The 66,897-nt window shown below is 37.6% G+C and overlaps 3 protein-coding genes and 5 pseudogenes across 10 annotated transcripts in view; 6 read left to right on the top strand and 2 right to left on the bottom strand.

The window, feature by feature from the left end:
• Positions 1–2,866: 2,866 nt before the first annotated feature.
• On the bottom strand, positions 2,867–9,542 carry LOC149001774 (protein KTI12 homolog). 7 transcript variants are annotated; one of them, XM_089137935.1, is made up of 4 exons: positions 9,264–9,542; positions 7,754–7,812; positions 7,140–7,362; positions 2,867–4,625 (listed from the first exon to the last, which is right to left on the bottom strand). In XM_089137935.1, exon 4 carries the CDS (start codon positions 4,469–4,471, stop codon positions 3,563–3,565), a length of 909 nt encoding a protein of 302 aa, XP_088994061.1. In that variant the 5' UTR covers positions 4,472–4,625; positions 7,140–7,362; positions 7,754–7,812; positions 9,264–9,542; the 3' UTR covers positions 2,867–3,562. The 7 variants fall into 7 exon arrangements, with proteins under 7 accessions (XP_088994061.1, XP_088994063.1, XP_088994060.1 ...); XM_089137937.1 differs by lacking the exon at positions 9,264–9,542 and adding an exon at positions 8,912–8,949; XM_089137934.1 differs by lacking the exon at positions 9,264–9,542 and adding an exon at positions 8,260–8,715 and having other exon boundaries at positions 7,140–7,380.
• Positions 9,543–24,327: 14,785 nt separating this feature from the next.
• Positions 24,328–27,672, top strand: LOC149001773 (ABC transporter G family member 15-like). Its single transcript, XM_089136887.1, has 9 exons — positions 24,328–24,734; positions 25,024–25,103; positions 25,211–25,672; positions 25,759–25,887; positions 26,002–26,133; positions 26,236–26,520; positions 26,606–26,878; positions 26,972–27,079; positions 27,156–27,672. The coding sequence occupies exons 1-9, from the start codon at positions 24,473–24,475 to the stop codon at positions 27,507–27,509; spliced, it is 2,085 nt and encodes a 694-aa protein (XP_088993013.1). The 5' UTR covers positions 24,328–24,472; the 3' UTR covers positions 27,510–27,672.
• Positions 27,673–30,978: 3,306 nt separating this feature from the next.
• On the top strand, positions 30,979–34,422 carry LOC149001772 (ABC transporter G family member 15-like; annotated as a pseudogene). Its single transcript, XR_016170342.1, has 9 exons — positions 30,979–31,369; positions 31,744–31,823; positions 31,929–32,390; positions 32,478–32,606; positions 32,706–32,837; positions 32,940–33,224; positions 33,310–33,581; positions 33,676–33,783; positions 33,863–34,422. The product of XR_016170342.1 is annotated as an ABC transporter G family member 15-like (transcript).
• Positions 34,423–35,512: 1,090 nt separating this feature from the next.
• LOC149001771 (cytochrome P450 94A2 pseudogene) lies at positions 35,513–37,601 on the top strand (annotated as a pseudogene).
• A 1,609-nt stretch (positions 37,602–39,210) lies between these two features.
• On the top strand, positions 39,211–41,064 carry LOC149001770 (cytochrome P450 94A1 pseudogene; annotated as a pseudogene).
• A 9,484-nt stretch (positions 41,065–50,548) lies between these two features.
• LOC149001769 (cytochrome P450 94A1 pseudogene) lies at positions 50,549–52,060 on the top strand (annotated as a pseudogene).
• Positions 52,061–56,713: 4,653 nt separating this feature from the next.
• On the top strand, positions 56,714–58,506 carry LOC149001768 (cytochrome P450 94A1 pseudogene; annotated as a pseudogene).
• A 779-nt stretch (positions 58,507–59,285) lies between these two features.
• Positions 59,286–66,897, bottom strand: part of LOC149001767 (thioredoxin reductase NTRC-like) — a 21,325-nt gene continuing 13,713 nt past the window's right edge. Inside the window, exons 5-10 of the mRNA XM_089138441.1 lie at positions 64,220–64,499; positions 63,840–63,947; positions 61,551–61,637; positions 61,369–61,473; positions 60,784–60,914; positions 59,286–60,053 (exon numbers count right to left, since the gene is read on the bottom strand). Of these exons, the coding sequence (XP_088994567.1) occupies positions 59,993–60,053; positions 60,784–60,914; positions 61,369–61,473; positions 61,551–61,637; positions 63,840–63,947; positions 64,220–64,499 (772 nt within the window). The 3' untranslated portion in view covers positions 59,286–59,992. The remainder of the gene's footprint in view (positions 60,054–60,783; positions 60,915–61,368; positions 61,474–61,550; positions 61,638–63,839; positions 63,948–64,219; positions 64,500–66,897) is intronic.

Genomic DNA, 66,897 nt, shown 5'->3' with positions numbered 1-66,897 from the left:
TAATCTAGCAGTAACACTTGAAGAACATAGGAGGCACTACTATGATAATAAGGTAGCAATCAATATAGTCCATTACCCATTCCAGCATGTTGAACCAACCATTGAAGAGGAACTTGGACAAGGCTAAATGACTGATGTATACTAGATAGGTTTGACCTCTAAGTCATTTAATCTTACTGTATTCAAGTTGGGCATGAAGAAGGACATATATGCACAAAATCAAGGAGAGTGTCAAGGCTGTCTAGGTTCGATATATCTGTATGTTGGGATAAAGCCATACCCAATAAACAATTGCCCGTCATTCTAGACAGGTCATATCATTCTGTGAATCTTCACTTCACAACTCTCACTAATAAATTAAGCTCAATAACTAAATAGCAATCAGACCCATTGCCTCTTGGTGCTGCTGAGAAGGCCAAGACGCTATACGAACTACAGAGGAAGCGAGATCTAGACAGCTAGTTGTACTAAACAAACATTCTTAAAACAATCATATCATATTCTGATTCAGGAAGTTCTAATCAAACAAGGGAGAACTTGTCAAAATATAAGTGAACGAAGACAGAAAGACGGTCAGCATACTTACACGATCAGCATTCATGTCCTTCGTAACCTTCGATGGCTTCATACACCTCTTGCCTGAAAATCAAAATTCAAAAGACGTCAGAGAGGGGAGAGGGAGAAGAAGAAAGGTAACAGAGAGAATTCACAACTGAATGAACAAACCTTTGCGAGATTGAGGGGGTTTGCCATGTCGATTGGGAGGGATGGACTTCTGCTTCTTCTGCCCTTTGAAGAGATTGGCCTTCTGTGTCATTTCCACAGACGCGTAGGATTTGATTTTACTGCTAGAACCCTAACTTCAAAACTTTCTTTTCTCTTTGACGTGGGAAGCTAGGGTTTTATACAATTTGAGAAGTTTCGGAACCGGTTCAACAGGGTAGAAGTGAGATCGGTGGTCCGATCCGCCCCGGTAGGAACCAGGTTTTCGAACACGAAAAAAATTCTGCTACAAAATTAGTGCAATTAAAATTATTTTATATTTAAGTATTTAACTGTAAAATCTTTAATTCATTTCCAATTTATTTTTAATTTCTTATGAACTTGAAGAAAAAACATACAAGGAATATTATTGGTACCACCACAAGATCACCGATTGTTTAAAAAAAGTCTGGATCACTTCCTCATGAGGGAGACAATGTGTTTTTTGAGGTTTTGAACCACATAGTAAAGGAATCCGGATCATCTCCCCGTTGGTGGAGTACAGAGTGCTTCCCGATGGCTTCCTAACCATAAAAACCAGTGGGTCCCACTGGTGGAAAAAAAAGTTTTATTTTTATTTTTTTCAAAAAGTGTTTTTTACCATGGGCCCTACTGATCTTTGTGGTCAGGAAGCGTTGGGGTCGTTTATCCGGACTCATAGTAAAGAAGAGACCTACTTATAAATACTAAAAGAAATCAGAAATAAAAATCTTAGTGGCCCCATGTTTTTCTCACTCAATATGTGGTTCAAAATCGTTAGAAAAACACATTATTTTCCCTCCTGATGAGAAGCTGATTTGGCCTCACTTTGAAATGTTATCCGTTTACATTTTTTTTAGTTTTTTTACGTGTAAGTGTCCCCTTAGTGGATCACAAATTAATGTTGAGTCTCCTTAGTGCAATATATTATGTGTGAGTCCTAAACAGACTAACACCGTCAATTGCAGTTAAATATATTCAAATTTCAAACTTGGAGGGACCAAAATACCCCTCAGGTTATTTAATACATTGTGTTATTATATTTTTTTTTCCTTCTTTTTGGATATATATATATATATATATATATATATTTTTAATCATATAATTAAAAACTATATATTAACACTTTATTAAATAACCTGAGGGACAATTTGGTCCCTTCACGTTTGAAATTTGAATATAATTAATGACCACGAACGGTGTTTGTCTACATGAAACCACCTTTCGACATGTCGGACCAAGTCGCCGTGTCAGTGGCTGGCGACACAACTGACAAGGCCACATATCGTTGTTGGCGATTTTTTGAGTGTTGCAGCTTCAGTTGCCGTTGCATCAGTGGTCTTCGCATCTGGCGTGTTCCACGGACATAGTTAACTATACTATGGTGATGGGTGCATGCAATCAGACCTGAAGGGAAAAGGAAAAAAACTGAAATCATGAATGCAGACATGACTCCGTCACGGTTGCAGGTAAGAAAATATTAAAAAAAAAAAACTAAAATTTCTCATTCTTGCTTACTGAAAATAAATCTCGTCGGTAAGTGGGATTGTGGGAGAGACTGAAAGAGAGATCAGAGAAAAGAGAGCGGGAGAGAGTCATGAGGGTGTCGAGAGAGAGATCTTCAGTGGGAGAGACCGAGAGATTAGAGATCACAGGAATGAGCACGAGATTTCACAGCTTCTTCAGGTCACCATCCGCCATGGTTTCCTCGTCGCTTCTGTTTTGCAGAGAAAGAGAAAGGAAAGAAATAGAAAAGACCGCAGTGATCGATCATGGCAGAGATATTTTAGGTTTTTTAACATTTTTAGATGAGAGAGAGAGTAGTTAATGTGATTTTTTTTATTTTGAATTTTAAAATTTTTTGATATTTTGAGAATTTATCGTGATATATCGCCTTTCAGCAATTTATCGTTGATTTTTAGAAAAAATCGGTTTGTTGGGGGTTTCATGTCGCCCCCAGCGATACCTTGATTTATATCGCCACACACGGTACCGTGTATGAAACCCACACATAATATTGTGCATTAAGAAAACCCAACATTAATTTATGGTCCACTTAAAAAATCCACACATAATTTTTTTCTTTCTTTTAGAATTGAAATGTTACCCCTTTTACTCCCTTTGCAAACCAAAGAAGCCTATGGAAAAACTGTCTTCAGAAGAGTTTCTCTTGGATTACTTAACTTTTCTGAAAAAGCCACGCGAACCGTAAAAACAGATTTCTTCTAATATTCATTAGACGTATTGACATGTTCTAATCATCTCTGTCCTCTTGGATTTCTTTGAAAAAAATTCATTTCTAACAACATAACAAGTAAAAAGACCCCAACATTGCTTCCTGGTTTGATTTTTCCTTCTGCTGAAACTCTCTTTCAACATGCCCAATTTTTAACTGAAACACGTCAGTACAGTGGGACTCAGAGAGAGAGAGAGAGAGAGAGAGAGAGCTAATAAACTTCCAGACAACCTTTCGATTAGATGCAGTTCATCCGTGCATCAGATTTGGATAGGGTCTTCAACCCCGATAAAAAGACAGCAAATATAATAAATTTCCCAAAACTGGTAATGTATGTCAGACATAAGCAAAATAAACCCACTACCAAACACATTTTAATGCACCACAACAAAATGCCCCATTTAGATATGAGCAAAGCAAAGGTAATCTTGAACAGAAGACTTCTTGCTTCAATGGGTATCTGCAGAAGGCATGCCACAAGCTGAGCAATCCATTCTGGCTTGCGAGTATTCCAAAAAGTGATGAGCATCCTCTTCCTCTTCCTCCCAAGTAGGTATGTGATCTGTATGAGCAATAAGGCTCTTCTCAAGCAGTTCCTAGTTCCCTGTTCAAGTAATCAACAAACATCCTTTTGGCACTGTTCACATCTGATGGCGGCGGTGGCCCACTCAAGCTGGTTTGCCCGGTTAATTTGACGAATGTTCGTCGCAGGCTTCGGAGCTCTGGCAGTCCAACAGATCTTTGAATGTTGATGGTTGGAAATTCTTTTCCAAGAGAGATCCCATTTACAGGCCCTCCAAGTGCCTGCGATTGTGCTTCCATAATTGCATTTATCACTTCCTGCGTTGCACGGTCAGTCTCGTAGAGTGAATTTGTCTGAGACACCCGGGCACTTTGAGTAGCAATTGTAGGTTGGAGAACCTTAACATCTCTTGTTCTAGAGTCCACCCTTTTTGTCACATATGCCACAGTATCCAGAATGGCAGCAGAAGACTGCTCTATTCCGTCTTTGGATGGCCATAATTCAAAAAGTGGAGAATCCCATCGATTCCGCCGATCTGGTTTCTCGAATCTCCTTACTAAATCTTCAAATATTGTGTCTTCATAAGAGCCCTCCCCATTTTTTTGACGCTCCTTGTTCCATTCCCTACACTGATTGTCTTCTACATCACAATATAAGACACAATATCTGATTCCTGCAGCCCGAGCCAGACACCATAACTCATATCTGTAACCCTTGATGCTGTTTAAAGAGTCAACAACAACAATATTGTCTTTCAACAAGGATCTGTCAACTTCAGACCTAAGAACTCCCCGTAAGTTTTTCTCCGCTGTCATGTTAGCATAACTTTCATTTCTATTGAGATGAAAGGAAGACTCATCTATAATCTTGACTGAAGGTTTTGATTCCAGGGCATTAATAGCATCTACTAGGCACCGTGCAGCTGTTGACTTTCCACTGCATGGTTGACCACAGATTACAACTAGTGCCATTCAACGAAAATTTGTACAGCAAGTCTATGGGGTGAAACTCTTCCAATAACAGTGTTAACAGGGTACCCAAGTATCACCAAAAACACAAATTCCAAACTCTTTAACCAACCATGCACTTCCAACTTCTTGTGTGAAGTCTTGTCTAAAACTCCACCTGCACAACATCAACAAGATAGGTGATTTCCCATTATTCAGCCCCGCTATGGTTATGCTTTATATATTTTTAACCACAAGAAATGGCAAAAAAGGGTTACATTTTTTTCTTTTTGTGTGTGCTTGCTTCTTTTTTTTTTTTTTTTTTTTTTTTTTTTTTTTTTTTTGGGGGGGGGGGGGGGGGTTGTGTGTGCTTTAGTACCTTTGCAACATGCAACATATTGAAGTAGCGAACCAAAATTCCTACCTAAGGTGCCCATGAAAAATGAGTAACAGATAAGTAACATTCCACACACTCAGCTCCAAACACTCAGCTGTCGCTCAATTTTCAGAGTAGACCCATCACAATCAAAGCAACAGCAATTCATACATTCCACACATTAAACATTAGATCAACCAAATGCTTGCCGCCAACACCATTACTCGATAGAATATACTTCAGTCAATTTCATTACCAACTTCTATAATGTAACTAATGTGATCAACAAAAAATTAGTAATAGTTAAGCAACATTGCAATAGTTAAAGATGGAATACAAGACTGGAAGTTTTTAATTTGAGTTGTTAACACTGCAGTTCAAGTTCAGACAGACCCATCATGATCAAAGTAACAAAGAAAAATAGGATTAATAGAATGCTTGCTGTCAACACCATTACTCAAATAAAATATAATTCAGTCAACTTGAGTGCCAACCATTATATTGTCACTAAAATGATCAATCAAAATAAGAAGAAAAGTGGGCTGGAGTTAGTGATAAGAAAAAGCATACCCAGAAAATATTGACTCTGCTCCCCGTACTTGAGAATAACTTAAGTTTCAAGATCAGAATATTGGATTCAGTCTGTAACGATCTTAAATAATTTTGTGGCGCATAGCAGAGTTCCTGTCAGGTGAGTTTTTTCTAATCTTTCCATTGTATTCAAATTCAGTGGATCATCTTCTGTTCTCCCAAGTTTGAATTTATAGTTATAGTAAAACTCTGTTTCTTACTAATCAGTTGGGCTATGGCAGAGGCTGTAGGATTAAAAAGATCATCTCATGGAGTTATTCTTAGGGTGGGTATTGGGCCTGTTGTAGCGATACAAAATGAATGTTGTCATTCCAATGTTCTAAACACAAAAACATACTAATTAATTTTCAGAATATACTCTACAGAAAACAAAGTTAGAACAAAGCAACAAAAAATATCTAGGGACCTTCTAGATTTAGTAGAATTTAAGATCAGGGCATCTCACAATGCAATATTTATTTGTTTAAAAGTATGCATCCACTTATCATTAAGATTAGAACAACAAAAGTTGAACAGAAACTAATGGAATGAATCAAGGTTCCTACTTGTGCAGCAATTCCTAGCACTAAAGTTGGTGGTTATGCATGGCCCAAGAAACAATGTGTGGCATCTGGGCCAAAATTGGAGAGGTCAAATGATCCAAACCAGAAGCAAGTAACAAGCAGGCCAGTATGTTAAACTCTAGAAGCTACTAATCCGCCTTGTTCTCCTTCTCTTTCCACCATCTTTGTTTGCTAAAGCCTAAGCGTTCAGGCTGCAAACAGAAAAAATGAGAGAGGAACGGAAGAGCCCTAGCCATGTGATCGGGTTTTAATATATGCAAATTTGGAAAACCTAATCTGCATTTGGGTAGGGAAAAACCAGACTGTTGAAGTTGGTTCACGGAAACAACTGGCTTGGGAAATCATGGCCTCCCGGTTCAATAATTTTTGGTGAGAACCGTTGATTTGAGCATCTCAGTTAAACCCTAATCAGACAACTCAGTGTATATGTGCTCGGCTATTACCAACGCCCACCCACCGGCTTGGTCGAAAACTTCTTTTTTTTCTTTTTGTGTGCGTGTGGGTTTTTCTTTTTTTTTTTTTTTTTTTTTGGGGGGGGGGGGTTTGGTACGTTGCTGCACGCAACATATTGAAGTAGTGAACCAAAATTCCTACCTAAGGTGCCCATGAAAAATGAGTAATAGATAAGCAACATCAAAATCATTAAAGATAATACAAGACTGGAAGGTTTTAATAAAGCTCCAAACACTCAGCTGTTGCTCAATTTCAGAGTAGACCCATCACAATCAAAGCAACAGCAATTCATACATTCCACAAATTAAACATTAGATCAACCAAATGCTTGCTGCCAACACCATTACTCGATAGAGTATACTTCAGTCAATTTCATTACCAACTTTATAATGTAACTAATGTGATCAACAAAAAATAAGTAATAGCTAAGCAACATCACAATTGTTAAAGATGGAATACAAGACTGGAAGTTTTTAATTTGAGTTGTGAACACTGCAGTTCAAGTTCAGACAGATCCATCATGATCAAAGCAACAACTTTTCATGCATAACACGTATAAAATTGGATTAATAGAATGCTTGCTGTCAACACCATCACTCAAATAGAATATAATTCAGTCCACTTGAGTACCAACTATTACATTGTAACTAAATGATCAATCAAAATAAGAAGAAAAATGGGTAGGAGTCAATGATAAGAAAAAGCATACCCAGAAAATATTGACTCTGCTCCTCCGTACTTGAGAATAACTTAAGTTTCAAGATCAGAATATTGGATCCAGTCTGTAACGATCTTAAATAACTTTGTGGAGTATAGCAGAGATTATCTCAGGTGAGTTTTTCAATATTCACCAAAGAGAAACCCATATTTTTGTTTAACAATACCACAAATATATGAAGAATGCCAATTTGGCCTCACTCTACATTGGAACCCTGCAATAAAGCCAGGAACTGTAAGAAAGTATTAACATTATCGTAAATTTTAATTTCCCTTTACCATGATATAAGAACACCTCCAACCCTCTAATAAAGATTGTCAGCACTGCAAATAAAATTCTACAATTTCCAAGAAGCAACTTTAAAATCAAGGGATGTTGCTCATCAAGAGTCCAATTAAACGAGTAACAGTCAAAGAGCAAACCAATATTGGCACCAAAACTGAGTTGCTCAATCCCAGGTCTGTTTTTCACCACAGTTTAAAACATTCATAAGCAGGATATGCATAGCTGCAAACCAACTTGCCACCCGATAACTAGATAAGTAAGTTATCCATTTTAGCCAAAGAAAAACCCCAACAGAAAACAAGCATTCAGGAACAACTTACATCAAAGGATCCCATCATTGTTGATCTTTATTAGATACAAGTAAGCCGGACAAGTTTAACTGCAGTCGTAGAAGAAAGTAAAGAATTAGAAAATTGATAGAAAGGACAGAGAGACAATGAAATCCTCGAATAAGAATTGAGACAATCACTATAAAAATGAAGACCAGCCAAGAAAAATCAAATCAATAGCAGGAAAGGCCAGTTTAAGAGGGCATGGACATTATCTTTGGTTGGTTATACTATCTAGAGAGTCATTAAAATTAGGGTAAACTACTGGGAAGCAAAATCGTTAAGAAAAATCGCCGAAAACTGCTATCAAGAATCTCTCGAGGAAATAGACACATTATCATGAAAAAAAACCAAAGCCTACAGGTGTCGACACTGCTAGTCGAAATCAGGACCAGAATTCGCTAATCACCAAGAAATTCCAAATTCAGGAGAGAAATCACACGTCCATACAAAAAGTTAAACGAGAAAATTCACAAAAGAGACTGAACGATCTATACCTTTGGAGTAATTTATACTGCAAGAGCAGAAAAAGATAGGGGAAAACTGCAAAATGAAATGGATATCTGTTCGCGCTGTAGAGAACTCTATTTCGCCACTATGCACAAAAGGGCGGTGACCACAAAACTCTAATTTAATCCACACTAGAACAGAAGGGAATCGCAAGAGATTAGTCGAAGAACAAGAAGAAATACTCCAACATAGGGTTTTTCCTCTTCCTCACGCGAGGGATGAAGGGTCGATTTTGATAACTGGGTTTTTAACGTAAATTTAGAAAACTTGTAGATGAAAAATAAATAACTCATTTTTACCCTCATACCCCAATATAAGGTTTTAGCCGTTAGATTTTAAAGGGACACGTGCCGGCCTCTCAGCACTGCGCAGAGATATCCGCGCATTAGTCAATCAAAATCCAATAAACATAAACATTTTGAAATTTTTATTTGCTGCAGCACTGCTGCCTGCTGCTGACGGTAAGGATTTTGCCCCAGCAATCGGACGGTGTGGGATCCATAGGCCGGTTAAATTGTAAATATGACTTTTTGTTATTTACATTGAAAGGGCTTTAAAACTTTGCAAATTTACAAAATGGATCCCTCACTCTACCCAACTCGAGCAGTGCTAATGGCAATCTGTAGACTTGACACTTACCCTCTCAATGATTCAGGGCTCTGTCTAGATCTCTTTTACATCTTCTCCAAGCCGACAAAACAAATTAGAACCACATCTACACCAACCACAACAATCCCTCCCTTACATAAAAAAAAAAAACAAAAAAAAAAACACACCACACACCCCCCAAAAAAAGAAAAATTCGTAATAAATAATTCAACCCTTATTTTCATTCGATCACCGATGAAGATGGATTTGAGAGCCAGAGCGAGGATGGATCATTCTCACCTTGGTCTGTCTGAGTAGTTGTCGGCCAATAACCCACATCAAGATTGTTGAAATTAAACAAAACCCTAACCTTGTTCACTAGATGCAAGGTTTGGAATATTACCTCCTTCTACCACGCCATTTGCAGAGGGAATACAGACGATCGTTTGTAATCCAAAGACCTGGCCTTGCCAAACTCGCTCGCAAGTCGCAACAAAGAGATTGAAATCATCGATCCGAAGAAATTAATTGAAGGAAGAAACAAAATACACCGGTGATCTAGGTTGGATTTGTCATGGGATTTGAGATTGTCCACCCATCTGTCTATTTTCTTATTATTCTCCAAGTTGCTTCATTTGGAGAATCAGTGATTCTGAACCCGAGACATGCTGGCGAAACGAGAAAAGGGATCAGTCGGGTAAGATGAGGAGCTCATTTTGTAAATTTGAGAACTTTTAAAACCCTTGAATATAAAAATAAAAAAATTTTATTTACAATTAAACCTTTGTTTGTTGATCACACACCGTTCGATTGACTAGTGTACATGTGGCAAAATCCCTACCGTCGACAGCAGGTAACAATTGCTGCCGCAAGTAAAATCCAACATTTTGAGGCGTTTTTGAAAAAGCTATTTAACGGTGGTTGTTTACTAGAAACCACGGTCAATGATGAAAAAGATAGATCCCGTGGCCAATGGTGGGTTAGTTGAGCGGTTAAAAGCTCAAAATACCATGGGGCATTTACTTTCCACGGGCATTTACTTTTCAATATTAAAAAAAGCACCAGTACTTAAAAAAAAAAAAAAAGAGATAGACCCTGTGTCAATGAAGGGTTGGTTGAGTAGTAAAAATTCATACTTCTAAGTGGATATATTGAAAAGAGATAGACCCTGTGTCAATGCATGGTTGATTGAGTGGTAAAGATTCATACTTCTTAGTGGAGATATTGAATGTATTGTGTTTATTATCTATGGTTTAGTAGTGGCGGTTTTTTGAATACCACCACTATTTAAAAATTAAAACGTCACCAATTGTGCCTTTTTCTTTTTTTTGAGTGTAAATTGGCCAAAAAAACACATGATAAAACTATTAATTTTGCATCATAAATTGAAATTCATGAAAATTTCTTCTTCACGAAACACTTCCAACGCATCAACTATTTGTTGTTGCTTCGTTTCTTGAAACAAAAATGGGTGTGAGTTAGGTTTAAGTGAAATAAACATAAAAGAGGTATTTAAGAAATTGGGCACTAAAGTCTAAATCACTTTTTACTTTCAAAAAATCTCAGAATTGTTTTGTTGTTTTTCAAAATAGAAAGATTTGGTGAGTTATCAAACGTGTCCTAACACTATCTCCCACCATTAAGTTTTTTTTTTTCTCGAGTTTCAAACTTGGAAGGACCAAAATACCCCTTAGGTTGTGTAATGCTTCCTAAACCCAATTTTCTTTTCATATTGGAAATTTTTTTTTTAATTTATAATTTTTCGTAATCCCAATGCTCTCATGCACCTATAATAAGACAACCTCAGCTTTTTCTCAACTTGAATGTGATTCATGATAGAATGTTATCCGAATTAAAAGAATCTCTTGTAAATCCACTATATGAATCTTACCATGTTTGATGTTTAAGAGAGGATTTTCTAGCCATGAGAGTTAGAATTTGAAACTAGGGAAAATGAAAAGAAGAGAAAGAAAAGAGAAAATTATACGACATTCACTATTTTTGGGGTGAAACTAGTAACCATCAATTATTATCTCTAAAATTACATAGCACCTATATGTATAATTACAAGTTATTCATTATTAAGTTTTGCTCTATTATCGTATGTAACCGTGTTTTCTGTTTTTAATACAAAGCTACCTTTTTCCCAAAAAATTATAAAAAAATTAAAAAATTTTGATTTTGAATTTGAATTCACTAATTGACCATCGTTTGACCACGTGAATCTACCACGAGCTCCAAAACAAATATTATGGCAATGGCTTACAGAGCAAAATAGCACCCACCATTGTGGGGACTTCCAATAATCTTAAAATCCAAAAATTGATGCAAGCAATCAAGGTTTAAAGTATCCCACGATACCATACGATACTAGCCGATACGTATCCATATTTGACCCAACCGATACGATACATCTCGATACGTCTCTCTATTGAATTACACTAAAATACGTTAGTTAAAGCGATACAATACTCGATACAATACGATACGTCTCTTAAAATCACCTTACCAATACGATACTCGATACCGATACTTTAAACCTTGCAAGCAATACTAGTTAGCAAATCCATATTTCTTCATCCACCAAGAGAAAAGAACTGTCTTTTATTGATAAATGCTTTATTTAGGATTATATTTGAAAGTCGTCTCTTAGTCCCTTGAGAACAAAAAGAAGATCTCTCTCTCACTGTTCATACTTGTTACAAACAAAAGATTGATAAACTATAGAGAAATGCTTATGCCTTGGTGAAGGAGGTAAGCTTTCTAATGCTATTCAAATCTTCATATACCACAGCTTTGTAATTACCTTCAATATTATGATCTTTTGCAGTGATGTAGAGTCTGTAATTTATTCCTGCAACAACCTGAGATTCACCTTTCTTTACTGCACCGAATTGGAGATCTGTCTTTGCTTCTTTATTATGTTCAGTCACTGCAAAATTTCCAATCTCTTGAATTTTTGGATCGTCGACATTTTTTATTGGCTGCCATCCACCAGGAAGAGAAGAAGTCTTCTGCAAAACAAGCAAGTAAGAAACAAGAACAACTACAAAGAAATATTGGGATTTCATACTTCTTTTTCTTAATATTTCTCCCTTGCTTTGGAAAAACTGAGGGCCTTTGATGAATTTATATCACATGAGTCCATTGCAATAAATGTTTTCTATTTCAAAAATAAGTTGTAATAAATGTTTTCTACCCAAAAATTATTTATAATAAATGTCCCCCATAAATGGAAAGATTTTTTTCAATAAGTACCCAAAGAATCTCTAGATACATATCATATCATAAATGGTATTCTTCCATAAGCAGAAAATCTTTTTACCAGATTACGTAAGTTGAAGGATCTTTAGATTTACAAAACTTGATATGTTAAATGCTAAGATCTCTTTTCTCTTCTTTTTGGCCGGGGGGGGGGGGTAACTTTTTATTTTTCTGCTTTTAATAACAAAAGATCTAAACAGCCAACATAATCTCTTTTAGATAGATCTATTTGATTTCATGAGTTATATCCTTAATTGATCTCAGGATATTTGGAAATCTATATCGCTTCTTCAAGATTTCATTATTTGGGTATCACAAAAAATCTCTTAAGATTACTTTACCTAGAAACAATGGTCATATGTTAGGTTTAGGCTCATGGATACCCAATAAATGACTTGGAGTTTTAAGGGGACATGAGAGCATCCACCCCAGCAATATGTGGAGGATGACCATAGGGTAAGGGAATGGAGTTCAACAGAATCAATCCGTGAGGACTCTCATTCAAATGTGGAGAAGGATACTTAACTAAGTTAGCTGGTGCCATAGGGGAGGTATCTGGACCATATGTAGTATGTTATCATAGGACCTTGCATTGCATTAGAATCTTTGACATGCGTCAGTACTCATGCCAATGTTTGTGGTGAGAGAGTGTTGACCTAAACCCCAACTATGCTGTCTAATGAAGACTGTACCCCTTGCCCCGAATCCCAACACAGATAGCCAGTCCATAAGGGATTAGAGTGACAAGGCCTACCCAGAGGAGGGCTGGTGTTATATCTTAAAGCATGCTTGCCTTATTAGAGACTTGCATGGTTAGCTACTAGATGCATCCATACTTATGCATATCATATTTTCTTTATTATATTTGTCATGTTTATGATTTTGACATGTATATGAGATTGTTGCCTTACTGAGTTCGTCTGAACTCATCCTTTTGTGGATTATTTCTATTTTAATTAGATGACTATACTAATGCATGTGAAGTTCCGTATGTCTGAGAGAACCCTTATAAAGAGATTCTTGAGACATCAATGGGAAGGGGTGTTGCACAACACGAAGTCTCCTGTGGGTACATGGAGTGTGCTTATAATACCTATTGATGGCAAGAGGATCCAGGTGGTTCACCATTTAGATAGATCGATGAGAGAGTGTTTCATGACTCCTTTTATCAAGAGATTAGAAAAGAAAAGTGACAGCCTCAAGAAAGACCAAAATAATAATTAGACTTCAATATTCTCTCTATTTTCGGTGAAATACCCTTTTTGACACATTTATTTCATTCATTCTCTGGATTATATTCATTTCCTTTTATTGGATTTTGGACACTTGTATTCATTTATATTTAATTATTAAATTGTTGTTTGCTCTTGATTTGGTATTATGTGCATTTATTATTACCGATGGCTAAACCGTAGATCTCACCCACAAGTTGTTGAGTGGGACCGATACCGGCGGGTGGGGTGTGATAAGGTGAGGAGACACAAATAAACCATGTGTCATTCATGGTACAGTTGTTTATAATAAGGAGATCATAGGCACCCAATAGCCTATTGTGGTAGGTGAGGGGACATGAAGTAGTCTACCTATTATATATGGATGATTATAGGGTTAAGGAAGACATAGTCGAAGTTAGTTGGTGCCATAGGAAAGATATCCGAGCCTAAGATGACATGATGACATAGATGACCTCTTGCATTGGGCTAGGAAGTTCCTTGGCACGCACTAGATCTCATGACAATAGTCGTGGTGAGAGAGTGTGGCCCTAATCCCTAGCCATGGTTGATGATTGGATTTGTTATCCCTATACCTCAATCGTGATGCCTAGTTCAATTGGAGCCTTTGAGGTCTGTGTGAAACTTCTTAGAGGAGGTTGGTGCTATGTCTTAATAAGTATCTATCTAGATAGAGATTAGTATGGTTAGACTCATAAAAACTTAATTGTACTTATATTACATCTCTACATTCTATTTGTAGTTTATAATATATACATGTGTTAAATGTGTGGTATATGATAATGTTGACTTCACTGAGTTTGTTGGATCTCACCCCATGTGGAAAATTTTCTTTTAAACTCTTAAATAGGCTGTGAGGATACCATATTCCCGAAGAGTTTGCCGTCAATGGAGTCCTATGAGATACCAGTATAAGAAGACATTGAGGCACACAGAGAGTCGTACCCTGCTTGGACTACTGCTTGGACTACTCCTATGGAGTCCAGCCATTCTGAAAGCCTAGGGAATATACTTGGGAACATGGTTTTCTTAATCATAATCATTTATATTCTTTACCTATTTATTAGGCAAGGATGTTAAATACACTTCAAATATTTCTATAATTACACTCTGAGACTTCTGCCATTTTGACTTTGACTTTTAACCTTAAGCTCTAATTAACATTGGGATAACTATAATAATAATTATACTTTGATACCCTTTATTATTCCATTTCTCTATTGGTTTTGTTGTTGCATATATGTGGTTATGAATTGACCGTAAACCTATATCTTGTGGTTATGGGTAACCTCTACGAGTATTCGGGTAAAGCTGATACTGGTTGGGTGGCATGTGACACACAGTGCCTTGAGAATTTCTTTAAACGAATAATAAAGAGTCTAAATCACACATTTTAAATTTGAAAATCATAAGTGTTGAACTCAACTTACCATATCATGTGCACAGAGAGACTTTGAACCCGTATATGGCTTTATTTAGTTTGCATGTTAGTCCAGCCTTATTTACTAATTTATGACCAGGAGGAATATCCATGTAGACTTCCTCTTCCAAATCTCCATGTAAAAAGGCATTTTTCACATCCACTTAAAATAAGGGTCATCCACAATTAACAATTACTAACAACAAACTCTGAGAGTGTTCATTTTAACCACTAGAGCAAATGTTTCTTTGTAATCTTTCCCATAAGTTTGTGTGTACCTTTTTGCAACCAATCTTGCCATATGCCACTCAATGGATGAGTCACTTTTGTATTTGATTTTATAAACTTTGCTACATCCAATAGATTTCTTCCCTTCAAGTAAATGAACTATATCCCAAGTTTGATTTTTGAGTGCCTCAAGTTCTTCGTTCATAGCTTTTATCAGGAGAATTTGCAGCTTCAAGAAAGTTTGAAGGCTCTTTGTGAACATCGATAGCTGAAAGGAAAATGTGATAACTTGAAAATATATTGTCATAAAATACATGTGCTTGGATAGGGTATCTAGTAAAGTCGTATGTGGTGAAATCTTTGAATTTGGACAATGGTTGTGAGACCCCGATGAGACCTGTGGATGGGAACAAAAGCAATCGTATCTAGAACTACACCTGATTGATTTTCAACTTGATGGTCATGGACATTGACATTGTTACTATCATCCACAACTATGTCACTGTCATCCTTGAAATGGTCCAACACGACAGTCATGGGAGCAACTGAACAATAAGATCATCATAATCAAATTCAAAAACATTGATACGAGTCTTTCCCTGAAGTTGATCCTGCTAGGAAAAAACATCTAAGATTCATCAAACACCACATCACGAGATATATAAACCTTGTTGGTGGAAGGATCAAAACACTTATAACCGAAAAAAAAAAAAAAAAAAAAAAAAAAAAAAAGAAAAGAAAAGAAAAGAGGAAGGAAAGATGAGTATCCTAAGAAAAGACATTTTCGAGCTCAAGGATATAATTTCCACCATATAAATAGACTACACACCCAAAAACCCGAAGATGGTCACTAATAATAGAACATCCAAGAAGAATTTCCATGGGAGGCTTATACTTCAAAATTTTGCTAGGAAGATGATTAATTAAGAAACAACATAAGACCAGTAAGACATCGGGTTTGCATGTAACCAAAGAGAATGAGTCACCTTAAAGATGGGTCAATTTTTCTATTCAGCAACTCTATTCTGTTATGGGGTGTCGATACACGAAGTTTGATGCAATATGCCTCAAACTCGAATGAAGGCCTCGAAACATATTATTAGTAATACTCTATTCCATTGTTAGTATGTAGTGCATTGATACAAGTTCCACATAAAGTCTGAACCATATTGAAAAACTCCTAAAACATTGACAATACTTCGTCTTTGGAATATAACAGATACAACCAAGTAGCACGAGACTTATCATCAATAAACTAATGTAATAAAATACTTGAAATCATCACAAGAAACAACAAGTGATTTCCAAACATCAAAATGCACCAAGTCAAATAATTTAGCCAATAAACTTGAACTAGAAGGAAATGGCAGCCTATATTGTTTCGATAACCGACAAATCTCACAATGACTAGAGTCAATAGAAAAATCAGGATTTAAATGCTGCAAAAGCTGTGATATGATATTTTTAATTCTTTTTACAATAGTAATTGGAGTAGGAAAATTAGCAATGCGAAAATCCGACAATCCATGAGAGGTGCAACACATATGATCGGTAGCTCCAGAATCAATAATAAAATACTTTCTGAAAAAAGTATTGAATGCAAAAACCATAGCATAATCAGTTATATATAACACAAAACATTTTTTTTCCAATGGAACAAGATGGACTCTGTCTTTCTTTTTTTTTGTCTTTTTGATGCCAGTGACATTCGCTCAATTTGTAATTACTCAAGCTGTGAGCACACCTTACTAATGTCTCATATTTTTCAAGGACCCATGGTTCAAACGACCGAACCGTATTTTTGTCTTAATAACCAAGCAGCAATAACCGACCAAAACCAAGCACAATTTTCCAAAAAAAATGAAGCATCCAACGGTTAAGGTGCTTTGTATTAAATTAGGAATAGAAAATAAAAATTATATGCGTTGGTAACGCTTCCCATTTCTAGTTAATATGGACCTGTTTGGTTACTTGAGTCTATAGATTTCAAAAATTTTAAAATTATATGCGTTGGTAACGCTTCCCATAAATCTACAAATTCACTTTTCTATTTGAATACTTTCGAGTATGAAGATTTCAAAAATCTATAGTTTTCATATTTATGGAGTCATGGTTCATAAAATTAACTGTTTAGTTAGCCTGAATCTTTGGAATAAAATCTATAGATTCATCCTAAAAATACATTTATGAAGTCATGGTTTCTTTTTTTTTTTTTTGGTCAACAATTCATGGTTCAAATGCTTAACACTTTTATGATAGAGATGAAATCTCTGGATTTTACCTTATATCCATAAATCTACATATTCACGTTTTTAGTGTAAACAAGTAAATCTCTAGATTTAATGAATCCATAAATTCACACAATCAAAGAGATATAACTCTTCAATTTGTAAATCCAGATATTTGAAATATCTGAATTCATGTAACCAAACAGGCCCTAAAGAATTGACAGAAAGATCTCTAGATTGAACAACTTTTAGATGCGGATCTGCCAACGGGAAAACAAACAAGACTGGTAACGTAAAAATTGCTGAAACGATCTGTGATTTCCCTTACTAAGGATCTACGATATCCCTTGCTCTTTCTTTCTTTCCTTCTTTTTTTTTTCAAAAGACGATGATCTACAAAATCTCTTCATTTCCACAAAATCTTTTCTCTTCCTTTCTTTCCTAACCCAATTATCCTTTCAAAGTGAATCAAACAAAAAAAGGAGAAAGACAAGCAAGATTTTTATGTGATTCAGTCTCGTATGAACCATCATATCATCTTATTACCAATGAGGGATATATACTATTATCTTTAAATAGAGGATATAAGATAGTCATTTACAATAAAGAAAAACCCAGTTTTTATTCTCCAGTAAAGATAAATTTATTACAAAGCCCTCTAAAACTCAACTTCCTTATCGATGACAAATCATTATTTGATGAATTTCTCAACCATCGCCAAAGCTGACAAGCTTTTTACTCGAGGATTCAACATATACCTCAGCATAGTACTTACTGTCGACACCTTGATTTTTTGCACTGATATGGAGTATATAATCTTTCACACCAACATCTTGGAATATAGCATCTGTCACTGAGCTAAATTGTAGATCCATTTTTGCTTCTCTGTTATGCTCAGTGACTGCAAATTTTCCAAGATCTTGAACTTTTGAATTATTCACATCGATACTATGAAAATGAGAGAGAAGATGACGACTTGGCTTACCATTAGCGAAGTTCTTCTGCGAAAGAAACAAACAGGAAACCAGAAAAACAAGAAAGAAACACTGAGATGAAGCCATACTTCCTATTATTCTTATCACTCTCGGTGCACAAACAGAAGTCCTTTGGCAGGTTTATATAGTATCTGTGTTTAATGTTAGTTCTTAAAATGGAAAGAGAAATCAGATTGTATATAAGTATAAATATTTGGGTTAAAGATTTCAAATCTTTGGGTTCATAAATGAGAGATTTATACATTTTTGACTGTGAAAATCCCTGTGTTTAATATTAATTCTTAAAATGGAAAGAAAATCAGATTGTATATAAGTATAAATATTTGGATTAAAGATTTCAAATCTTTGGATTCATAAATGAGAGATTTATACCTGTTTGACTGTGAAATCCCTGTGTTTAATGTTAGTTCTTAAAATGGAAAGAAAAAATCAGATTGTATATAAGTAGAAATATTTGGCTCAGAGATTTCAAATCTTTGTATTCATAAATGAGAGATTTATATATACCTATTTGATTGTGAAAATCCTTATAGATTTCACCCATATAAAAGCGCTAAATATTTGTGTATTCACAAAAATCACGTTGACCAATCCACAAATAGTTAATTTTATGAATTATGACTCTACCAACCCTGCATGGATTCAATATTGATACTTAGAACCGTGGATAAAGAGTAGAGGCGGAGCTACATAGGGGTTGGGGGCATTTTAAAAGAAATTTTAATTATCTTTTCTTATTTTTTTCACTTCATATGTGAAATACTACTAAAATTTTGAGGTAAACATGAGAAGTATAGATGTCATTCTTAATCAATATTCAATGGTTATCATTGAACACCTACTGTTTTTTTTTTTTTTTTGGCCAAACACAGAAAAAGAAATTCATTCACAGAAACAAGTCTGAGGAAATCCTCCCAGTAGGAACAGAGTACAAAGGATTAAGACATCGTGGTGGCTGCATCCACCAAACTTTAGACATACCCAAATGACGAGCACCTCTAGCTTACATATCGGCGAAACATTGTCTTGCTTGCGAAATATGTAATACTACACAATTGTCAAATCCCAACAAAAAGTTCTTAATGAGTTGAAGTAAGTTTGAACAATTCCAATCCAAAGTACTAGAAGCACCATGTAAACTGGAAACCACATCTTGACAATCAGAAAATAACTTGATATTCTTGATCCCTATATTAGAAGCAATTTGAAGGATGTCATACATTGCTTCCACCTCCTCCGTGTGTGCGGATAAAGCCCAACTTGCTTTCATACGAGCAACGATAAATGATCCAGAGGATGTCTTGATAATCCCTCCACGACCACTACAAGAAGTTGTGGAGTCCCATGAACCATCTGAGAATATATGAAAAAAATTGATATCATCAACATTTGGCGTTTGTGGATACACATCATTAAATAATACACCTGATGAAACAATCAACATAGGAGGATCCAACACTTCAGGGGCCTAGTGTAGAAACATCCTCAATAAAGTGACCACTAATATCCTGCAACAAACCATTTAGATACCAAAGAAAAGTATTAATGCTTGGGTTCACGCCCTTCAAATAGATAAACATTCCTGGCCTTCCAAATTAACCAAGCTACTACACTCCATATAGTATGTACCCAATCTAAATTACCAGAATGTTGAAAGAGTGATTCAATAAATTTCCACCAGTCCACAATGTCATGGCCATGGAAAAGATCTGTATCCAACCGAAGGGGAGAGACCTTCCAACACAGTTTTGCAAAAGGACAATGAAATAAAATATGAACAATTGATTCAGGGGCACATTTGCAATAAAGACACAAAGGAGTATAGCAACCACCTCTGTGGAACAAAAGAAAATTTGTAGGTAAAGCATTATGACCTACTTTCCAGAGAAACAGTCTAATCTTAGGAAGCGTATGAAATTTCCAAAGTGTAGACCAAAAAGATAGAGAGACAGAAGTGGTGCCTCTAGCAGATAAGCCCAAAGAGGCGTTTAACTCCATAAAATAAGCAGATCTAACAGTGAAAGTACCTGTGCGAGTATGCTTCCACATCCATCTATCCTGCACAATCTCAGATAAAATAGGAATCCTAAGAATTGCACTAATCTCAGGCGCCAAAACCAAAGCCGCAATTTAAAGGTATCCCAAGATCTTGAGGGCCAATGTATTAATTCACCAACCCATACAAGACTGCCCAGGGGTGGAACTCTCCAAATACGGTTCAAAGGTAACTCCAGAATACCAAGGGGAAAATACCTTTCAAAAAAAACCTTTGTTTGGTAACCATTACCAATACTTCGAATCAAACCTTTTTTAAGAACTTCTTTCCCAACATGTAAACTCCACCAACCCCAAGAGCAGCCCTCGCACACCTAGCCCCCGCATCAAGAAAATCATCATTAGGAAAATATTTAGATTTAATAAGCTTGGCCCACAATGAACTAGGATTCTGAAGTAATCTCCAGGCTTGTTTGGCTAATAAAGCTCTATTGAAAAAAGAGAGATCACGAAACCCTAAACCACCATGCTTTTTTGAGTTACAGAGCTTCTCCCATGATACCCAAGAAATACCCTTTTGAGAGCCCTTGCCCCACCAAAAAAGTCTAATTTGGTGTGATAACTCATCTCATTTTTTTTTTTGGGGTAAAAAAATTAGACATTGCATAAGTTGGAAGAGCTTGAGCAACTGCTTTAATTAGAATTTCCTTACCAGCACTTGATAATAGCTTACCTTTCCAACATGCCAACTTTTTAGCCATTTTTTCCCGGAAAGAAGCAAACACTTGAGTTTTAGATTTACCAAAAGTAGATGGTAAACCTAGATATGTACCATGGGAACTCACCTCAGCAATTTGAAGAATAGAAGTGACAGCTCTCCGGACATTCAAAATTGTACCTTTACTAAACACCACAGAAGATTTCATTGAATTAATATGCTGTCCAGAAACATGCATGTATTCCTGAAGAATAAAATTTATATGATGAGCATTGTATTCACTTGCAGGACAAAAAATCATACAATCATCAGCGAAAAAAAGATGGTTAATAACAGGACTATGTCGAGATATTCGCAATCCTGGCAACCTAGGGATACCAATATTTGCATTTAATCTCCTAGACAAAGCCTCATGACAGAGAATGAAAATATATGGACTAAGAGGGCAGCCCTGTCAAATGCCCCGAGTTGGAACCACTGGCTCCGATAGTTGACCATTAACTTTAATTTGAAAAGTAACGGTTGTGATGCATTGCATTATCCACCTCACCCACTTTGCCTGAAACCCCAAAAAGTTCAAACATTCCTCAATAAAACCCCATTCTAACTTGTCATATGCTTTACAAAGGTCGAGTTTCAAAGCAAAATAACCACGCTTTGAGGTAGAGTTCTTCATGAAGTGAAGACATTCATGTGCCAAGTACACATTGTCAGAAATGGATCGACCAGCAACAAAGGCACTCTGGGTTTCACTAATAATGTTGGGCAAAATAACTTTCAAACGGTTAGCTAAACATTTAGCAATAACTCGATAAGGGACAGTACAAAGACTAATGTTAAAGAACAAAAAGTTACTTAGAACCATGGATAAAAAGCAAAGGCGGAGCCACATAGGGGCCAGGGGCTTTCTTTTTTTTTTTTTAAATTAATTACCTCTTTTAATTTTTTTTCTTATTTTTCTTGCTTCACATTTGAAATACCACTATTTGCCCCCCACCCCATATTTAAAAATTAAAATTTTAGATAAACATGATGGGTATAGATGTTAGATGTCATTCTTAATCAATATTCAAGGTTACCATTAAATACCTTTTTTTTTTTTTTATTTGAGGTTCATCTGGGCCAGCTTACGCGTACCTTGACTACATCCTCAGAGTAGCTTTATATTTAGTATAGGCGGGGCTTCGCCCCTGGCCCCAAAGGGATTCGAACTCTGCCCCTTATGTGGAAACATTGATCTTTTGCCAACTAAGCCACCCTTTGGGGTTAAACACCTACTTTTAAGATGTTGGTCTCCATCTCAAAATTAAATTCACACTTCTAAGCCACTCCTCGTTGGTCTCTATCTCAAGATGTTGGTGTACAAGATTACTTTTTCTTAAATCACCTTCGAAAATACCTTCTGAAGATATCCTCCTGTAACACATACAACATTGCAGATCACATACTAAAAGCCTCTCCTTCTAGAACAAAACCTATTAATGTCTATTATGACCGGTCTGACCCTTTGGTTTATACGGCCCGACCATTAGTTTTATAGAACTAGTCCGACTATCCGATCCATGGTCGGTCCGACTATCCGATCCATGGTCGGTCCGACCATCCTGTCAAGGAAACTCAATCAAAGTAGTCTTCTACTATTTATCAACTACCTAAAGAAAGAGACAGGTAAAACAACTCTTCCGAGGGTTGGAATCCAAATCTAACTCTATCGTCTTACACTATATAAACACCATAAACATGCATAAGGAGGTAAGTATTCATATTCTATAAGATCAGTTACTTGAATTGATGATTGAGTGATTGAGATCATATCTCATTGGTACTGACTTGCTCCTCCGAGATGTACCTCGACCCCCCAAGGTCGAGCACGTGTTTTGCAGGAATTTGACACGGAAGGACGAGCAGGATTTCGTATCAAGAGAACCAAACATCAGCAGCTGAGACACTGCAAAACATATATTCCCCGAATGTTCCCATGCAATAAAACCAATCCGCCTAACTGATCTTCCTTCAGGAACGATGCATTTGTGCTAACCTTCCAAGTGCCTGCCCGGATCCCAGATACAGTTCTGAACCTGGAGGAGATAAGCCTTCAGCTGTGCTAGAACGTCAAGTTCCCTTGCCCTAATGAACTCATCGGCAGCCCTTGCACCACTTCTACAGGGTCCAAGCGTTCCTTTTGAACTAGAAAATCCTTGAAAGGAGGACCAATAAATCTCACTGGTATAATTCTAGATTTCATTATTTTAAAATAATCAATCATAATAAACTAGATATATTTTACATGGGAAATTTTCAGTCCTGTCACCTAAGTTTCCTCCTAAAATTAATGTCACTCCTTGAGTTGTTCAATTTATTAGTGAGACTTATTTGTAGGGAAAAAAAAATATCAATAACATCCCTTGTTGTTAGAAAAGTCACAGTTAAATATTGATATAAGCAGGTTAAAATTTTCAATAGACAAGAATACCCTTGAACAAAAAACCCTATAAGACTCGTCTTTATTTTCCTCTGCCATTTGCAACCACTCTTCTTTTTCTTCCAATATTGCATATACATGAGTAATGTTTTCTCACGAATATGTTTTCAAAGATTTGATCAATGCCTTAAAGAGTTTGCTATGAGGATGTATGTTCTAGTTTAAATAACCAAGGTTTTTCCAAATTTAATGACTAGGGATTGAGTCTTTAATATTTGATGCAATTAATATGCATAACTCAAAGGACAGATCCAAATGTTATGTTTATTGATTAAGAAATAACTCAAATGACAGATCAAAGGTCACCAAGGAAGTAGGGAAAGATTGGTTGTTAGAGGACTGATTCTCAATGATCATAACTCATATACTTAAAATTAGAGTTTTTTATCTTTGAGTCAATGATCAATTGAGATAACCAATACTGAAATTAAATCTTGATTGAAAGTTTTTGTTATTCTTTCTTGTTAATTACTACATTTGTTGTTTGTTTTATTTATTCATTAGTTTCTCTATTCAAAAACCCCCCAATTTTATCAAGGAATAAATCTTCATCAATCTCTGTGGATTTGACATTACTCACTGCTATTACAAATTCAGTTGAAAGAATGATTAACTTTGGTAGATTGGACACCCATAAATGTGTGAGATAGCTCTGAGCTGCAAAGTACATCACATCAGTGGGAATTAGGAATGGTTTTGAAAAGAAATTTTGGAAGAATTTTCAATTCATCCCCCCTTTCCCCTCTCAGTGTCATCATGGGAACATCACAAATGTTCACCACCAACCTCTCAACATCCTACATAAAGTTTCATCAATGGCTGCCATTAATGAGTTGGTTTTGATAGTTAGTAATATATCCATCTATGGACCTCATCCAAACCTGTCTGAATTTGAAGATTTTTCTTTGCCTTCTTTATCTTCATGTGTTTTTTCTTTTTCCTCCTTCTTAGTCTCAATGGATATTTGTCCTTCTAAAACCCAGAGAATTAGCTAGTTTTCTCCTGAAGTGTTGGTGATTGGGGTTATTCTTGCTGTTATTATTATAGAATATGAAAACTGAGGATAGTGGTTCAGGGTTTGACTGGCCTGAAATAGAGATGGGGTTTCCTGTCGCCGACGGCGGCGGAGGAGGAAATGAGTCGGCAGTTTACTTGGTGTGGGAAGATGTCACTGTGATGCTGCCCAATTTTGGGAAGGGCCCAACAAAGAGAATGCTACAAGGGCTTAGTGGATATGCTGAACCAGGCAGAATCCTGGCCATCATGGGTCCTTCTGGATCTGGCAAGTCCACCCTTCTGGATTCATTGGCAGGTATCAAGTTCTGTGTGTGTTATTTGGCGTGAGGGGTGGGGTTGTTGAAGTTCTAATTCAAATCCAGCTTATTACAGGAATTTCTAGTATGAAAAGAGGTCTTTATTGGTCTAAGCCAAATTTTGCATATGATTTCTTTATCATTTTGGGAATGCCTAGAATTTAAAATCTTGCACACCTTTAAATATTTTGATGGCTTCCTTGCTGACCTTCAGCACAAACAAACAAACAAACAAAAACACTTTCATACCACATATTGCAACTAATCTGGCAGTCTTTGTGGTAACAGGGAGACTAGCTTCAAATACTGTTATGGCTGGAAATGTTCTCATCAATGGGAGAAAGCAAAGATTAAACTGTGGAGGAGTTGTGAGTATAATTAGCAATCTATACATTCTTAAAATTTACAGACACTTCTTTCAATTCCTTCAAACTTACTACTGTCCCCTTGTCTGTGTGAACTCAAATTTCTCAAGGCTTATGCGACCCAAGAGGATATACTATTAGGGACACTCACAGTTAGAGAAACAGTAACTTACTCAGCTCATTTGAGGTTTCCACCTACCATGAGCAAAGAAGAGATAGATGAAGTGGTGGAGGGAACAATTATGGAGATGGGTCTTCAAGAATGTGCAGATAGAATGATAGGGAACTGGCACCTAAGGGGCATCAGTGGAGGTGAAAAGAAGAGAGTAAGCATTGCACTTGAGATCCTTACTCACCCCAACCTTTTATTCCTTGACGAACCCACCAGTGGACTTGATGGTGCTTCAGCTTTCTTTGTGATCCAAACCCTTAGAAATGTCGCTCGTGATGGAAGGACTGTTGTCTCTTCTATCCACCAACCAAGCAGTGAGGTGTTTGCTCTGTTGGATGATTTGTTCCTACTTTCAGGAGGTGAAACTGTTTATTTTGGAGAAGCCAAGATGGCTATAGAGGTGAGGAACTCTTAACTTGGTCAGTCACATAGGAGACTAATTTATAAATTGATAGCATGCGTTTGAACATTATTTTTCTGTTGCAGTTCTTTGCTGAATCTGGCTTCCCTTGTCCTAGTAGAAAAAATCCTTCTGATCACTTCCTTCGTTGCATTAATAAGGATTTCGACATTGTAAATGCCACTCTAGTTGGATCTCAGAGGATCCGTTTTCGTGTGAGTAGTTTATTACCTCCCCTCCTCTAATAATCCTTTGGATCACTAGACTGTTCTTGTAAACCAATCTGACCACTTTCTTGTAACTTGCTATTCATTATTTGCTTTTTACAGGAAATTGAGTCGACATCAGATCCTGTAAATGAAATGCCAAGTGCAAGGATCAAAGAAATTCTTGTCCAGAAATACAGATCTTCAGAGTATGCAGCAAGAACACGAATAAGGATCCAGGAAATCTCACAAATTGTAAGCATCTTGAACTAAACAAGAGACAACCCATTTCACCTTAGAGGTTCTTGGATATGTGAATGCAGTCTAAGTGGGCTTTCTCATTGGATTGAAATGCAGGAAGGACTTGTTGTGATGTCAGACAGTGCCAGTGATGCTAGCTGGTGGAAACAGCTAACCACATTGACGAAGAGGTCTTTCATAAACATGTCTAGAGATATTGGGTATTATTGGCTTAGGGTTGGCATCTATATAGTTCTTGCCATCTGTGTTGGTTCAATCTACTTCAATATTGGAACTAGCTACTCTGCAATCTTAGCCAGAAGTGCATGTGGTGGTTTTGTGGCAGGCTTCATGACATTCATGTCTATAGGAGGCTTCCCATCTTTTGTTGAAGAATTGAAGGTAATCAATCTCAAAATTCTTTGCAAAGGAACAGCTACATAGTCGACTAAGCTTTCAAAATCTCATATGTACACTTCCAAACCAGGTCTTCTATCGTGAAAGGCTCAATGGCCATTATGGCAATGCAGTTTTCATCCTATCAAATTTTCTCTCGTCATTCCCTTACTTGGTTGTGATTAGTGTTGCTGCTGGGACAATTGTGTTTTACATGACAAAATTTAGTACAGACTTCAGTCACTATGCATACTCTTGCATTGAACTTTTCAGTTGCATTGCTGTTATAGAGAGCTTAATGATGGTTGTTGCTTCACTGGTACCTAACTTTCTGATGGGCATTGTAATTGGAGCTGGAATTATTGTAAGAAAGCTATCTTCCTTGTAATCATCATCAGCATTACCTGTGCTACCTGTGAGTTTCTCCACCTAAAAGTTTAACTTTTGCTTCATTCAGGGAATTTTAATGATGACCTCTGGGTTCTTCCGTTTACTGCCTGATCTTCCCAAGCCCCTTTGGCGCATTCCGATCTCTTATCTGAGTTATGGATCCTGGGCCTTACAGGTAATTCATATGAGAAGTAGACTTTTTCAAGCAAGAGATAACCATGGAATTTTAATAGCACTTTTTTGTAATGCAGGGTTCATACAAGAATGAGATAGCAGGATTTGAGTTTGATCCCTTGAATCCAGGTGACCCAAAACTGAAGGGTGATGTGATCATCCATACCATGTTTGGTATCAAAATGGATCACTCAAAGTGGTTGGATTTGCTTGCTGTTTTCATCATTTTAATAGCTTACAGATTGCTATTCTATATCATTCTTGAGCTCAAGGAAAGGACATTACCAGTAGTCAGAGCATTCTACATGAAGAGAACCATCAAACGCCTTAGCAGGAGGTCTTCATTCAGGAAGAAGCAATCCACTTCAAAGCAATTTCCTACTTTACATCCATTATCTTCTCAGCAGGGTTTCAATTCCCCAATCCCTTGAGAGACCTTAAAAAGAAAATTTTCAATTCACACCAAACGAACTACAACAGTGTTAAGTGTTATTCTATTGTTTTGGATTCTTAAATGTAGTAACACTTGTTCTATTGTCTTGGATTCTTATAAGTAAACTACATTCGCAGTTACAGGAAAGAATATAATAGAAAGTGGGAAGCATTACTTGAAGTTTACTTTATCCATTTATTTCCTTAGATTCTAGAATTAACAGAACAAATAATTTTGGATGATTCTACCTCCAAATTTATCAAATTTCTCAGTGGTAGAGAATGATTTAGCAAACCATAGCCTATAAGCAAGTCAAGAACAAAATGAGATAGACTAACCAGAAGGAAGATAGACTAACTTGGGAAGGTGTTTTTTCTGCCATTTGACATAAGAAAAATCCTTAAATTTCAGCTAAGCATCCATAATAGAGATGATAGAATGGTTTCAGGGAAGAATTGGCCTGTGTTATCCAATGATGTTCAAAGATCAGTGTGAAAATGGCAGAGCGGGTATGGCCTTTTTTTTGGGGACTCTCAAGGCTTATCTGTTGCTGCTGGTTCGATGGGGATTTCCTGCAACTCTGCTACAGTTACAGAGGCTGTTGCGGTTAATTAACAAGTGTCAGTAGTGAGATATTGAGGTTTTAAATATTTTAGAAGATATCTCTCTGACAGCAGAAATTTGTTTATTGCTCCTTTGATTATGTTCCAACTTCCAAGGTCTGCCAATTCAGTGGCGGATTTCTCTCGGCTGGCCCAATCAGTGCAGCTGCAATTACGGGTGTCAACTAGACCTGTAAATGGATAGCCGAAATCCGCCTCCGAATTCGCATTCGTATTCGTTTAAGGGTATCCGTATCCGAAAATTTTCTTACCGGAAAATATCCGTATCCGTCCGCTAAGCAATCGGATTCGGATTCGGATAATTGCTTATCGGATCGGATAATATCCGGATAAATTTTTATCCGGATAGAGTATAGTGTTTAACATTTTTTCTTTAAAAATAGATGATAATCGGATTCGGATACCGGTAATCGGATTCGGATAGCGGTATTCGGTAATCAGAAATTAGAAATTTATAATAAAAAATTGACAATTATTAATCAATAATCGGATATTTTATCGGATCGGATTATTATCGGATATCCGATAAAGTTTCGGATTCGGATTCGGATACCTTCTCTAATTTTTTGCCGGATTCGGATTCGAATTCGGATAGCGGATTTGCTAATCGGATTCGGATTCGGATACTGGTGTATCCGAGCCGAATCCGGTCCGTTCTGCAGGCCTAGTGTCAACGGTGCCGGTTGTGGCGGTTTCGGGATAAAAAACTCCTAATTCAAACATGGCTCATTAACAAAATAATAGTTTCGACTTTCGAGCTAGTTTTGATTTGGTGCGATTTGGGTTCGGGCTTATTAACTGTTTGAGTTAACGGCTTAGACTCGGGTTGGACTAACGGTTTATGGTGTTTAAAAAAAATAAATAAATAAAATTGGGCATCCTACAACAAAAGCCAAAATTCTATGCAAAGTAAAGTTGCTATTAGTCAATTTCTATTAAAAAATAAAATTAAAGTCATTCCACATTGTAGAAAACCCTCTCACCCTATAAAAATAAAAAACCTAGATAGTAAATAGTAACATGGAGACAAGCTCATTCCTCAAGCTCCATTGAATGGTCCTTTAAAAACAAATCCTTAAACAAAAAACCCTATAAAATTCTATTTTGTGTTATGACTGATTGTCTTGAAATTGGGGTATTGTTATGTGAGAATGTAGATTTTTTTTTTCCTTCTATGAAATTTATTAATCTTTTGGGTTGGTATTTAGTTTGATATACAAAATTAATACCTCTAAATTGGATAAGTATTGACTCAATTTAAACAAACTTAATACATTCTGTTGACATTCATACTTAATCATCCTGATTGTCCCTTATAAGTAATAGAATGACTATTTAATCTTTGAATTCAAACTTAATTTTTCTAATTGTTTATACCAACTACTTAGTGGTAATATGGTGATTCAAATAGTATTTAATGTAAAACTACAAACCAGGTTGTAAAATGGGTTGTGGTTTGGTTTTAGGATGGTGCAGGCTCTACGACTCCCTCAATCCAAACACAATTCATTAAGCTTCGATTTGGATCAGTTCGGATTATAACGGGGCGATGCAAGTTCAGTTTTAATCATTCGGACTACAAATTGAAACCCTTAGCTTCAATGCTTGAATGCCAATCTGTGTATTAGCTCTTTTAGGGCCTGTTTGGTTACGCGAATCTAGAGATTTCAAATCTCTGAATTCACAAATGGGAGATTTTTACCTGTTTGGTTGTGTGAATCTCTAGATTCATGAAATCTAGAGATTCACATTTTTACACTAAAAACGTGAATCTGTAGATTTATGGGTCTGAGGTGAAATCCAAAGATTTCACCCATACTATCAAAGCGCTAAAGATTTGAACCATAATTCAATAAATATTTTTTTGGGATAAATCTAGAAATTTCATTCCAAAAATTCAAACTAACCAAACAGTTAATTTGACGAACCATGACTCTAGAGATTTGAAGTCTGTAGATTTGAAATCTCTAAATTTTTGAAATCTACAGACTCAAGTAACCAAACAGGCCCTTAATCAATGAATTTCCTTCTTATCAAAAAATGAACCCCACCAACACCATTAATAGCTCACATGTTCCCTTCCCTTTCATCTTTTAGGATAACACTGACATCCATCTATTGGGGACAGATGTACAATCACGGAGAAAACAAAGAAGACATACTCATGATAGTTTGACAATTTTTTTTTTTAATTTTTTTTTTGTGAATTGACAAAATTACTTATGTTCACCCAAAATAATCATACGAGATTCCACTATTTCCAAAAACCTCTCTCCACTGTTCTCCTGAAAAAATGCCATCTTTGCCTCTTTTGATTATCTCAAAAGACAATATTTTCCATATAATTAGAAACCAACTCTACAGCTAAACTCTAATTATATAAATATGCAGAATACAAACACAAGCAGTAAAAATAATGGGCTTGCATTTATTTCAGAAGAACAGAGAATTGATTTGTGGCTTCACCTGCAAATCTCTGATGTTTAACAAAACACCATCTTAGTAAGTATATTTGAATTAGAAAATCCACATTCAATGCAACTGTACCCAAATTAACCGAAAATTCTCTGCAGCCACTGTTTGAGTTATAAAGCAGTTAATTCACCGACCTTCCAAACCATTCAATGATTCTTCTGGTCAAACATCCATTGGCTGATTACTTTGTGGCGTTAAAATCAAAATTCAAGAATTAAACTACCAACCTCCCAACTTCCTGCATGAGGTTTCATTAATGGCAGCCATTAGTGAGTTAGTTCAGAGGTAGTGATACATCACCATCTATTGACCTCTTCGAATCTGTACTTAAAGATTTCTTCTTTTCCTTCTTTATCGTCTAGTGTTTCTTTTTGTTCTTTGTTTCAAACTTTCAGTGGATGTTTGTTCTTCAACCCTTGTAAAAACCCAGAGCACTAGCTAGTTCTCTTCTGAAAAGCGTGACATTTAAGGTTGTCCTTGCCGTTATTATTACAGAATATGGAGATTGAAGATAGTGGTTCAGGGTCAGACACGCCTGAAATAGAGATGGGTTTTCCTGTTGCTGGCGGTGGCAAGCGAGGAGATGAGTCGGCGGTTTACTTGGTGTGGGAAGATGTCACCGTGGTGCTGCCCAATTTTGGGAAGGGACCAACAAAGAGATTGCTCCAAGGGCTTAGTGGGTATGCTGAACCAGGCAGAATCATGGCTATCATGGGTCCTTCTGGGTCTGGCAAATCCACCCTTCTTGACTCATTAGCAGGTACCCAGTTCTCTGTGTATAGGGTGCAAGTTAATGTTCATGTTCAGCTTATTGCAGGAATTTCTTTAATTTGTCTAAGATCTCTGCATCATATACTTCAAATTCGTTCTTAAATCACCCCAAAATAAAAAAGATTCAGTTGCAGTAAGTAGCCCCTACATTCAAGAAATGGCACTTCCTTTCTTAGATTCAATGTTTTTGGTTGATTTGTATACTAAAGGCAACCTATATTAGCCAAAAATGGAGACTTCCCAAGTTTCAGAGCTTCAAGTTCCCATGCCAACTTCTTTGCTGATCTTCAGCACACTGAGAAAGGCTACCTTTTAGATTACATGAGATTGGTACTTACCTGGTAATCTTTGTGGTTCGAACAGGGAGACTGGCTTCAAATACTGTTATGACTGGGAATGTTCTCATCAATGGGAAAAAGAGAAGTTCAAACTATGGAGTTGTTGTGAGTATTATTAGCAATGTAAACACTTAAAATTTAAGGACAGTTCTTTCAATTCCTCTCAACTTACTAGTGTTCCCTTGTCTGTGTGAACTCAAATTTCTCAAGGCTTATGTGACCCAAGAGGATGTACTGTTAGGGACACTCACAGTTAGAGAAACAATAACTTACTCAGCTCATTTGAGATTCCCATCTTCCATGAGCAAAGAAGAGATAGATGAAGTGGTAGAGGGAACAATTACAGAGATGGGTCTTCAAGACTGTGCAGATAGAATGATAGGGAACTGGCACCTAAGGGGCGTCAGTGGAGGTGAAAAGAAGAGAGTAAGCATTGCACTTGAGATCCTTACTCGCCCCCGCCTTTTATTCCTTGACGAACCCACCAGTGGACTTGACAGTGCTTCAGCTTTCTTTGTGATCCAAACCCTTAGAAATGTTGCTCGTGATGGGAGGACTGTTATCTCTTCTGTCCACCAACCAAGCAGTGAGGTGTTTGCTCTGTTTGATGATCTGTTCCTACTTTCAGGAGGTGAAACTGTTTATTTCGGAGAAGCTAAGATGGCTATAGAGGTGTGGAACTTTTAACTTTGGTATATCTTAGAAGAGACTAATTTATAAATTGATAGCATGGGTTTGAACATTATTTTTCTGTTGCAGTTTTTTGCTGAATCTGGCTTCCCTTGTCCTAGTAGAAAAAATCCTTCTGATCACTTCCTTCGTTGCATTAATAAGGATTTCGACACTGTAAATGCCACTCTAGTTGGATCTCAGAGGATCCGTTTTCGTGTAAGTAGTTTCATTATCCTTGGATCACTAGACTCTTGATTTAATACAATCTCACCACTTTCTAATAACTTGTTCTTCATTATTTGTTTTTTTTTATAGGAAATTGAGTCAACATCTGATCCTATAAATGAAATGCCAAGTGCAAGGATCAAGGAAATTCTTGTCCAGAAATACAGATCTTCGGAGTATGGAGCACGGACACGAAAAAAGATGCAGGAAATCTCACAAATTGTAAGCACTTTGAACTAAACCAGAGACAACACATTTCATATTAGATGTTCTTGGACGTGGGAATGCAGTCTAAGTGGGTGTTCTCACTGGATGGAATTGCAGGAAGGACTTGTTGTGATATCAGAAAATGCCAGTGATGCTAGCTGGTGGAAACAGCTAACCACATTGACGAAGAGGTCTTTCATAAACATGTCTAGAGATATTGGGTATTATTGGCTAAGGGTTGCCATCTACATATTAGTTGCAATCTGTGTTGGTTCAATCTACTTCAATGTTGGAACTAGCTATTCTGCAATCCTAGCCAGAGGTGCATGTGGTGCCTTTGTGACAGGCTTCATGACATTCATGTCTATAGGAGGTTTCCCATCTTTTGTTGAAGAAATGAAGGTAACCAATCTCAAAATTCTTTACAGGTAAAACAACTACATAGTCAATCGAGCTTCCATAGTCTCATATTATGCTTTTAAATCAGGTCTTCTATCGCGAAAGGCTCAATGGCCATTATGGCAATGCAGTGTTCATCCTATCAAATTTTCTCTCATCATTCCCTTACTTGGTTGTGATCAGCATCGCTGCTGAACGGTTTCATTTTACATGACAAAATTCAGTACAGAGTTCAGTCACTATGCATACTTTTGCATTAATCTTTTCAGTTGCATTGCTGTTATAGAGAGCTTAATGATGGTTGTTGCTTCATTGGTACCTAACTTTCTGATGGGAATCGTAATTGGAGCTGGAATTATGGTAAGAAAACTATCCCAATTCTAATTGTCGTCAGCATTGCCTGTGGTACCTTTGAGTCTCTCCACTTAAATGTTTAAACTTTTACTTCATTCAGGGAATTTTGATGTTGACCTCTGGGTTCTTCCGTTTACTGCCTGATCTTCCCAAGCCCTTTTGGCGCATTCCAATCTCCTACTTAAGTTATGGATCCTGGGCATTACAGGTATGTTCATATGAGAAGTGGATTTCCTACAAGCAAGAGATTAAGCCATGGAATTTTAAAAACTTTTATTGTAATGCAGGGTTCATACAAGAATGAGCTAGCTGGAGTTGAGTTTGATCCCTTAAATCCAGGTGATCCAAAACTGAAGGGCGATGTGATCATCCATACCATGTTTGGTATCAAAATGGATCATTCAAAGTGGTTAGATGTGCTTGCTGTTTTTATCATTTTAATAGCTTACAGATTGCTCTTCTATATCATTCTTGAGCTTAAGGAGAGGACATTACCAGTAGTCAGAGCATTCTACATGAAGAGAACCATCAAACGCCTTAATAGGAGGTCTTCATTCAGGAAGAAACAATCCACTTCAAAGCGATTTCCAACCTTACATCCATTATCTTCTCAGGAGGGTTTCAACTCCCCAATCCCTTGAGAGACCCTAAAAGAAAAAACCCATTTCAATCCACATCATACGAACTACAATAGTGTTATGTGTTTTGCTGTTGTTTTGGATTTTTGTATGTAAACTACATTTGCATTTACATGAAAGAAATAAATATAAAGTGAAATTGTTCAGCTTTTATTGTAAATAGAACTTTCTCCCATTTGTACTGTTCTGAAATTGTATATCACCATCCCCTTAGTTAATGATTAGTTTGGTTTTTACTTGTTCTAAGATATAGGAGGAGTAAAATCATTCATTAAATGGTTTCTAATATCTCAAATGGAAACCAATTAATAAATAGTTACATTTAAGGCATCTTCTTCAAATGGAAACCAATTAATACTTAACAACCTGCATATAGAATTAGGGAGTGCTTCAAAGTCATTTAAGGAGAGATCAAGGTACCTTAATCGTTGCAACTGGTAACCTATGCACTTGGGCACTTCCCTCATTCCTAATCCACTTAAATCTAGCACGCACAAGCCTTGCAAAGGTGAGATGAATCCTGTTATAAACTTATGATCAAGTTGAGGAGGATTATCAAGTCGAGCAAGATCATGCATCAAATCATGCAAACAGAAGTAAAGTAACTCCACCCCAGACAAGAAAAAAGAAACGAACATACACACAAACTCTAGTCACTTGTCATCACTGAAATATTCCTAGTTCATCCAAATAGTCTAAGCAGGTTCTCAATAGGTTGAGTAGTTTTGTTTACTGGGTAACCTTAAGTTGACGATTGAATGGAGTTCAACGAGGACTCAGAATATTTAAGATACGTTTGTGTGAGTCTATTGCTGTTGCTCGAAAAATAGTATACTATTACACTTGCAAGTAGCCAAGTATGTGATGGGTCATGTTTTTAAAATTTCAAGATTTTCAAATTGACTGGCTGTGGGCTCTAAACTGTTAAGAGATGTTTTCTGGGGCATTTTTGAGCATTAGCAATTTGATCTTTCTCCTAAGATAGGGCTTCCACATGTTTTCTACAAATACATCTTTTTGTTTGGAGATTGGTAAAAAATGATTATGGCTGTAAGGAAAGTGGTTCTTCTTCCTTCTTTATAGTCATAACATGGACTATGATACGAGTCATATGACTGTAAGGTACTTCTCATCAATTACATAACATGGAATACAAAATTCATGACACTTCACAACAATCGTAATTGAACATTAGATTTTCCAGTTGATTTTTACTGAGAATCAATTTAAATGAACAATTTAGGTCTGGAGGCTTCAAAAATTTGTACAGGAGGTCATGGTTGCAAATGGTAGCAAACTATGCTTGAAGTGACAAATGCAAGAAGTTTGGCATACAATATCTATGATTTGGCGGATATGTCCACCACAGCTCTTAAATTCCTTATTGAAAATGAGATAATTACTAGAAGAACTTTGGTTTGTGAGATCCCAGAATTTTTCTTTTGAGAGAATTCACAACTAATAAACAAATGGATATGACAGTCAAACACATGTAGAATTGCAATATTTTAAAAATTCAGTCAAAAGAATGATGTGAACAAATGACTTTCAAGCATTCCATATAGAAACAGAAGGAGAAAAAAAAAATTTCAACAGAAAGGAAGTAAATGACCGAAGAATACAATAGGAAACAAATGAGGAAATTCTATAAAGCAAATGGAGAAATCAATTTCTAATGTTATTTGAACTTTTCAAATGAAAAACAGTAGAAACGATATATTAAAATAAATCATACCTTACTTCCCTTAAAACTTCTCAACGGTTTTGGAGGGCAAGATGACAACAAAATGCTATCGAAAAGGAAAATAGATGAAAACACATGACATGTATTTGTTGGGCCCTTCCCTTCCACATTTTTTTTTCTGCAAATTAGAAGAAAGCACAGAAGATCAAGAAATATTTATTTTCATATACAACATTCGGTTTTTACTTTTTAAAATTTAAAAAAGAAAAAAAGAAAAAAATGGGGAGAGGGCGGGTTTGACCTGATTAGTTAGCCTGAAAGTAGTAGCTGGTGCAACCTTCTTGTGAGCTGGAAATAGTACCATTAATGATTCTCCCTCACCCTGCTTGTGAGTACCCATCGCCACCACCACTTCTTCATGGCATATAGACTCCAAGGCAACTAGCTGAACTAGACAGAGACGCTTAAGGCAAGGAGATTCACCCAATCAATGACAAACTTTTGACATTTGGAAACACCTCTAGAGAAAGAGTCACTACATTTGTGAACTGGGAACAAGAGTTTAATGGCATCTTGACGCCTCTGTAACCTCTAATTTGCAAATCCTTAACATTTGGATGTGGTTGTAGATTTCTCAACACCAATAGATCATGATCATCTTTTTCTCCTTTACGCAGATTCCAAAACAGTGACAAAGATTGAAGTTGTGACTTGTCCTTCAAATTTGCTTCCGTTGCATCTCTCGCATCTCGTACATTCTCAAGTCCATAAATGAGTAAGTGCCCTCCAAGCTGGTTTAGGCCATATTGCATATAGAATTAGGGAGTGCTATATAACTTTCCCAATCATTCCCACAACCCGGAAACAGAATTTGCAGTGGCATTTGAAGAAGCCACACTAGTAAGCAATAGGCGACTTGGTTCAATGTTTCGAGGAGTGTGGAAGGTGAAAAGGGTAGTTTATATTGGTTCGGAGAAGAAACTGCGAATTGCAGCGAATTGCAGCTTCATGAGTGTGAATTTGCTACCAACATTGTAAGAGAAGAAGAAATCTTCAATACAAGCAAAGGATCTTCTCTCAAGTATTTTGAGTTCAGGGCATTTAGCTAGATGAAAACTTAGTAACAAACATGGTGATCAACTTTATCTTAGCTGGTCGTGATACTACATCAACAGCATTGACATGGTTCTTCTGGATACTTTCCATGAATTCTCATGTTGAAAATGAGATCTTGAAGGAGATATTAAAGAAGAGACTAGAAGGGGTTGATCATTTTGATGAGGTGAAGAATATGGTTTACACTCATGTTGCTCTCTGTGAGACCATGAGGCTTTACCCACCAGTGCCTTATGATGACAAGCAAGCAGTGAGCAACGATGTGTTGCCAGATGAAACTGTAGTAAAGAAATGAATGCAAGTGATCTATCACCCCTATGCAGTTGGAAGGATGGAGTCATTATGGGGAAGAGATTGGGCTGAATTTCGTCCAAAGAGGTGATTGGAGAAGGAGGAGATTACAAGAAAATGGAGATTTGTGGAAAAGGATCATACACATATCCAGTCTTTCAAGCAGAGCCAAGGGTTTGTTTAGGGAAGGAAATGGCGTTTTCGCAAATAAAGAGGGTGGTAGCCGGAGTTATGAGGTAATATCCAGTGGTGCCAGGGAAACCTCCTTTCATTTTGGTTAGGGGTGTCAATTTATAGTCCGAACCGTTAAAACCGAACCGCACTAGCCCGTTATAGCTAGAACCGGCCTGAACCGAACCTTAATGGGCCGTAATTGGGCTGAGGGTTGTGGAGCCCGCACCCATTTTACAACATGTTTTGTAATTTTACATTAAATAGTATTTAAATTATTATATTACTATTAGGTAGTTGATATAGACAATTAAGCATGAATTCAAAGATCAAATAGTCATTTTACTACTTAATAACTAGGTTCTTGATTTCTATAGAATGTGTGGATTTTTTTTAATGGAAATTGACCAATAGCAACTTTGCTTTCTATATAATTTTTGCTTTTGTCGTAGGATACTCATTTGTTTTTTATCGTTCTTTTTTTTACACACTATAAACCGTTAGTCAACTTGAATCTAAACCATTAGCCCAAACCGTTAGTTAGCCCGAACCCAAATCGCATCAAACCGAAATTAGCCCAAAACCGTTATTTTGCTAATGGGCCGAGTTTGAGCTAGGTGTTTTTCAGCCTCAAACCGCACCGTTGACACCCCTAATTTTGATAATCAATTGAGCAAAGAAAACTATGTGAGGATCGAGAAGAGGGATGGATAGTAGAGATGTGTAGGTTTTTTCTTTTAACTATATCTTATTGGTGTTTTCATTCTTGAAGTCAGCTCCACATGAAGAACATCCCAATTTGCATTGGATAATGTTAGTCAAGATGGGCATGAGCATGAGCATGAGTGCATGACAATCAATCAGTCCCAAGTTTGTATTTGAGTATTATCATGATGTAAGTGACTTATTCAATTATCCCTTACGCCATTGTTGGGAAGAACCATATATAAGTGACACTCTAAAAGACAAGAATACTTTTGACCAAAAAAATTCTATGCGATTGCTCTAGAGTCCAAATCCTCTCTACAAGATGTCCTCTCATCATCCCACACTCACAAGAGGCCTTGTTCATAGTACAACGGAGGGAGGTCCTATTTGAGTGTGGGAGGATAGGAGAACGCCCACCTAGGTGGAGAGGATCTCTACTTATGCTCGACTCTCTGTCATATTCCTCAACCGTCTACAACTGCTCATCTCCTTCCATCGCTGCATCTTCTACGTGTTTTCTATTCTTCGACCGATATTGTTTTTCATCTTCCTCTCATTTCTTCCCTTAGAATGTTGGAGTAATATTAAAACTGATACTGACACCATTAATAAAAGAAGGTCAGAGTAATACATTAGACAACTCAGAGAACAAGCCTCCTACCTCATGAATATCAAAGTTACTCAACCCCCACCAACAGGTTTTGTGAAAAGTCTAGCCACGTCACCACTATAACCCTAGGAATGACTGCTCCATTTGTGTATTCAATGTGAACTTTGATTGATTCATACACCTTCAACCCTTTTAAACTCTTAAAATCTCCTGTAAAGCTTTGGTTTGACCCAGCCCGATTCAAAGACCAATAAACTCTTGAACCTTGCAATTGTGTTTTCTTTTTTTGATTGGGAAGAGAAATCTCTGAATTAGCTTGTGTGGAATGTAGACCGAAGAGCCGGATCCAGTTGTTGAAAATGCGTATCTACCTACAGCAGATGACGGTTGCCATGATGTGTTCGTAGAAATGTCTGAAAGAGATGTCATTAAGAACCATTACGGAGACTTCCTAATTCAATTGTAAAGTAACCATCGGTCTCTGTCTACTTCAGTACTTCCCACGAGAGAGTACCAAAAATTCAGAAAACCCAATCGTCACCCGACCAATTTTCGCAAGTTAACTGTCCTATAAATTCACAGAATCACAAGAACGCAACACAGTGAAACAGAAAACAAGAACAAAGACAGCCTCAGCCTTTCCATCAATCCATCATGTTACACCTGGAGATTTTACTTTATCTTCTCCTCTTCATTCTTCCATTCTTTTTCTTTCTCAGATCTTGCTTCGCTTATGCAACCAAGCACAAGAAATCGTCTTCATCTGCTGCAGTAAAGCTACCCAGGACATACCCTTTACTAGGCTCCACTCTTACCATATCTGCCAACAGAGATCGATTCAATCAATTTGTCACAGAGCTTATTCAGAAAAGTGAAACTGGAACCATTATCCTTCAACGTTCTCTTGGCCATCGTCAGCTTATAACAGCCAATCCCCAAAACGTCCAACACATCCTCAAGTCCCATTTCTCCCTCTATCCGAAAGGCACTTTCTTTCAAGATTGCCTCTCTGATTTTCTGGGTTCTGGCATCTTCAACATTGATGGTGAAAGCTGGAAGTTTCAGAGACAAGTATCCAGTCATGCATTCAATACCAAAAACCTTCGGATGTTTGTTGAGACAGTGGTAGAAGATGAGCTTTCTGACCGTCTTCTTCCTCTCTTCCACACCACCAGCACTCAAAAATCCGTTCTAGACCTGCAAGACATCATTCAGAGATTTGCTTTTGACAATATTTGCAAGATTGCTTTTGGATTCGACCCTAAATATCTCTCTGTCTTGTCCCCACAACCAGAAACAGAATTTGCTGTGGCATTTGAAGAAGCAACATTGCTAAGTACCAAGCGATTTGCTTCATTTTTCCGAGGGTCATGGAAGTTGAATAGGGCATTTGATATTGGCTCAGAGAAGAAATTGCGAATGGCAGTTTCAAAAGTTCGTGAATTTGCAACCAATATTGTAAGAGAAAAGAAACGGGAGTTACAAGAGAAATTTTCACTAGAAACGGAGGATCTTCTTTCAAGAATCTTGAATTCTGGGCATCTAGAAGAAACTTTTGTTACTGACATGGTAATCAGCTTTATCTTAGCCGGTAGAGATACCACATCTGCTGCATTAACATGGTTTTTTTGGTTAATTTCTTGGAATCCTCGTATAGAAAACGAGATTTTGAAGGAGATAGTGAAGCAGAAACCAGAAGGGCTTGATCATTATGATGAAGCGAAGGACATGGTATACACCCATGCTGCTCTCTGTGAGACCATGAGGCTTTACCCACCAGTGCCTTCTGATGGTAAGCGAGCAGCTAGCGACGATGTATTGCCAGATGGGACGAAAGTGAACGAAGGAATGCAAGTGGCATATAGCCCCTATGCAATGGGAAGGATGGAGTCATTGTGGGGTAAAGATTGGGCTGAATTCCGCCCTGAGAGGTGGTTGGAGAAAGAGGAGATTACAGGGAAATGGAAGTTTGTTGGAAAGGATTCATACTTCTATCCAGTCTTCCAAGCAGGGCCTAGAATTTGCTTAGGGAAGGAAATGGCATTTTTGCAGATGAAGAGAGTGGTTGCCGGAATATTGAAACAATACCGGGTGGTGCCAGCAAAAGATAGTTTTGAGCCAATCTTCATTGCTTACTTGACTGCCAAAATGAAAGGAGGTTTCCCAGTTAAGATTGAGCAGAGGGATGTAATGTAGAGATCGCCAATATTTTAAATTATTTGTTCATTTCTCTTTGATTCTATAAGCAGTATTTATTATGATGTACTTTACCCAAAAAAATTCATTATGATGTATATAATGTTTGAGTTCTTATGTTATGAATGAAACTAGAATATTCTCTGTTGATTTGATTACATAAGCTGCTTTACTCAACCCAGAAACATGGATAACATAAACACAGAACACAAAATGATCTTCTAAGGGAAAACGACTTTTCTCCTTGACCATCGATTTTATTTCCTCACACCACCTGCTAGAGAGGACTTTTATGTGGGAGGGTAGAACATTCTTGTGAAACCGATCTAGAGCAAGTAACAATTGACCTCGAACTTCTTAGTCCATCAAGGGGGATTTTTTTTTTGGCCGTTTTTGAGATGGAATGCTATATTGAAGAACATATTTGAATAATTTGGATTAGTCACGGCATTTTTATTATGAAAAATATGTTCATATGTAGTGATTATTTTTTAGATCATATGAATGAAAATGACATTGAATTCTACTTGTGCATGGAGACATGATATCTTGCCCACAGGAAACATTGTTTATTCGTGTACGATTAGGATGAAATAGGAAGTTATTGTAATTTTTTAAGTAGTCCACTGTTACAAATGAAACTGCGAAGGAGAGTATAGCCGATTCAAGAATTGATCAGGGTAGTGAGAACCGTAGGTCAGCTCGCCGGGTCAAGAAACCGAGTTACCTTGCTGACTATTGCTGAATAGAAGAGGGAAGTCGATTATATGATTGGCTAATGATTATATAGAATATTCCATGATACTTTGTTTTAGGTTTTGATGTTTGGGTCCTGCCCCACTATATAAGGGAAGAGATGAACAGTGTAAGGCTTATGAATGAAATTAAATCTCAATTGGCCTCCTCTGGTTTCGCATTGCTTTCTTAAACCCTCTTGTCTCTTCCTTTCTTTTCCCAATCGTAACATTTGGTCCGACCTGCCGGATATGGCGGAAGGAACTCGCTTCAGGCAGATAGATGAAACCATCAAAAAGTTGAGCGCCGATTCTGCAGCTCAAGGAGCAACTTTAACTACACTCAGTGAAGCTGCTTCGGAGCAGGAAAGCCACACTTGAAGACCATCGAAATACACTACGAGAACTGGTCGTTCGTATCACAGCCATGGATGGTCGGATAGAGAATGCCCTGAGGATTGCACCACCATCGTCAGACAACCCTACCCCAATGTTGTGCCCTGCTCCAACCAACACAAATATCCCCGTAGCTGTTCCCTTAACCCCTGCTTCCCTTCCTACCTTGTCCCAAGGTCCCCTTCACCCCAACACTGGAGCCATACAAACTCGTGTTGCCAAGCTCGACTTTCCAGTCTTCAATGGCGAAAACCCATCGGGATGGATATTCCGGGCCGAACGATTCTTCGAATACCATGCCACTTCTGAAACTCGAAGCTTACTGTAGCCTCATTTCACATGGAAGGCGCTGCCCTCGGTTGGTACCAATGGATGCATCGTTCAGGGTTGTTCACCACTTGGACCGCCTTCACCCGAGCTTTGGAGTTTCGTTTTGGGCCATCCGAGTTCGATGATCCCAGAGCTGCTCTCGCCAAGTTAACACAAACTTCCTCAGTTGCAGAGTACCAAACACGGTTTGAAAATTTGGCTAACCGAATTTTTGATTTGCCCCAATCCTTTCTTATGAGTTGCTTTATATCAGGCCTGAAATCGGAAATACAACATGAAGTTCGAGCACTCCGACCTACCGACATGACTACCACAGTGGGATTAGCTCGTTTGCAAGAATCCAAACTACAGGAAACTCAGAGGTCTGCCTTGCGCATCATTCCCATATCCACCAAACCCCCAATGCTACCCACACCATCGTCCTCTGTGGAAATAAAAAAAAACAGCCCCTCATCGGTCACTGCCGATTAAGAGATTGACGCAAGCTGAGATGCAAGTGAGGAGAGAAAAGGGGCTCTGTTTCAACTGTGAAGAGTGATTCATTCCAGGTCATCGATGTAAAATCAAACAATTGCTGTTGTTAGAATATGATGATCCAGGGGACGACGACACTGGCGACACCTCAGAGACCATCTCCGGTAATCCTGAGCGCACCACTCCGGCTGAAACAGAAAACTTGACCGAAATTTCACTGCACTCGATGACCGGCCAAGCATCCCCAACCACGATTCGTTTTACAGGCAGTGTCAAAGGACAAGCAATTCAAGTCTTGATCGATGGGGGTAGTACACATAGTTTCTTGCAGAGTCGAACGGCACATCGATTAGGGATCCCTGTGGTAGTGGGTAACGGAAGTCGCTTGGTAAGTGAAGGATTGGTACGCGACCTCAGCGTGAATATCCAAGGGCATCAACTTAGCATGGACGCCCTAATTTTACCTCTGTTTGGTGCGGACCTGGTCCTAGGGGCGCAATGGCTGGCCCAGTTCGGAAACGTGATGTTTAATTACAGACACCTTAGTTTGGAATTCTATGATCAAGGTCAATTGATTTCTATAAAGGGAGACAAACCACGACCACCCGATCAGCTTCAATATCAAGGGATGAGGCATCTCTTGGGAACTCATGATTTCGTGGGCTTTTACATGCTATCTATGGAGCAAACGACCCAGGCCCAAGCAGCATGTGATAACCAGGAACTTAAGCTCCTGTTGGAGCAATATGAAGAGGTATTCAACGAGCCCAGTGGGCTGCCTCCAAACCGAGCCCATGATCATGAAATCCACCTTCAAACGGGTTCCCAACCGGTTAATGTGTGACCGTATCGCTACCCCTATTTTCAGAAGGACGAGATTGAACGGCAAGTGAGTGAGATGTTGCGAAGTGGCACCATACGGCATAGCACCAGCCCTTTTTCTTCTCCCGTGTTGTTAGTCAAGAAAAAGGACGGAACTTGGCGTTTTTGCGTCGATTATCGGGCCCTAAATGCTATCACCATTCGTGATCGTTTTCCCATTCCAACTATTGAAGAATTATTTGATGAATTACACGGGGCCCATTATTTCACCAAGCTAGATTTGCGAAGCGGGTACCATCAAATCCGGGTCAAGAAAGAAGACATCGCCAAAACAGCCTTTAGAACTCATGAAGGCCATTATGAGTTCTTAGTTATGCCTTTCGGCCTAACTAATGCCCCTTCAACCTTCCAAGCCCTCATGAATTCGGTCTTTAAACCCTATTTGCGGCAATTCATTTTGGTTTTTTTTGATGATGTGTTAATTTACAGCAAAACATGGCAGGCCCACTTAACACATCTGGAGGCAGCTCTTACCACGTTGAAGGCCCATGGACTATTTGTGAAGCACAGCAAATGTACTTTTGGAAGCCAGAAGGTGGCCTACTTGGGCCATGTTATAACAGCCCAAGGCTTGGAGGTGGATCCCGAGAAGATCAACTCTATCCTCACTTGGCCCATTCCACGGTCAACAAGAGAGGTGCGTGGCTTCTTAGGTATCACAGGATACTATCGCAGATTCATTAAGGGATATAGCCAGGTTGCATCTCCTTTAACAGATCTACTAAAAAAGGGGAGTTTCTCTTGGACGGAGGATGCCGACCTTGTCTTCAAGAAGTTGCAGGCGCTGCTCACCCAAGCCCCGGTTCTCGCCCTACCTGATTTCAGCGCTCCCTTCACAGTAGAGACAGATGCGTCGGGTGTCGGCATCGGAGCAGTTCTCTCACAAAACGGCCATCCAATCGCCTATTACAGTAAGAAATTATCGCCAAGAATGCAGGCCGCCTCCGTCTACGCACGCGAGATGTTCGCTATCACACAAGCTGTAGCGCGGTGGAGGCAATATTTGTTGGGATCTCGTTTTCGTATTTTGACGGATCACCGCAGCCTCCGCGAACTCACCGCCCAAGTCATTCAGACGCCCGAACAGCAAGAATGGTTGGGTAAGCTTCTTGGTTATGATTTTGAAATTGTTTACAAACCGGGTACTGTAAATCAAGCTGCAGATGCACTCTCAAGGAACTCCACAGCTCTCTCTCACTGCTCACTGCCAGCAGCATCTTTCCCACTCTATTGGATGAACTCAGGACTGCCACAACTGCATCGGAAGAATTGCAATCAATATGCCAAAAATTACAAGGCGCCCCTGAAGCACCGAACCGCTATACCTTGCATCAAGGTGTCCTTTACTATGATGGAAAAATTGTTATTCCTGCTGAATCTCCCTTACAACAACAATTGTTGCAAGAATTTCACAACTCTGTGCGTGGAGGCCATGCTGGATATTATAGAACTTACAAGCGCTTGGCTGCCAACGCTTATTGGAAAAATATGCTCGCTGATGTTAAGGCTTATGTGGCAAGATGCCCCACTTGCCAGGAGATGAAATCCTTACACACTTCTCCAGCCGGACTGTTACAACCCATACCAGTGCCTGATCGTGTGTGGGAAGATATATCCATGGATTTTATCGTCGGATTACCAGTTTCTAATGCCAAAACTGCTGTCATGGTGGTCGTCGACCGATTGAGCAAGTACGCCCATTTTTGTGCACTTCCTAGTCACTATTCCAGTTATAAGGTGGCTACTCTGTTCACTCAAGAAATCATACGCCTCCACGGACTTCCCAGAACCATTGTGAGTGATCGAGATCCTATATTCATCAGCAATTTCTGGAGAGATCTTTTTAAGTTGCAGGGCACAACATTGGCCATGAGTACAGCGTATCACCCACAGAGTGACGGGCAGACAGAAGTTCTTAATAGGGGATTAGAAATGTACTTTCGCTGCTTCGCTGCGGATGAACCTCAACGATGGGAAAAATATTTGTGTTGGGCTGAGTTCTGGTACAATACAGCATATCATTCCGCAATCGGCATCACTCCCTTTGAGGCCTTGTATGGACGTCCCCCTCCCACTCTTGCTCGTTACATTCCAGGCACAACTGCAATTGATGCGGTAGATCAAGAATTAAAGAGTCGGGATGACATCATTTCACATCTCAAGCGTCATCTCCACCAAGCTCAAGATCGGATGAAAACCCAAGCTGATAAACATAGGGTGGACAAGACATACCAAGTTGGAGATCGCGTTTATGTTTGCCTACAACCGTATCGACAACGGTCCGTAGCAATCCGAGGGCATCCTAAACTGGCTCGAAGGTATTTCGGCCCTTTTCAAGTAATTCGCAGAATTGGGGAAGTGGCATATGAATTACACCTTCCTGAATCATCACATATTCACCCTGTTTTCCACGTTTCCCTTCTCAAACCTTGTATTGGAGATCTCAATGCTGCAATGCCATTACCCGAAGAGCCCATTCCAGTTTTAAAACCAGTGGCTGTATTGCAACAACGTGAGCGACTAGTACGCAGCACCCGTATTCCTCAAGTTCTTATTCAATGGCAAGGGAAACCACCTGAGGACGCTACTTGGGTTGATCTAGCATCCCTGCGACGTGACTTCCCCGAGCTGAACCTTGAGGACAAGGTTCTCTTGAATGGATGCGGCAATGTTACAAATGAAACTGCGAAGGAGAGTCTAGCCGATTCAAGAATTGATCAGGGTAGTGAGAACCGTAGGTCAGCTCGCCGGGTCAAGAAACCGAGTTACCTTGCTGACTATTGCTGAATAGAAGAGGGAAGTCGATTATATGATTGGCTAATGATTATATAGAATATTCCATGATACTTTGTTTTAGGTTTTGATGTTTGGGTCCTGCCCCACTATATAAGGGAAGAGATGAACAGTGTAAGGCTTATGAATGAAATTAAATCTCAATTGGCCTCCTCTGTTTCTGCATTGCTTTCTTAAACCCTCTTGTCTCTTCCTTTCTTTTCCCAACCGTAACATCCACAGCTATTGAGAAATTGTCTACCCAGGAGGATTTAACAGCAAAGCAAAGGTGACAAAACTGACTTTGGAGAGAGGAAAAATGAAGACAATACACAAAGTCGAACCAGAATTGAAAGATATACAATGGAAAATCTCATTTCTACTATCTTTTATGTTTGGCTATGCGCCTTCAATGCATCATTTGATTGGTTCTCTTAGATGGAGAGGCAATACTGAAGCTGGTTCATGCTCGACTGATTGGACTAGCAAGGAAGTGGTGGAGAAATTCAATCAAAGTGAAGAACCTACCGGATGTGACAATTGAAAGAAATACTGATGGACAAATATTTATCCTCTATCTTCCAGATAAGACTGTTGAACTTCTAAAGATGCAAGAGCAGCAACAGGTAAACCTCCAATCAGTGAATGAAGACCTATGATTAAGGTTAAGATTGAAGAACTTCAAGTGATTCCTATTGTGATACTAGTCCTTGAAGTTCAAATATTGAGTATTGAATTGAAGAATTTAAGAATTTGGAAATTAAGACTAAAATCGGCAATTTGGTTGGAGCCATGATATGAAATCTCATGAAATTGTGACAAAATTTGGCGAGATTTTGCGTATCTCAAGTTCATCAAAACAAGATACAACTGCGAAATGAACTTGAATCAGTTGACTGAAATTTCACCATTTCATGAAATTTCAAGAATTCCAGTGGATTGAGCAAGGCCAACATAGCAGCCTCTATTAATCTAAGTTTTTAGGATTTTGTCTGGTTTTGTATTTGTTATGAGTTTTGACTTATGAGTTTGTTTGTTTTTGTAATTTATACTCTATAATTGAGATTTGACTAGTTATGGGGTGTTCTACTTATGTCTTATGTGTTTTCATGCCCATTCTAATGAAATTTCAATGTTTTCTTGATTATCAATTTATATTGCTTCTTATTTGGGTTAATTTATACTTCCAAACATATTTAGATTCGTGAAAATGCAACATTCAGTTTCATCCGCATACAACCGAGCAACTACGAATCAAGAAGGCCAATTTGTGTCAAAAAAAAAAAAACCGACATGTGTTTTTTGGCCTTAAAATAGGCTGTCCTCGAGACCAAGTCAAAATCAGCCTTAAAACCCGATGAAACCATCAATTGAACCCTGACACAATCTTGTATCAGGTTTTGCCGAAATTTTGATGTTTCAACCAAAAACAAAAGGAATTTTCCAACCATGGTTGGAGCATCAACTGAAGTGATCGAAAACCACCAAGAAGATGAGCTAAAAGAGACCCATGTTGCATCAAATTTGAAGAGGTCGAAAACACAATTGTAGAACACCCAATGGGTATAAATGATATTATGGAAGTTGAACTTTTTGTTATCATAGTGAATTACTTTGAAGGACTCCACAAATCCTATTACATTTTTTTTTGGTAATTAGTAGTTTATTCAGAAACCTGAAGAGTGGCCGAACAAAGTTCTAATAACCACTGACTGAAAATAGGTCATTCAACCCGGTTTGTAAGGTTAAATGCCTTCCTTGATAGGAGATCCGCAATTACATTGGATTTCCTAGTAATGTGCCTTGCACTGAACTGCAAAAATTTGAAAGCTATATACTGTATATCTTGGACAATATGGAAAATATATGGAAGGGGAGTAGACCCATTCACAATGAACTTGATTAGTTCCTTCCAATCCGAGTGAACTTCCACATATGCATGACAAATCCTATTACATTCAAATCCTCAAGTAGCTGAAAGAATATTTGCTCGAAAAAAAAATTGACATCCAATACATAAAGATCAGTCCTACACTTTAAAAAACTGAGTTCGAAATTTCCCCCCCCCTAAGGGGAGAGCTGATGTAAGACAAAAAATGGGGCAAAAAATTTGCAAAACACTGTTCAGTGTCAAATCCACCTATCTAAACTTTCTAGTTTGTTAACATTTCCTCCATGTGAACTGTTGTTACTGTTGCAAGGCCATTGAATTGGCGAAATTGCTTCAGTCTTGTGCATTTAGTTTGATTTATACTATTGATTATTGTTCCTTCTGTTTGTGAATCATGTAATTGTGCTAAGTCACAAAAAACTGCCTTTCACTTTGTCTGGAACTACTAAGTTCTTCCCCTCTTGAACTCGTACACAGTGATGTTTGGGGTGCAGCCTCTGTTACTTCTTTTGATGACTTTTACGTTTGTATATATACTTGTTTATATCCTCTCAAACATAAATCAGATGTTTATGCTATTTTTAGCATTGTTTGAAGTCCTTAATTCAGAATTTCTTTCAATTGTCTATTCATTCCTTACCAACTCATGGTGGTGGAGAATTTCAAAAACTCACTCCATTTCTTAGTTCTTATGGGATATTCCATCATTTTCCACTTTTTCTTGTCCAAAAGCACAAGAACAAAATGGTGCTGCGGAGCGTAAGCACCATCATGTACTTGAATTAAGCCTTGAAATATTGTTTCAAGCTGGGTTACCTGATATTTTCTGATCATTTTCTGAGAAGGTGTGAATCCTCTCCCGTTGGTTGTTCTGGGCCTGATCATGTTCCTACTGACAGTTTATTTGGGCTAGACTTCTATGGTCAAGATATGGATTTAGTTAAGGGCTCAGCAACGCACTCAGTAACTGATCCCTCTGTTGAGAGTTCTTTGAGCCCAAGGACCTCTCTTTGGAAAGAGCCCACTGATGATTGCTTAATGGGCTCTGGTCTACAAACAACTAAAAGTCCAGTTTTCACTATTTCTGAAATTTATGAGGGAGATTTGGAGTAGAAGTATAAAGGGAGCACAATCATGTATTCTTAAATCTCCCCTCACACCTTTTCATCATAATAGGAATAGTGCTTACAAGAGGCCTATTCAGAATTTCATCTCTGATTCATTTTATCAATAATCAAAGATAAGCTCCACCTTTATTGTGTAACACTGTAACAGATAAATATGAAGAAAAAAAACATAGACTTCAGCAAGTAAGCAAAGAGATCCAGATTCTCTATCCTGAGTTCGACTTCAGTGTTGAGCAATTAATGTGTAGTATTGTGCTGCGTTTCTCAAAAAATGTGAAAATATAATTTTGAAAAATAGACAGTCAAGATTAATAACTTATTGCATCTATTGCACATTAATTGTGCAACACCCAAGCAATTTCCCACTATCTTCCTTCATTGAAAAGTTCAAACTTGATAGAATTTTCTAAACCTTATCTTCTATCAAGAACAATTGGATCCCATAAGCTGAGAGACCCAGTGATTCGTATGGCGGCTGTGCTGACCTGATATGACGATTGCCATGACGTGTTTTTGTCTATGAAAGACTTCTAGAATGACGAATTGATGTTTTCGCTTTACAGACATTCCTTCTCTTCAAGTTTTCTAGATGAGTCCTTAGGATAAGACTTCTTGTGTTCATTTCAAAGTGTAAATATTTCACAATCCGTCCAACTGAAACCCTAAATTTGGAGTGAAAAGAAGCTTCTATTATACATTCACTTTATAATAAAAGCCCACGCTTTTCTAGAAGTACCATTAGTTTTTTTTTTTTTTTTTTTTTTTTTTTTTTTTTGGTAATTAGAAGTACCATTAGTTTAACACATTCTTACCTTGGGTTCATGCACAGGTCTTATAAATTTCAAGGATTACTTTGATATAAATTCCGACAATAGAACACAGGAGATCAGATTGAGAAGAAAACATAGAGCCTAGCCTTAGACATTGTTCTCTTATCAAAACCCATCATCATCATGTTACGCCTTGAGCTTGTGCCTTACCTTCTCGTTAGTCTTCCATTCTTCTTCTTGTTCAAATCTTGCTTTAGTTATGCTACCAATTATTACAAGGAATTATCTGTTGGATTTAGGTGTCTTGTATTCTGTGGGTCTATGTAATTTAGTTTTAGTTGTATTTATAATTGAAACAGGGTTTAGGTCAATTATTATTATTGGGATAAAACTGTATTACATTGAGATTAGGATTTTAAGTTTTCCTATAAATAATCTCTGTGGATAACTTATAGGCATCAATCTCTGTAGGAAATTGGGGAATCAATCATTGTAGGGGATTGGAAATCCTATCCTAGATAAGGATTGAGAGCAAACAAAGAATAACACTTTGTGGGTGTGAGAGTGGTGTGAAGTTTTTCTGAAAGAGGGGAACTCCTTTTCTCTATGGTGGACGTAGGCATGGTTTTGCCGAACCACGTTAAATCCCTCTTGTGTGCTTTGCTTGTGTTCTTCTCTGTTCGTGGTTGTGCATCAAGTATCCCTAACACTATCTTCTCCTACAATAAAGCCACCCAAATCATACCCTGTAATAGGCTCTCACCATATGTGCTAATAGAGGTCGTTTCCATCAATGGGTCACAGAGCTTCTTCAAAACAGTGAGACTGGGACCATTATCTTTCAACATTCTCTTGGCCATTGTGAACTCATAACTGCTAATCCCTGTAACGTCCAGCACATCTTTTAGTCTCAATTTTCTCTCCACCCAAAAGGCAGCTTCTCTCACGAGAGCCTAGCTATCTAGTTTTCTTGGTTTTGGCATCTTCAATATTGATGGTGAAAGCTAGAAGTTTCAGAGAAAAATCTCAAGTCACACATTCAACACGAAATCTCTTCGAAAATTCATCGAAACAGTGGTGGAAGATGAGCTCTCTGACTGTCTTTTTCCTCTCTTTTGCACTACCACCACTCAAAAATCCACTCTTGATCTACAAGACATCTTTCAACGATTTACCTTTGATAATATATCTATAAGATTGCAATTGGTTTTGATTCTAAATATCTTTCCCAATCATTCCCACAACCAGAAACAGAATTTGCAAGCATTTGAAGAAGCTACACTATTAAGCAGTAAGTGACTTGGTTCAATATCTTTCAAGGAGTATGGAAAGTGAAAAGGGCACTTAATATTGGTTCAGAGAAGAAACTACGAATAGCAGCTTTGAAAGTTCGTGAATTCGCAACCAACATTGTAAAAGAAAAGAAACGAGAGTTGGAAGATAAATCTTCAATGGAAACAGAAGATCTTCTTTCAAGAATCTTGAATGCCGGGCACTTAGATGAGAATTTTGTAACAGACATGCATGGTGATCAGTTTTATTTTAGCTGGTCGGGATACTACATCAGTGGCATTGACATGGTTTTTCTTGTTATTTTCCATGAATATATATATTCACATACTCTCTCATTGGACTATTGCATTTTATTCACCACACCAACAACCCAAAAGAAAATCATATACCTCTCAATTCTGATTTTGCCCTTCTTAATTTAAATATAGTTAAGGCTTGAGTGATTACTTATGGATCTTTGTATATATGACTAATCTAATACAATTTTGGTTTCCAATAAAAAATAATAAAAATACAAATATTTTAAATATACTTATATTACCAAAAAATATATATTTAACTGTACCTATATGGTGTGACTCATGTTTTTCGAGTCATCAATTGTTTACTCATCATATGGTGGATACGTGTTTCATATTTTATGAGTTTATTGGTTGATCTGATGCATGTTTGATAGTTTGGTCAAATACTTTTTCTTGATTTCAAATATTCATATACAAAAATTTTCTTTCATTATCTGTTTGTATTTCTTTAAATTTTATTGGAATTACTTTTACCTTAAAAAAATATAAAAAATAAAAACCCTCATTGTACCCAAATGTAAGTAACAAATACACTTCTATGTCATGTGGCAGATGCAATTAAATAGCAGATTTTCTTTTGTGTGAATTTTGTATAGTTCATGCACCCTTAAATTTGGCTTATCCAATCAACTTGCTTGGTTCATTTTTCAGTCCTTATTTTTTGATGAGTAAAGATAATGGAAACGAACGTTAAGTAATCTCATTATGAAGTAAGTACTTGCATCCAAATGACTGGTGTTCTTGACGTTTTACACTTCTTCAAGGACACTATCGATTCCTATGTGCATAGTCGTGTCTTATTTTTCAAGGACACTACAATTCTTATCTGCATAGTTGTCTCTTAGCATGAGTGCACATTGATTATGCTCACCTTACACTCTTCTACCACACATATAAGAGGGATATACGACCCTAACAAGTAAAACATCCCAACTCACTAGCATATGTTTCGACTAGTTGTATCAAAGAAGGAAAATCAATGTGGAAAACAAATCGAACCTTTCTTATTTTAGTTAACCATAAACTGTGTAGAGATTAGGGGTGTAAGTTTGGCCCTGGTAGCCCTGACCCGCCCTAAGCCCGCCCTGAGCCTGAATAGGGCTTGGGCAAAGATTTTGGCCCTAAGGTCGGGTTAGGACCAAAATATTCTGACCCTGAACTATGGCTAAGGGCGGGCCTGGGATTACTCTCTGGCTCGACCAGCCCATCTTGGCCCATCCCAGATTTTGACCTTGATTATGGGTCTGATTCTAGCCATGATTTTAGTCTGGACCCTCCACTCATATGGAGAGGAATTAATTCTAATCCACATTGGTGAATACTTAACATGTGTTAAATTTTAAAAACATGATCATGTTTTGTAGAAAATTAATAAAAATAAATTATATCCTCATTACCAATGTAGTTAGCATCCATTTGATTTTGGCCCTAATCCTAACCCTAATTTTGGCTCTCGTCTTAATGTTAATTTGACCCTGATCATTTACTAGATTTCTACTCTAATCTTTATATTAACATTGATATAATTATAAGTCTAGATTTTAACCTTTAGTCATTTTGATCATATTAGACTATGAGTTTACTTTAAGGTAATTTTTATTTTTCAAACTAAGTCATTTTTAGTTCCCAAAAAACATAGGCTTTTTTTTTTGGACTACGGCAAGATAATATATTATAAATAATAAAAACTAGTATATAGAGAATTAATATCTAACAAATCTACACCCCAACTTCTCATCATGAATATTGACATCTTCTTTTGCCTTCAATGTGATATTTCAGAAAAACTTATTAAGGATAGAAAGCTGTGTTTATAACTAAATTATCATTTTCTTTAATTACGAAAAAAGTACAAATACTAAATTATCGTTGATTTATTTGTTAACAAGGTTTTGAATATGAATTTTTTTTTTATTGAATAAAGATATCAATGGAAGAGGTTTTCAATTGCGATCACCAAAGTAATGGGAGAGGTTTTCAATTTCTATCACTAAAGCAATGAGAGACTTGCAGAGCTCACTCAATATAGAATTATAGAATGTGAATTTATTTATGTTTAAAGCAACACTATCAGCTTATTGACTATTTTATCATTTTGTAGGAGCTTGAATCATCTTATATTTTTATGAATTTTACTTTTAGTTTACTTGTGATATTTTTATGTTTTTTTTTTTTTTTTTTTTTTTAATTTTTTTTATTTTACATTTGATATTTTAGGTCAAAAAATATGACCAATTAAGGTTATGGACAAGGCCAATCAGGGCTAGGGCAAAGAGAGGGTCAATCAGAGTCAGGGCCAAGGATAACGCCAATCAGGGTCAGGGCCAAGTAGGGCCAACCCATTCTGACCCGGCCCAATTAGGGCCAATCAGGGCGGGAATGGGTTTGGCTTGGCCCTGTAGGGCTTAGGGCTAGGGACAATAATCCTTGGCCCTAAACTAGGGTCAAGGTGAGAATGGGTTCAAATTAGAACATTTAGGGCTGGGCTTGGGATTGCAAAAGCCCGGCCCTGTTGTAGCCCTAGTAGAGATATTGGACTTATTTATAATTTTGGGTCAGAAAGTGGAGCAATGACTCACTTGAAGAAAGAAAAAAAATAGAGAAAACCCAACATATTTGTCCTTACGTATATACCGATGTATACTGCTTAATGTTAATTGGGTAGACTAATGACTAAGGATGTAAACAGACCGAATTCAAATAGGATAGTGGTAATACCATAACCACATCCTATTATACTATCATATCGGTTTTCGGATGGATTCAGTAGGATTCAGATGATAATCGGATAGTTATTTTCTTAAGTAGATTCTTTTAAATGGGCATGAATATATATTGAATACAAGTTTTCGACTATCTGTTTACATCTTTACCATTTTATTTGTGAATGTTATGTTTGAAAAGAATTTAACAACTTTGGTAGCTATTTTAGTAGAAAATCTAGGAAAATATTCACATTCACAAGTAAAAAATTTATAAAATAAGAAAAATAAATCTAACTAAGTAACTTAATCGGATGAAAAATAATCGGTAAGAAAGGGGTATACCATATCCGCATCCTATTAGTAATCGGACGGATTCGAATACCCTAAACGGATGTGGATGTGAATTCAGAAGCGGATTTTAGTTATCCGTTTACACCCCTACTAATGGCATGCCTTCTTCATTCTGAAAATTACAAGGTAGATTAAGCACCACTACCCCATTAATATACCACATGAACAACCCACTAATGACAAGTACCTCACACATACCCCAATGCAATACTCTCTACCCCTCTTGACCCCAAAAAAATACTCTCTAACCCCATAAAAATAACGACTTCTTTTTTCGGTAAAAATAAAAATAACAAATTAATACATGTAATGGACCCCCTTAACAATGTAAGGCATGAATTAACACATAATATAACGAAACTGACTAAAATAACTATCCCTTACATGCATGAATATCACAAGAATTCGGATCAATTTTGGAGTTAATTTCCTGAAATTAATGTTACCTTTTATGTTACTCAATTTTCAGTTACTCCATTGTTGGGAAGAAATATATATGACACCCATGCCTTTAGGGAATGACAATTATAAGTGACACCCTTGTCTTTAGGGAATGACAATCAAGTGTTGATATAAAAAGGTTAAAATTTTAAAAAAGACAAGAATAATTTTGAACAAAAAATTCTATGTAGACTCAAGAGTCCAAATCCTCTCTATTGGGGCAGGTCGTCCTCCCATCATCTTACACTCACAAGAGGCCTGGCCATGCTACAACAGAGGGAGGCCCTATTTGAGTTTGGTAGGATGGGAGGACGCCCACCTAGGTGGAGAGGATCTCCACTTATGCTCGACTCTCTATCATATTCCTCTACCATCTACAACTGCTCACCTCCTTCCATTGTTGCATCTTCTACATGCTTTCTATTCTTCTACGGATATGTTTCTTCCCTTAGGATGTTGGAGTAATATTAAAAACTGATACTGACAACATTAATAGAAGGTCTGAGTAATAAATTAGATAATTCAGAGAATGACATTAATTTTTCCATTTTTCTACTTGGTGAACAAGCCTCCAACCTTATTACCAAAAAAAAAAAAACCCTCAATAGGTTTTGTGAAAAGAGTACCTACTCAATGGTAGAATGGTAAGATCCATATTTATCAATTGAGAGATCATGGATTTGACCTTGCGAAGGACAAAGTTCCCTCTAATGAACCTCAAAAAAAAAAAAAAAAAAAAAAAAAAATCTACCCATGTCACCACTATAACCCTAGCAATGACTGCTCCATTTGTGCATTCAATGTGAACTAAAAAAAAAAAAAAAAAAAAAAAAAAATCTACCCATGTCACCACTATAACCCTAGCAATGACTGCTCCATTTGTGCATTCAATGTGAACTTTGATTGATTCACACCTTCAAGTCTTTTAAACTCTTACATATCTCCTGTAAAGATTCGGTTTGACTCCAGCCGAATTCAAAGGCCAATAAACTTTTGAACCTTGCAGTTGTGTTTTCTTGTCTGAGAAGAGAATTCTCTGAGTTTAGCTTGCGTAGAATATAGATTTTTTTTTTGATCAAAGTAGAATCTAGATCGAAGACCCGGATCCAGTCGTTGAAAAAGTGAATCTACCTACAGTAGATGACGATTGCCATGATGTGTTCGTAGAAATGTCTGAAAGAGATGTGTTCCTAAGGCAACCATCGGTCTCTGTCTCTGTCTCTGTCTACTTCAATACTTCCTTCCCACGGGAGGGTACCAAAAATGTAGAAAACCCAATCGACACCCGACGAATTTTCGCAAGTTAAGTCTTATAAATTCACAAGAACGCAACACAGTGAAACAGAAAAAAAGAACAAAGACAGCCTCAGCCTTTCCATCAATCCATCATGTTACACCTGGAGCTTTTACCTTATCTTCTCCTCTTCATTCTTCCGTTCTTTTTCTTTCTCAGATCTTCCCTCGCTTATGCAACCAAGCACAAGAAATCTTCTTCATCTGCTGCAGTAAAGCTACCCAGGACATACCCTTTACTAGGCTCCACTCTTACCATATCTGCCAACAGAGATCGATTCAATCAATTTGTCACAGAGCTTATTCAGAAAAGTGAAACTGGAACCATTATCCTTCAACGTTCTCTTGGCCATCGACAGCTCATAACAGCCAATCCCCAAAACGTCCAACACATCCTCAAGTCCCATTTCTCCGTCTACCCGAAAGGCACTTACTCTCAAGATTGCCTCTCTGATTTTCTGGGTTCTGGCATCTTCAACATTGATGGTGAAAGCTGGAAGTTTCAGAGACAAGTATCCAGTCATGCCTTCAATACCAAAAACCTTCGGATGTTCGTTGAGACAGTGGTAGAAGATGAGCTTTCTGACCGTCTTCTTCCTCTCTTCCACACCACCAGCACTCAAAAATCCGTTCTAGACCTGCAAGACATCCTTCAGAGATTTGCTTTTGACAATATTTGCAAGATTGCTTTTGGATTCGACCCTAAATATCTCTCTGCCTTGTCCTCACAACCAGAAACAGAATTTGCAGAGGCATTTGAAGCAGCAACATTGCTAAGTAGCAAGCGGTTTGGTTCATTTGTCCGAGGGTCATGGAAGGTGAATAGGGCATTAGATATTGGCTCGGAGAAGATATTGCGAAAGGCAGTTTCAAAAGTTCGTGAATTTGCAACCAATATTGTAAGAGAAAAGAAAAGAGAGTTAGAAGAGAAATTTTCACTAGAAACAGAGGATCTTCTTTCACGAATTTTGAATTCTGGGCATTCAGAAGAAAATTTTGTTACTGACATGGTAATCAGCTTTATCTTAGCTGGTAGAGATACTACATCTGCTGCATTAACATGGTTTTTTTGGTTAATTTCTTGGAATCCTCGTATAGAAAATGAGATTTTGAAGGAGATCGTGAAGGAGAAACCAGAAGGGCTTGATCATTATGATGAGGCGAAGGACATGGTATACACCCATGCTGCTCTCTGCGAGACCATGAGGCTTTACCCACCAGTGCCTTCTGATGGTAAGCAAGCAGCGAGCGATGATGTATTGCCAGATGGGACTATAGTGAACAAAGGAATGCAAGTGGTATATAACCCCTATGCAATGGGAAGAATGGAGTCATTGTGGGGTAAAGATTGGGCTGAATTCCGCCCTGAGAGGTGGTTGGAGAAAGAGGAGATTACAGGGAAATGGAAGTTTGTTGCAAAGGATTCATACTTCTATCCAGTCTTCCAAGCAGGGCCTAGGATTTGCTTGGGAAAGGAAATGGCATTTTTGCAGATGAAGAGGGTGGTTGCTGGAATATTGAAACAATACCGGGTGGTGCCGGCAGAAGATAGTTTTGAGCCAATCTTCATTTCTTACTTGACTGCCAAAATGAAAGGAGGTTTCCCAGTTAAGATTGAGCAGAGAGATGTAATGTAGCAATTGCCGATTTTTTTAAATTACTTAGTTCATTTCTCTTTGATTCTGTAAGCAGTAATTATCATGATGTATGGTGTTTTAGTTCGTATGCTATTAATGAAATTAGGATATTATATGTTGATTTGATTACATAAGCTGCTTTCCTCAACCCAGAAACATGGATAACATAAACAGAACACAAAAAGATCATCAAGGGAAAACAGACTTTTCTCCTTGACCATCGATTTTATTTCCTCACACCACCTGCTAGAGATGACTTTTATGTGGGAGGGTAGAACATTCTTTTGAAACCGATCTGGAGCAAGTAAAAATTGACCAGGAACTTCTTAGTCCTTAAGGAACCGAACTAGAGCCAGTAACAATTGACTTGAAACTTCTTAGTCCTTCGACTTGGAACTTCTTAGTCCTTAAGGAACCTACTTGGAAAGTAAGGTTGAAGAGTCTGGCTGTCTCACGTTCCATGTGCACTATCTCATGAGAAGCTTGCTTCAATGCTTCCGTAGAAGGAAGTTCAACTTGTAAACTTGTTACTTCACAACTTCTGCATTCTAGTACTAGAAGAGATGATTGAAAAGGTTTAACAAAAGCTGAGAACTCTTGTTAGGGGAATACTAAAATGACACATTTTTCTTTCTTGTGAATTTTGTGTAGTTTTCAAAGCCCAAGAATGCTACATAGGGGAACCGAATCCTATTAGGCCTTCCATCAGTCTTCTGGACGAGTGAATGTAGGGGAAATACACCAGAAATGAAAGCTAATCTGTTGAAAGGTCAGGCAGGCATGTACCTAAATCCAGACATACACACAGCAAGCTGACCATGGGGTGTAGGTCCTACCTCTTAGGGTTGAGGGGGTTGGCCAAATCAAGATCCTCTACCCTACAGATAGAATATTGTGCTTCCCTCACACTCCATCACATGTTTAGGAGGTAAGACCCCACCTCTACGCATTTATGGTCTACTTTATCAATACTCAGACGCAAACCTCTCCTAAATAAGTGGAGTAAAAACAGTACTCTACCCCGACAGGTAACGGATTCCAACTCGGGTTGGCCCGCAACCCCAAGTGGGTAGCAGTCCCAGAATCCCAACTCACATGAACATCAGTTCTGTTTAACCTACACCCACAGGTTTTCTGAAAACTATGTACATCACAACTGTAACTGTAATGACTGCTTCGATGATGATAAAGGAGTTAACTCATAACTAACACAGTATTGTTGAAAAGGAACACTAGGTTATAACCAAATCGAGCTAATTTACTCACCATGGCCTTAGTATTTCCATGTCAAAGAGAAAAGAAAAATAGAAAGGGCTATTGAGGGGGCATGGCTTAAATTCATTCACTTCATGTATTAAAATGTAAATGATTCAAGAATTGATAGGTTGAGAACCCCAACCAAGTGAAACAGGAACATGAAAATTGGGTTTTTAAGAATTATTTAGCAAACTATGTGTTGCAAATTTGCAATATTTCACTAATTGAATTATTGAAACTCATCAGAAACTACATGGTAATATTGAACTACCCATCTTCAAAGGAAGAAAATCAAATGGAAAAAAAAATATAAAAAAAGAATGCAACAGTTACAAAAACCAGGATCCATTATTTGTTAACTTCAATGAATTCTTTGTACTCTTTCTTCATTTTCACACCTGATACAGTCCTGCATAGCGGTGGAGATTAAGTTAATGATCACAAAAGAGTAATGTAACAAGAACACTGCTAGTGAAATCATCTGACATTCCTGGAGCAACTTTCGATTTCCCTTATTGGAGTCAAGGTAGTACTTTATAACCAAATAGTTGTACGTAGGATTGCCCCTATTATGTAATAAGGTAGGAAGAAGAGGTTCCTTTGATTTGTGAGTGTGTGTCGTGCAAGAAATCTTTTTTTTAAAAAGGATAAACACAAGGTAACTGCAAATATGAAGCTCCATAGTACAGTGCTTCAAGCTGCAAACCTACATACTTGAAACCAACACCTAGACCATCAGATTCTATTAGATCAATTGGCAACTCAATAGAGCGCGAATTATTATCCAAGCTGAATCAGTTCTTTTCATGAAGAAAAGATAACGAGAAAAACATTAATTTCCCATCAGTTTTAAATTCACAAGGGGTCCCTTTTGCAGAACTCCCACAACCTTAGCAAAACCAACTTTCTAGTACGGAGTACACATCCATCTTGCTGCAGCAAAATTTAAGATGTCATGCTAAGCCTGTTAATACTACCAAAATCTAGCGACCAGTTGAGTTATAAATCGGCTGTCCATGTAATTCAGAGGAAGTAACTGAAGTGCAACCAAGGAGAACCAGCCAAGATAGTTTGCAATATCCACATATACAAGGCAAACATGAATACAGATTCTGCTAACCAAGAGTAAGCAAACCAACCTGAGCATTTCTTTGTTTTTGAAGAACTGCACACATGGAGTACCCATAACCCCAGCTGCCTCCGCAACCTCTTGATCTTCCTCAATGTCAATTTCCACAAAGTGCACATTTTGATCAAATTCGTCTATCACCTGTAATAATGAAGTAATATTAAAAAAAAAATTGTAAGCCATAGATCATAACAAACTATGAAGTAATTTCCATGCTGTAAATCAGCAAACATGACAGAACATTGAGATATCCCGTAACTTCTCAGGCACTGGACCCATCAGTAGGTTGCAACTGGGTTCTCCAGGAGCTTCTTTTAATTCCCATAAAAAATTGGATGCTCGGGAGTCGGGCCCAAATTGGAATGGCACATAAACACAGTAACCAGCTTGTGCTACAGCCAACTTCACCACTTGTATGGTGAAGCAGATATCATGTGGTCACAAGGGTTCAAATTTGAAATTTGAAAAAGCAATTGGACATTTTAGAAGGTTTAGATTTTCTGTAAATGAGTTTCCTGCTGAGCTTCTTATTCGTCTACAAGAACAGAAAAAAATTTCTATTGGGGGTGAGGGTGGGGGTGGGTTGCAACCATACCTTTCCTAAGATGGGCTTCAAGGTCCTACATGGACCACATGTTGGTGCAGTATATAGCACACATATAAGTCTTGGACTTTCATGATACAACTTCCTCAGAGCATACTGCAAAAATCGGCTCAAGTCAGCACAAGACAGAAAACATTAAGAAATGACTAAATGTATGGAGATAGTAAATTTACCTGACCCCTGTGCTTGGTAAGCGATATATCAAAACCCTCATGTATATCTCTATCTGTGAGTTTCTTCTCAACCTCTTCAGTTATGCTCTGTTAAAAGGACCACTGCTCAGTAGTAACGAAATATTCTACTAACCAGGAGATGGCATCCAATATCGCAAATATATATCATAAAGACACAAATTAAAACATGCTTCCATGCATATTTGCTCATGTTTTCCTTCAGTTGTGTTTAGAAACACATATAGGGGTTGAGATTTGAGAACAACACACTACTGAAAAACCTTGGCTATAATTTGGTTCTCAGGCATATTGATTCACGAAAAAGAAACAGCAAATTAAAACCTACTTTGGGTTGGTGTGTTACAAAGACTACAGAAAATATCTCATTCCATTGAAAGCTAATGTGGAGCAATGAATTCCCAGATGGTCCAACTAAGCAAACAACTATATGCCGTAAACTTCTTTTGGGGATAGCATACAATGGATGTTCTTTTACTCCTTGTTTTTGTCTCCTTGTTAGGAAGTATTGGGTATGGTAAGCAGTATGCTAGCTTTCTGTATCTAACCTATTCCTTTTGTATTATTGAAGATTCATTTTCCAAACACCAGATTGGTTATTTAGGCCAATTTGGTCCAGTAGTAAAATTCTGTACAAATTATATTCTACATGAATTTTCTCATTGTAAAGTTTTCTAATTTCACAATGTCTTTGTTTTCATTATACATTTAATAAAATAAAAATAAACAATAAAAAAATAATAAAAAATAATAAAAAAGAAGAAGAAGAAGAAGCGATGGAAGGTTCCACTTTACAGTAAAATTTTCCCTTTCTACTTATTTACATAGAAAAAGAAAAACAGAGCATCATCGAAAAATAAAATCAAAATGTTACTCCATTCACACTAGATTAAATAGTACTTTGTAAGCATCATTCAAGCAGAAAAAGTCCTAGAAGGAATATGTAAAATGTTTCACTTCATTTGCCAGTATGCACATAAAGCCAGATATGGAATTTCTCCATAGGTATAGCTTTTGCTTCAATAACAAACTTACCCACCTAAAGTTGTCCAGCTGAATTATTTAATAACAGTACCGAAATGTTTTTCATTTCACCAAAATGTCTTGGCAAAACAGTCTTCTCGGTGTTTCACATGCCATTTCTTTTTTACCATGGTTCAAACTTCAAACTGAGCTGTTTCACTGAAGTTTTGAACCATGGCAGTATAGACTGATAAATGGAAGCATAATGTGAATAGACATTACAAGCTTGTCTGGCACTCTTGGATGCCTGAGTTTAGAGGAGTAACTGAAATTGTGGCTTAGACAGTGGGATGCATGACTCTTTGCCCTAGAGATCTCCATTTCTGCGTAAGGCAGATATGCCAGTATGGCTCTCTTCTTCATTCCCCACTTAGTATGAAGGCCAAAGACGAGGAGTTGCCTTTTGTTAAGAGCATCTTCTCGTACCATCCCCCTGACTATTCATGCCCACTTCACTAAGCAGCTATGCTGGACTCACAGATGTGTTCAAGGTCCATTGATCCATATCTTAGGTTGGGTTGTCTTGAGTATATTGGCAAAGCCATGCACCAATAGGGATTTCTTCCAGGCTTACCATCAGCCTGTGACTTGATCTTGATATGTGATACAATCAGAGCAATGGTATTGACATAGGCATAGGTTGTAAATTCACGATAGTGTCAGGTCCCACAACCCCAGCAAAATTCAGAATTTATTATTTTTTTCCCCTACACTTTAAGCACCAGTGAAAATGCCAAGCCCTACAGGTTATGTTGGGATGGGGCTATGTTGTTGAAAATGCTAACCCCTATAGATCTCCACCAAACAAACTCACCACTATAGACTGACCCTAAAAACTATAATGCTCAGAAACAACCCTTACATTTTCAAATTTCAAGTCATGTTTCTTAAGAAGTATTCCTGTTTTTCCTTGCAAATACCTAGTGAGAAACTGAAGAATAAATACTAAACTGCCCTCTTCATGAGCTTTGTTCTACAAACTCTCCAAACAGATATTCCTCTTCATTGACATACTATACTGTCCATCTCACATCAACTCGGCCATCCATTTTAGGAAACTCAGATGGATAAGGTCATTAAAACCAATTCAACCCATGATAAGCTTTTGAATAATGCCATGATCTCTCCAGCAAAGGAAATTGATGAGAAAAACACAGTGATTCCTCCTGAAAAATGAGTTTCTTTGAAAACACAGGTAATCATATAGAAGTAATACAACAAATGAAATAACAATAGAAATAAAAATACCTGGTGAAACTCAACAAGCATATTATTGCTCACAAGATATCTTTCAACTGATAAAGCAGCTACACAACCTGATCCAGCTGCAGTAATGGCTTGCCTCCATTCATGATCCTGTTAACAAAACATAATAATGAAAATCTAACCACTGATCCCTAGTACAATGATAAACTGGAATTGAGTCAAAATTAGAGGATCAATTTTGACCTGGAGGAAAATATCTAGTATCAACATGGTTAATAGGAAATCCCCCCACAAATTGTCTAAGCTAATAAATGGAACGAAAGGGCCTACTAAAGTACTAAGATGAAGGAGCCATAGCAGTAGTAGCACAACAAATGAATAAAATTGAAGTCAGAAGGAAGATTTCTATTTTATAGAATTACCTGTACATCTCCAGCTGCAAAGACACCTTCAACAGAAGTTTCTGCAGTACCTTCCTTCACTAACACATAACCTGCCGTGTCAAGTTCAATTTGTCCTTCCAACAGCCAACTGTTTGGAGTGTGGCCTATGCCATAGAATAAACCTTTAGCTTCAATGATTGATTCCTCTCCTGTGTCAACCTTCTTAACTAAAATTCCAGACATCTGGCCTTTGGAGTTCCCAACGACATCCACAGTCTCTGTATTGAAGTGCAAGGTAACATTTGGATTGTTGATAACTCTGAAACATTCGCCATAATTAACCTGTTAAGCAAACATTCAGGAAGTTGAAAATTTACTAGATAAATTCTTTATCAACAGTCAATTAACTCACAAGAGCCATTTCCCCTATAAAAGCATTCTAATCAATCAAGACAAACACTTCAATGCCAAAATTACACGTGAGCCATCAGGCAATCGTTGACCATGAAGCAACCAATAATACACAGAAAGTATGTTATCATTAGTGTATAGGAGCATATGATTACATGTTACATCATAGAATGTTTTCTTCAATGATGCTGGAATCAGCAATTGCCATCAATAAAAAAAGAAATAAATAAACTGGGGAGAAGAGGGAGGAGAATGGTCATAAGAGTACAGGAAAAAGGGGAGATCACTTCAACAGCCCCAACAATTTAGTCAAATAACATCAGCATGATGAAAAAAGATGAGAAAAAAATGTAGAAATAATTTTCATATTATCAATTGTTTGAGAATGAAAACCCTAAGCTAAAAACAATTAATGGAAAACATTTGGCAAAGGGGAGCCGGTGATTGTCTATCCCCAACCCCACCTGCATCTACCACCATGAGAGGGATATCTTTTAGCAATCACTAAAACTATGGTTGATTCAACAGAAAATATTTTTATAGCAATTGTCATGGAAATAATTCCTGGATTTTTTTTTTTGGGGGGGGGGGGGGGGTTGAAGGTTCAAGATCTTGATCTCAAGGCCCATCTCGCCAAATCAAAAAGCTGAGTTGGCTCCTAAGCTTGCGAGAACTCGTGGGGTTGATGAAATTTCTTTCCCCAACTCTGAGGCATCAACTTGAGGGTATTAGGAGTCATTTGGGGCTGAAATTTGTGATCCAGCCTATTCCAGTCCTTTCAAACAAACTGGTGACCTTAGATTATAGGGGAGAAAAATAGTAGTGTATATATGATTTCCACTTTGAAAACCAAGTTGCAAACCACTACGCTGAAGTGAAACCTTAAGATGGCCTATTGTACGTCTCATATAGCCAAACATGAATGCTCAAGGTCAAAGTTCAAACAACTCTAATACATCACACATGTTCATAGTTCAAATAACAAAGTTCAGGTGATAATCTAACCATCAACATTACAACTTGTGAGTCAAAACTAAAGACATTATGTGCTAAGCACATTGTCTTGTCTTGCGCATTCTCATCTCTCTAAATGGAAAAAGTGAGACATTGCAAGTTTTCCAACAATGTTAAACAAAGGAGTTGTAAATACCCCAGGAAACAAATGCAAACTTTGGAAATGCTCAGTTTGTGGAGAATGCCCCCTGGAAGAAGTCTACAGCAAGGAAATTATTGTAGTAGAATTCACTAGAAAAAAAAAATTAGGGTAACAACTTAAAAGTTATTTTACTGCGAGAGAAGTGGACGCCTCCTCATCAAGGATTACATTTACCACCCAAAGAGGACGATATCCCTTTCTTATGACTGGACTATCCTACCATGCCAAAAGGTGGCCAAACATAAGGTACACATTATGGGTGAATAAAGAATTTATTACCAAGAAGAAAGATGACAACAAAACAAAGGGAAAAAGGAGAACAAAAATGCAAACAACCTAAGCCTCAACCAAAGGAGGTAGAATGTTGGGGAGAGGAGATGGGAAGACCCCATGAAACATCAACATGCCAGTTCCATGAGGTATCAAAACTAAAAACAATAACTAGGAGAAGGGAAAAAAAGTGGAGAGCAAAGAGCTTTTGACTTTGTAAAAAGAATGGTGTCTGAAAAATGATGAAGACAACGGGAATTAGAGGTCCATTTTCTGTTATTATGTTCCATCCAGATTTGATTGACGACAGTGCAAAAGGCTAGTTTTCTCTATGTGCCATAGATCAAAGAATCAACAGAAGTCAGGTCTATCCAAATGCACTCTCTAGCGAAAGGAATAATTCTCAGCCAACAAGGCTAGCATTTGTCTACAATGCCTTGACAGATAGAATGGAGAGGCAGCAAGCCCAAAAAAAAAAAAAAAAAGATGGTCAATATCTTAACAGCATTTCAGCAAAAGCAGCATCAACAAGACACCTATAACTGCCATTGACGGTGAAAGGACCAAGTTGGATGGAAATTAGAGAAGATTCACCCGGATGTAAAGCAGCCAGGAATCCGATGCTTGAACCAAAGAAGTTTCCACCAAGGACAAAGAGGAACTCTAACCAGAATGTCATTGCTAGCTGATATTATTTCCTAGAATTATTGGAATCCTCCAACCAATCTCCATCCAGTTCTTAATTCTATGTGAAATGCTCTACCTTCTATTCCCCCTGGGAGGATCAATTGTGTCTCATGGGTCCCTGCCAACTCCAGCCTATTCAGCTCTGAAGAGGATTGATTGTGTCTTATTGAACTTGCCATCTTCCATAGGTGTC

This window comes from Hakea prostrata, chromosome 10 (assembly GCF_041222555.1).
Source record: "Hakea prostrata isolate BN-2017 chromosome 10, UWA_Hpros_2, whole genome shotgun sequence".
Lineage (NCBI taxonomy): Eukaryota > Viridiplantae > Streptophyta > Magnoliopsida > Proteales > Proteaceae > Hakea > Hakea prostrata.
The sequence above is the reverse complement of the archived record's forward strand: the minus strand, read 5'-3'. Positions and strand labels throughout refer to the sequence as shown.

Excerpts from the sequence above, each read along its gene's own strand:
- LOC149001774 (XM_089137935.1), bottom strand. The coding sequence starts at position 4,471 with ATGGCACTAGTTGTAATCTGTGGTCAACCATGCAGTGGAAAGTCAACA.
- LOC149001773 (XM_089136887.1), top strand. The coding sequence starts at position 24,473 with ATGAAAACTGAGGATAGTGGTTCAGGGTTTGACTGGCCTGAAATAGAG. Across the intron at positions 24,735-25,023 it reads CCTTCTGGATTCATTGGCAG|GGAGACTAGCTTCAAATACT; the intron begins GTATCAAGTTCT and ends TTGTGGTAACAG. Across the intron at positions 27,080-27,155 it reads ATGGATCCTGGGCCTTACAG|GGTTCATACAAGAATGAGAT; the intron begins GTAATTCATATG and ends TTTGTAATGCAG.